This window comes from Chlorocebus sabaeus, chromosome 7 (assembly GCF_047675955.1).
Source record: "Chlorocebus sabaeus isolate Y175 chromosome 7, mChlSab1.0.hap1, whole genome shotgun sequence".
Lineage (NCBI taxonomy): Eukaryota > Metazoa > Chordata > Mammalia > Primates > Cercopithecidae > Chlorocebus > Chlorocebus sabaeus.
Genome location: NC_132910.1, coordinates 77,780,426 through 77,852,514, shown reverse-complemented (window position 1 = coordinate 77,852,514; position 72,089 = coordinate 77,780,426).

The window sequence follows — 72,089 nt, the reverse complement described above, 5'->3', positions numbered from 1 at the left end:
CATCTTGACAATTAGTCATCTCTCAACAACTTTTAGATGCAAGCCTGGGGAATCGGGAGAGGGTTTCCTGAGTGATTTGTATTTTTTTTCTTTTGCCCATTACCAAAAGACCATTATGAAATGATATGTAATTTTTCACAATCTGGTAGAATGTGAGTTCAAGAAATTGGGTAGAATTACGGAAATTTTAAAAATATTTTCTATTTTATACTTGAGTTTGTGGCCTAAAATTGTGGCATGGTAATTGAACAATTATGGCATTAAAATAAAGGATATAAGAAATTAATCCGTAAGATATAATATATTATGAAAATTGACTGTTTAGGTAAAAGGAAAAGACTGGTATATTTATAGGTAAAGTGGAAACTGGACATAAAACGGCATATCCACTTCAGAGAATAAATCAATTCTCTGCATGAACCATCACTTTATGTCAAAAGTCACAGAAAATGGATTTTTAAAAACAGGATTCTATTTTTTAATAAGAAAATATGCCAATATCCATATAAATACTGTAAGATACACTGAAACATTCTTAGCCTCATTTGCTGAACCTATATCTTTTCATACTTTTCCATTTTGATTGTAATGTATTCAACCATTGTGAACACCAAACTCTAATGTGCCTTTTCTTCTTCCCAGCAGACATAGTGTATTTCCCTGGGACATTTTTTTTGGATACCTTTTTCATAATTTCTCCCCTTTAATCAAACTTTTGGTACCTTCTGATTTATTCTCAATTTCACAGAAATAAAAGAGGAAACCAGAGCTCCTATAATCTCCCACCACGTTACTTAGTGTCTCATTATCTATGACTATACACTCTGCTACTTTACCTATTACTGCGGATGTATTCTTCATATTCAAGCTACTATTTATATTTTTACACTCAATCCTTTCCCTCTTACTACTCAAAGACCACATTCCAGCAATTCTCTCCTTTCTTGCTTCATCAATTTTCTTTTTATTACTGGATACTTTTTTTTTAAGCTATAATAATACCCTCAAATTAAAAACAAAGAATAAAACTCAAAATCTTCTTTAACTTCTCTTCCCATTTCCATCTAGCTATTCTCTAATTTCCTTGCTCTCTTTTAAAGCATATTTGACAGCATGGAAATCTGCATTCACAGTTAGTAATTACTCTCACTCTCTTATGGATTATTCCAATAAGGCTTTCTACTCACCCACTCCGTAGTAATTGTTGTCTTGTCAAAACCATTAATGTCTACTAGCATTAGACATTAATGGGATTAATGGGATTCGGCAAAGGACCCCATGGTTGGTTCTGGGTCCCCTTCTCCTTTGACTTCTCTTAACATTGGACCCAGGTGAAGTCTTTCTCCTGTTTGGAAGTTCATTTTCACATGCACTCTACTTTGCCTTCTACCTCACTGAGCCCTCCTCAATCAAATTTTCAGAAAAACAAAAGGGGAAGAAAAGCTCAGAAATTTTCCATACAGTTCATTTCAATTCTTTTGACTACATGAAAGAATGTCATTATTAACAAACCTAAATTGCAAACATTTGCAGTAAAGTCACCATGTGCTCACTTAACTTTAATCAAAATTTCAAATATTTAATTTCAGTTTGATGAACTTTAGAAAAAAGGGTGGTATTATTTTATATCTTGTTTTGTTTTTTTTCCTGATGGCTTCTGTTTTTATAACATTGGGTTTTAAAAGTTTATAAAATATTCCTTGTGACAAAGACTCACAAAATTAATTCAGGTATTTTAAATGAAAGTTGAAGTGGGGAGTATAAAAAATGTGACACATGCTACTAGTAATATCATTAACAATTTGGGATGTGGAAAATGATAAATTTATATGATACTAATTTAGAATTTTGATCATTTGCAGGAAAAAAGAGTTTGCCAAAATAATGATAATAATAATGATAATATCATCAAACTTTGAGGGGAGCTGTTTTTCTTCAAGAATAAAATATAGCATTTTAAGAACAATTAAAATGACTGCCTTGCTGGCAAAACTCTAAATTTTCAAAATATATTTTGAAATATATATTTATTACATTATTCCTTTTATTTATTGATTGATTTTAAATTTTTTGTTTGTTTGTTTTGTAGAGACATAGTTTCACTATGGTGCCCAGACTGGTCGCAAAATCCTAGCTTCAAGTGATCCTTCCATCTTGGCTTCCCAAAATGATAGGATTATAAGTGCAAGCCACCACACTTTTTTTAAACTGAGCATTCATCTCAACCTTTGTTTGTCTTGGTTTTTGTAACATCTACCCAAATGAGTCTCAATAAATGATCTGATCTCCCCTTATAGCATTATACTAGTAAAAAAAAAAAAAAGAGGCCTGGAGAAATGAAACACAAAGATAATGTCCATTTAACTTTATTAGCAATGCCTCCTTCAAATGATACTAAACACTAGCTCGACTTAGCCTGAACATCAAATAATTTATTACCTGATGTAATAAAAAGCTTCAAGGTAAGGCAAACTCAAGGTTAGTTAATCCTCACAGTTGGTATTTCCATGACCTCATTAACAACCCAGACTGTTTTCACTCAGCACTATAAGTATTAGTTACCTTCATGGTTGCAACATTATCAGAGGAAATTTAAGTATCCCATCTTTAAAAAATAACACGCCGATGCAGAAAAACATTTTTTTTCCTTTTATCGACATTTAACGGGAAAAAGAAACTTTCATGTGATCTCTCCAGTATAATTCTTTTTAAGTCACTTTACTCAAACAGAATGAGACAATCCTGTTTAGCACAAGTCAATCGTTATTCACACAAATCAAATGAAGAAGGGGTGAAGACCAGACAAAAATGAGGACTCTACAGATATGAAGGAAGAAGAAAAAGAACTACTGAATAGGCAACCCACAGGGAATATTGCTGGTAGGAATGAAACCATGTGCCAAAGAAATTAGCCTACTTAATAAAAATAACCTCCTTACATGTTAAGTTAAACACAATACACTTAAAATAAACCCATCAGAATGTACTTTATTTCATTTTAATTGGCCATTAAGTGTACCTTTGAAATACTAATAAATTATAATTGTAAACATTTCTTATATTTTCTCAAAGATTCCTATATTTGTGCAAGTCATTACAGAGTGGCAAATATTTGCATAGGCACTGGAAGAAAAAGCCAAACCATCAGGACTCTTTACTTTGCTACAACTAAACATTTGAGAATATGAAAAATGTTTTGAATCAGAAATCTAAAAACTAAGTCCAGAACTGAACCCAAAATTGGAGGAAAGGAAGATGATTAGATTAGAAAAAATATCCTATGTATGAAACTAAGTTAGAAAGTATGCAATGAAGAATAGACTCAAATAAAAATTTAACAAGAAGTATTGACAATGTGAATGTGAATGTGGCAGAAAGAAGTCAAAACCAGAAAAAGTGGTAGAAATAAAACATAAACAATGGAAGAATAATATTTATAAAATTGATGTCCTTGAAAAAAAGAACAAGATAATATTATATGCTCACATTTATATTTCCAGAAATAAAAATAAGACAAATTTCCAGAAATAAAAATAAGACTGAAATCTGCATACTGGAACATCCCATGAGACACCTGGAACAAGTTAACTTGTAAAAATCAGCTATAAGACATAGCCTTATAAAGCTGTTAGATTTCAAAGATAAAGTAGAAATCAAATACTAAAGAGAGTCAAATAATTAGACTGGCGTCATAATTTTCAAAAACATCATGCAAAGCAAGGCAGCAATAGAGCAGTGGTTTTGGAAAACAAAGAAAATGTAAACCAAGGATATTATATCTAACCAAGCTATCCTTCAGGCATCAATGCTTTAGAGAATAAAAGTTAATATACAAAATGTAGAAAAGTCCATATCCATGAGTTTTTTTTTAATACACTACAAGAATAATTTAACATTCCAAAAGATAAAGAATGCTTCTGTTAAGAGGCTAATGGTAAGAAAAACACACTTTGTTTTTAAGTCAAAATTTAAAACAACATTAGGAATGAGGGTGAACTAATAATGACCTAATCTTATTCATGACAAAGTAGAAAAGTATAGCTTCAAAATGGAGGAGAAGGGAGAGGCGAAATGAAAGTAGAATAAGCTCATTCATTGCTATATAAACAATGGGTGGGAATTAAGGACCCCATTAAAAGCTGACAAACCAGAGAGTAGAAGATAAAATTATAAAACAGTGGACTAAGGACATTAAAAGTTAAAAGTACAACTATGTTAACTAGAATAAAAGTCAAACCTTCCTAAATAGAAGTATACATTTATATATGCTTATAACTTAAAAAGTAAACAATATACATCTTGCAGATAAACATAGCACACATAATACACACAATTATAAAACATTATGATAGAGTTAACACAAATATATCCACCACATCAATAAATAAGAATGGCTTGGCCGGATGCGGTGGCTCCAGCCTGTAATCCCAGCACTTTGGGAGGCCGAGACGGGCGGATCATGAGGTCAGGAGATGGAGACCATCCTGGCTAACCCGGTGAAACCCCGTCTCTACTAAAAGATACAAAAAACTAGCAGGGCGAGGTGGCGGGCGCCTGTAGTCCCAGCTACTCAAACCCGGGAGGCGGAGCTTGCAATGAGCTGAGATCCGGCCACTGCACTCCAGCCTGGGCGACAGAGCGAGACTCTGTCTCAAAAACAAAAACAAAAACAAAAAACAAAAAACAAACAAACAAAAAATTGGCTTAACTCACTAAAAGAAACATTTTTTTTTTTGAGACGGAGTCTGGTTCTGTTGCCCAGGCTGCCAGGCTGGAGTTCAGTTGCCCGATCTTGGCTCACTGCAAGCTCCGTTTTCCGGGTTCACGCCATTCTGCCGCCTCAGCCTCCTGAGTAGCTGGAACTACAGGTGCCCGCCGCCACACCCGGCTAATTTTGTTTTTGTATTTTTGGTAGAGACGGGGTTCCACCGTGTTAGCCAGGATGGTCTCGATCTGCTGACCTCATGATCCGCCCACCTCGGCCTCCCAAAGTGCTGGGATTACAGGCGTGAGGCACAGCGCCCGCCCGGCCTAAAAAACATATTTTTAACTTGGCTCATGGAACACAACTAAAGCAAAGTGATTCAGAAAGGCTGAAAATAAAGGCATGGACAAAGATACTAAAGTAGAAATCCTATCAGTCAACATAGAATACAAGCTACAAAGCATTAAGACTACAAAGAAGGGTACCTGTGCTAAAATCCACAAGTCAAAATAACACTAAAACAATTATGAATATCTGTTCACTAAGTAACAAAGTAACTCTTTCTGTGAAAAACAGTACCTGGATAGTAACATATAGATAATGGAAGACTTTAATATACCACTCTCAGTATAAGATATGTCAAGCACTCCAGCTCAAGACCAAGAGTATCACACCAGTAGGTAAACAGGTTAGGCTTAATGCTCATTGCAATGAGGAAAACTGCACGCTGTGGGAAATCATAAGGTGTGTCAATAGGAAAGGTGTTAGAGAAGATATACAATTTGTACTTAGGAGATTTGGGGAGAGTTTACAGAAGAGTGCTGTTAGCATGTGGGGACAATTCTATTTGCATCTTAATAAATCTTATTCAGAAGGGAGGCAACTAGAGGGAGGATAAAGCTGTAATTTGTGACAAAGTAGAAGCCAGTCACACTAGCTGGATAGCAAAATATTGTATTTTATGGTTTACTTAGTGGCTTTGTTACTAAGCGTGTGCTTAGACAAAATTAGGAAGTGGCCTTGTTTTTTGTCTCCCTTCATCAAAGTCACAGAGCAATCCATCAGACATCAGGCTGTTATTTCAAAAAGAGAAAAACGTGGCCTGAATGTGAACACTTAGGCCAGCTATAACAACACTGAAGCCTTGATCCTGAATGTGAGGGACTGCATTCCTTTTCCTCAGACAGACAAAACGTGGGCACAAAATAAGTAATAAGGTAGAAGAACTAAAAACATAGCAAATAAAGCAAATTATGTGGATATATACCAAACTTCACACCTTTATAAAAGGGCATATATCTTCCTCTCATATGCCCATATTACATTACCAAAATTTATACATATTAAGTGACACTCTCATTTACACACAGAAACTATAGTAATTCCATAAAATAGAAATATTGTAAATAATAATCTTTAATCACAATGCAACAAAACTAGAAATTTTCAACAAAATCATAAACCAAAATGTCTTTTACTTGAAAACTTAAAAGTTCTCGGCCTGTGCAGTGGCTCATGCCTGTAATCCCAGCACCTTAGGAGGTCGAGGTGGGTGGATCACGAGGTCAGGAGATAGAGACCATCCCGGCTAACATGGTGAAAACCCCGTCTCTACTAAAAAGTACAAAAAATTAGCTGGGTGTGGTGGTGGGCACCTGTAGTCCCAGCTACTCGGGAGGCTGAGGCAGGAGAATGGTGTGAACCCGGGAGGCAGAGGTTGCAGTGACCTGAGATAGTGCCACTGCATTCCAGCCTGGGCAAAGAGTGAGACTCCGTCTCAAAAAAATTAAAATAAAATTTTCAATTAAAATTTTTGATAAAAAGAGAGATGTAAATTGTAACTATAGAATCTTTTTTTTAAAGTATCAGAATATACAGAGTGCATTTTAAAAGTTCTATCACCAAACATTTTGTATAGTAAACATTGAATAACAAAGATGAGTTAAGTACTTGTCTTAGTATGTTTGGGCCACTATAACAAAACTATCATAGACTAAGTGGCCTATAAATAACACAAATTTATTTCTTGTAGTTCTGGAAAGTGAGAAATTAACGATCAAGGCACTGGCAGACTCAGTGTCTGGTGACGGCCCCTTTTCTGGTTCATAGAGTGAATCTTCTTGCTGGGTCCTCACCTGAGGGCAAAGGAGCTCTCTGGGGCCTCTTTTGTAAGGGCATCAATCTTATTCATGAGCATTCTATACTCATGACCTAATCACTTCCTAAAGCCCCTCCCTTTATTGGTGAGGTAGTATTATATCATCTCACTGAGGGTTAGTGACACAGGATTCTTTTGGTGCCACTTTGCCAGCTGGAAACCTCTGTGGCTGGTGGAGCCTCTGCCTGGGTTTCACCTGTGACCACTGGGCTAGCTCTGCCCACTCAGCCTGGTAGACTGTGTTCAGCTCATACTACTGGCTTAGATTCCATGCCCATTACAGGCAAGCCAGGTGTGGAGAGGTGAGGGGTGCATGAGCAAGTGAGTGAGGGGTCCAGCCACAGGGCACATCCAGGCGGACTGTGCTGTGGCAGGGCAGGAAGCTTCAGGAGGCAGCACAGGCATGAGCTCAATGTGAGGCTGCAGCTGGACCTGGCATGCCTCGTTCGGCTTCTGCCTTGCATGCCAGTGTCTGGACAAGGGGAACAGGGTGGTGCCCCAAAACTTGGAGATACCAATAACTGCAGAGCCCCAAGCAGGTATTACAGCATGCCACATCTCTGGCTTAGGAAGTCTCGAAGTCTGGGCCTCCAGAAGTGTCGCAGCTCTTCTCTCATAGTCTGTTGAAAGGAAATGTGTCACCACCCTAGCTCAAGGGCTGGCCAGGAATGTGTTTCAGCTCATTTGTGTTACAGTTCCTTCTATTCCACTGCTTCACTCCAGCCTACAGCTTCTGGGCTGCCCCCGCTCCCTCCACTACCACTTCCCATCAAATGGAGAGCCTGCCCAGCACTGACAGAGGGAGGGAGGGCTACAGTGTTACAGCTCCTTTTGCACCCACTATTTGGTGGGTTCCGGGTTCTTGTCCCACATCCAAGAAGACTGAGGTTATATGGACAACTGAAGAGTGAGCAAGGTGGAGAAGAGTTTTACTGAATGATAGAGCAGCTCTCAACATGAGAGGGTACCCGAAGTGGGTAGCTCCTACCTGAAGACTGGTAGTTCCCATGTGTGGCTGATTCTGGGGTTTTTGTGGGGTCAGAATGGTGGAGTGTGTGCTGATTAGTTTATGGGAAAGCCGGGAAAAAGCACCATTCAGTTTACTAAAAGGTGTAGAGGTAGTTCTCACTGCAGACGGTGGACTGTATCCAGGACTGGCACCCTGGTTTTCAGACTTCCGGCTTTCTTTGGCTTGAAGGTGGGGTCTCACCAGGAGCCTGCCCCATCTGCCTATAATTTGTCTGCCTCCTGCTGCTATCATTAGGATTTCATCATGTGAATTTTTAGAGAATACAAACATTCAGTCTATAGCAGTACACAAAAACCAAACCAAACCAAACAAAACAAACAAAAAACCAAACTAATGTAAATAAAAAGAAAGCACAAAAAGCAAACACTAGAGATAAAAGCTGAAATAAATGAGATAGAGAATAGGAAAATAGTAGGTCTAATTTTTAATTAAAAATTCTGTTTTTTTTTAAATTAAGAAGTATCTACTAATTTGAGCAAATATAAAGCTATAAAGGGTAAACCAGAAACTTAAGAAATTGCTTATCTACAGAGGATGGATAAAAATAGGTTGAAGATGAAAATAAAAGAATGGTATAGAAGAAATGAGGAAGGAGTGACACTCTGAGTATGCCTGTTTACTTAGTTTGACTTTCAGTACCTTAGTGATATTTAACATATACAAAATATAAGTAAGTAACTAAAAGCAACTAGGACATGGGGAGAACCTAGACAAAATAAAAACAGTAAGAAAGAAATAAAGACAATTAGTGTAACTGTCTTAACAAAATAGGGAAGACAAAATTGAACTAATTAATGTTGGAAAACAGCATTTTGACTTGATACTGAAAAGCCAAAACCCAGAAAAAAATCATACACCAATATCCTGTTGCAGTTAGTAAGTTTTTCTTCACAAGGTTATGGGTTAGCAATTCTAAAGCTAATTTTTGTGTGAACATATTGCTCATGATGAGATACAGGTTTCTCATTGTTATAGAAAATAGTTACAAATATGGATATGGGGAATACTAGGATGAACTCTGTCATGTTAGAATGGAATAAAATATATACAGATATCATATATTATATATACACATATACTTATTATTTCCTAGTGTTGCTCACTGAGAAGCAGTGTTGCCTTAATAGTAATTAGCTAAGCTAGCTTCCATATCTTGGTTTCTAAATACCATTCTCCAATTAAAGAAATGAGACTAAGTTGGAGAAGTGGTTGATTCTAGGTCTGGGCAGAAGAAATTCAAGATACGTCTGCATGTTGAAAGAACACAGAAAACAATTTGGTAGAGCTCCCAATAGCTACATCCGGGATAATTAGAGCAACAAAATGGATAATTACTATAATGAATGTAACTCATAGAATCAACTGAAAATCTGAAAATCTGTGAGTTCAATTGGTGATATACATGATCCGTAAGTAGATAAAGAAGGGGCACTCTCTCTTAGAGTAGAATCCTGAATAATAAACTGAAAATAATGATGGAAATAAAAATCAATATATGGCAGACAGCACAGTACTAATTGTTGTGTCAGTGAATGCTAGAATTAGTGGGCAAAAGTATGAGATGTAGGAGATTTTCATAGTCTCAAAATAACTATCTAAAAGATACTTATTAATTATGCAGAAAAAATGCTAACTTTACAGTGGAGAAACTTGGTAGACACCATCTGAATCAAGTCATCAAAGTGAACATTACTAGTAACATACATTGCTATTATCTGTCTCCTGATTTGCTGTACTAAGAAGAGCAAAACCTCACTTATGTGAAGTTCTTACCAAAAATGCAAAACCTGAATTAAATAATGAGGAAACAGACATATAAAAGAAGAACTAATCCATAAAATAATTGGCTTCTATCTAGAAAATAAGCTCTTCAAAAGGGTCAATGTCTTGAAACATAAAGAATAAAAGAAACACCATAGTAGGTTAGAAAAATACTGAGGAGATTTGGCATATAAATGCCATATGAGATCCTTAATTTTATCCTGGATTATAAAGATATTAGACAAATGGTTTCTGTAGATTATTTAACAGCATACTATCACTGTTACTATCTGATTCTGATACTTTACTACAATTATGTATCATGCTACCTTTTAGGGAAGCTTAGTGAAGATAAGTAAAAACTCTTTGTACTATTTTTATATCCTTCTATAATCATTTAAAAGTAAAAAGCTAAAATTTTTAAATACATTGTTTGTGTAATAATTATAAAATGTATATGTTAAAAATTAATATATATGCACATGAGAATAATTTTGTCAAGAGGCTTGCAGAGAAAGATACATGAAGGAAGGTAAAAGTTAATTGGTTTTGGAAAAAATAAAAAAAACCTCTCCAGATGAGCAGAGGTCTTTAATATGCTAATTCAAACATTCCAGTAGGGAAATACTGAATGTAGTTCTTTCCAATCGTATCAAACTTTTTTTCATGGAACCCCTTATTGACATAGGTTCCAAGAAATTCACTTTCTTAAATACTAATGCAAATATAGGTAGCCAGGGGAGAGTTTTTAGTATTGATAGGCATGAAAAGATTAGCCTTTGTAGAAGTTGAGTCCAGTCATCTGCTCCAAAGCACAAATGTGCATAACAGGGATCTCAAACCATGTTTGAGCCTTCACTATCTGGGCACATTTGATGAACTAGTGGCAAAGGCTGCAAAGAAGTTTATTTACACTGGATTGAAGAACCTCCTTGAAAAGACCTCATGCTTTTGGTCACATCTAGCCAACCATAAAAGTGGCAGGAAAGTAGTTTTGGGGAATCAGTCAACAAAACAATAACAATGACAATGTTGACAATGCTGATAATGACAACCTAATTGTAATAAAATAATTTGCTAGGCATCATGGGCTTGAACTGCACAGAGAGCCGTAGGTTTTAGATGGGTAAAGGATCAATGAATAGAGTCTCTCCTTGGCTAGGGTCTATGCTACGTCTGTGTCCCAGTGAGAGAGTGAGTTGGCATAAAATCTAAAAGATGCATTTTACTAAGCTGAGTAAAACATGGGGTACACTAACCCCATTCTGCCAGCAGACATTTCCACAGAAGCCACAGCTTTGGCCATGAGTCCTTCAGCACTCATAGGTGATGCCAGCAGAGACCAGAACTTTTTCATTGCTATTTCTGGTGAAACATTGGCAAAGATGATCAGTGGTAGCAGCTAGAAAGAACTTGATCATAAGCACATTCATTATATACCAGAGCAACCTCCAAGTATATACAGATTTTTAACATTGAGACAACTTAGGTCCTGGCGATTTTATAAACTGTTTTGGAGATTTTGCTAGGTGTTAGGGAGACCAGGAAAGGATGGCCTAAAGTTTATACTCTTCTGACCTTTCCTTCTTACAGAGCCATATAGAGATTGGATATGCTGCTCTTTGGATTCAAGGTTGACTTGGCCTGTCTAGCAGGATTTCAAAAAACAATAACTGATATTATATTCTTAAGTAAAATCTGTGCAAATCAGAAAAGTCATCCAAATGTATTATGATCACAAAGGAGTATACCACACAACCTCTATGGTGTAACAAAACAAAGCAAAACAAAATTTGTTTCTTAATGTGCTATCTTATATGTTATCAGCACATTGTTATTTTACTCTCTCAAAGTGAAGTTAGTGACCCTTGTATCTCTATCTGCATGTGTGAGCATGGGTGTAACGTGTAGGGATAGTGTTGGGAACATAGGGTAGAATGGAGTGAGGTGACTGCATTTAAGTTTTTGACTTTTCTTTTTAATGTGTCTAGTTATATTTTGCTAGTGCCTCGTCATTTGACCTTCTATGCCATTTATTGTTAGATTTCTTATGTATTTTCCTCAGCGGAAACTGTATGCCTGTAACTCCAAAATCACAATTAGAGAGATTCATGAGTCATAAAATTCCTTTTTTAGTTCTTTTGGATAGTTGCCTTTTATAACATTTATTCTTCTAAATATATTCCAGGCTAACCTTGTTTTTTTGTGTGTGTATCTGCTAGTGGTTCTGTATACAACTATTTAGGACACATGTGTCTTTTAACTCAATTTCCTTTTTCCTGAATAAATATGTTTTTTGGTTCCTCAGTTATAGTGCTATACGCACTGTCAAACTTAAGAGTTGTAATGAATTTTCCTGATTTTCATGTTTCATGAAACTCCAATTCAACCAAAACACCCTGTTCATTTTGCCACTGAATAAGAAATTATCCAAGATAAAGGATATTCAAACCCCTCTCAGGTTTGCTAATAGGGTTTTATTAACAACATTTTGGACAATTAAGATCCTTGTTAAGAATTCTCCTTCATGGCTGGTCGCGGTGGCTGACGCCTGTAATCTCGGCATTTTGGGAGGCCAGAGCAAGCGGATCAGCTGAGATCAGGAGTTAGAGACCAGCTAGTCCAACATGGTGAAACCCAAACTCTACTAAAATTACAAAAATTAGCCAAGTGTGGTGCTGGTTGCCTGTAATCCCAGCTACTCCAGAGACAGAGGCAGGAGAATTGTTTGAACCTGGGAGGTGAAGGTTACAGTGAGCTGAGAACGTGCCATTGCACTTCAGCTTGGGCTACAGAGTGAGACTCCATCTCAAAAAAAAAAAAAAAAAAGAAAAAAAAGAATTATTCCTTCTAATATCTAAGTTTTCCCTGACCCTAAGTAGAATAAGCTGCCTTTGGAGTACACCTCTGGACCTCATCAATCATCTGTGCACATTTTCTCACTACTAGAGGATTTTTCTATCCAACTTAAGAGTTCCTTGTCCTTGCACAAAAATCTACCCAGGCTTTTGAGAAAGATGGATATGAACAAAACCACTGAGATATTTGACATCGTCTGTTATTCCTAGGACTAATGGAGATTTGGGAACTATTCTCCCCAAGTCTCTATTAGTCCTAAGAGTAGTCCACAAATCTCCATTAGTCCTAGTCCTAGTGAACTGAACCCTTTGATGTAAATTCAGTGAAACCTGAAGGATATGAAATAATCATTATGCATATGGATAACCTCAGATATAAAAAAGAAGCTTTTGCCTTCTTATACACAGCTGCCAAAACTATGTCTTCTATCCTGACAGTTATTTTAATCTCTTGGAATAAATGTTTGCTTCTATAATATATATTTATATTTAACCATTATTGAAATGCCACATATGATAGTATTTGTAAAAGGACAAATAATAATGTTCACATAAAACTTTCCAAATAATTTTTTCAGATGAATTATCTTATTTGATTTTTAAAATGAATATTGTAATGAATAGGGATTTTATTATTATTATTAATTTTCAGGTCAGAATATGAGTGAATGTAAATGATTTAGTCATGATCATACAAACACATATTAACAGGCTATAGGAAAAATGAAATATCTTACAACTACACATATCACACATATCAAGACTATTTCAACCATGCCATGCTGCATAATCTTACCATATTGATATATTTCTCTTAATTTCTCTTTTTTTGTTATTGTCCACATATTTTTATATGACTCAGTCACCTATTTCCATGCTATTTGTATAGTAACTTTTTCGATTTTTAATTTTTTTTGATTTTCAATTTTTGTGGGTACATAGTAGGTGTTTATATTTATGGGCTATGTGAAATATTTTAATACAGGCATACAATGCATGTTAGTCACACCATAGTTCATGGGGTTTCCATCACCTCAAGCATTTATCCTATACTTTATCCTTATCATTTATCCTTTCTTTGTGTTATAAACAATTCAATTATACTCTTTATTTTAAAATGTACAATTTATTATTGACTCTGTTCACCCTGTCATGCTACCAAATACTATATATTATTTATTCTACATAATTATATTTTTGTACCTATTAATTATTCCCACTTACCCCTGCCGACTACGTTTCTCAGCCTCAAATAACCATCATTCTACTCTCTCTCTCTCTTATTTTCCTCAGTATTCAAAACCATCCTTCTACTCTATCTTCATGAATTCAGTAGTTTTAATTTTTAGCTCTCATAAATAAGTCAGAATATGCAAAGTGTGTCTTTCTGTTCCTGGCTAATTTCATTTAACATAATGACCTCTGGTTTCATCCATGTTGTTTGAAATGACAGGATCTCATTCCTTTTATAGTTTAATAGTACTGCATTGTATATATGTACCACATTCCACACATCTGCTGATGAACATTCAGGTTGCTTCCAAATCTTGGCTATTGTTGAATAGTGTTGCAATAAACATGCGGGTGCAGATACCTTCGATATGCTGATTTTCTTTCTTTTGGGTATATACCTAGCAGTGGGATTACTGGATCATATGGTAGCTCTCTTTTCAGTTTTTTGAGGAATCTCTAAATTGTTCGCCGTAGTGGTTGTGCTAACTTACATTTGCATCAACAGTGCACCAGGGTTTCCTTTTCTCCACAACGTTGTAAATATTTGTTATTGTCTGTCTTTTGATTAAAAGCCATTTTAATTGGGTGAAATGATATCCCATTATAGTTTTAATTTGTATTTCTTGGATGATGAATTATGTTGAGTATCTTTTCATATACGTGTTTGCCATTTGTATGTCTTCTTCTAAGAAATGTCTATGAAAATATTCTGCCCATTTTTTAATTGGATTTTTAGACACTTTCCTATGGAATTGTTTGAACTCCTTGTATATTTTGATTGTTAATCCCCTGGCAGATGGGTGGTTTGTAAATATTTTCTCCCATTCTGTGTGTTGTCTGTCAACTTTGATAATTTTTTCCTTTGCTTTGCAGCAGCTTTTTAACTTGATGTGATCTCATTTGTCCATTTTGCTTTGTTTGTCTGTGCTTGTGGGGTATTACTTAAATCTTTGCCCAGTCCAAAGTTCTGGACAGTTTTTCCAATGTTTTCTTGTAACAGTTTCATAGGTTGTGGTCTTAGATTTAATTCTTCAATCTATTTTGATTTGATTTTTGTATACAGTGAGAGATAGAGGTTTGGTTTCATTCTTCTGCATATGGATATCCAGTTTTCCCAGCATCATTTATTGAAGAGACAGTTTTCCCAAATATATATTCTTAGCACCTTTGTTGAAAATAAGTTCACTGTAGATGTATAGATTGTCTTGTGAATTCTCTATTCTGTTCCATTGGTCTAAGTATCTGATTTTATCAGCCTCATACTGTTTTGTTTCCTATAGCTCTGAGTATAATTTGAAATCAGGTAATGTGATTCCTTCAGTTTTGTTTTTTTTGCTCAGTATAGCTTTGGTATTCTAGGTCTTTTGTGGCTCTATATAACTTGTAGGATTGTTCTTTCTATGTCTGTGAAAAATGCCATTGGCATTTTCATAGATATCAAGTTGAATCTGTAGATTGCTCAGGGTAGTACAAACATTTTAAACAAAACTGATTCTTCCAATCCATGAACATGGAATGACTTTCCATTTTTCTGTGTTCTCTTCAATTTCTTTCAGCAATGTTTTATAGTTTTCATTGTAGAGATCTTTCACTTCTTTAGCTAAATTAATTTCTAGGTATTTGATTTTATTTGTAGCTATTGTAAATTGGATTACATTTTTCTTTTTCAAATTGTTTCATGTGGGACTATAAAAATGCTACTGATTTTTGTATGTTAATATTGTATACTGCAACTTTACTGAATTTGTTTATGAGTTATGGTAGTTTTCTTGTTGGAGTCATTATGTTTTTCCAAATATAAGATCATATCATCTACAAACAATGACAATTTGATTTTTTCCTTTCTGATTTGAATGTCCTTTATTTCTTTGTCTTATATGATTTCTCTAGCTAGAACTTTCAGCACTATGTTGAGTAACAGTGGTAAAGTGAATATCCTTGTCATGTTCCAGATTTTAAAGGAAAGGCTTTCAGTTTGTCCCCACTCCATATGATACTAGCTGTGGGTCTATTGTATATGGCTTTTGTTTTGTTGAGGTAGGTTTCTTCTATATCCAGTTTTTTGAGGGTTTTTACCATGAAGGGATATTGAATTTTACCAAATGCTTTTATATGATCAATTGAAAAGATCATATGATTTTGTCCTTCATTCTGTTGACATGATTGATTTGTATATGTTGTTGAACCATCCTTGCATTCCTAGGATAAATCCCACTTGGTCATGATGAATAATCTTTTTAATGTGTTATTGAATTCAGTTTAATAGTATTTTATGAAGCTATTTACATCAATGTTCATCAGAAATATAGGCCTGCAGTTTTCTTTTTTTTTTATGAGTCTTTATCTGTTTTTGGTATTGGGATAATACTGACCTCAAAAAAATGGGTTTGGAAATATTTCCTCCTTGAGCAGGACTGGTGTTAGCTCTTTAAATGTTTGGTAAAATACAGCAGTTAATCTGAGGCCTTCCTTTACTGGGAGATTTATTATAGCTTTGGTCTTGTTACTTGTTATTGGTCTGTTCAGGTTTTGGATTTCTTCATGTTTCAATCTTGTTCTGTTGTTTGTGTCTAGGAATTTATTCATTTCTTGTAGGTTTTTCATTGTATTGGTATATAGTTGTTCATGCTAGCCTCTAATGATTCTTTGAATTTCTGTGGTGTAAGTTGCAATGTCTCCTTTGCCATCTCTCATTTATTTATTTGGGTCATCTCTCTTTTTTTCTTAGTCTGGCTAAAGGTTTGTCAATTTTATCTTTTCAAAAATTCAACTTTTTGTTTCATTGAATTTTGAATATTTTTGTTTTTAGTTTTATTTATTTCTGCTCTGATCTTTATTATTTCTTTTCTTCTATTTTTGGGTAGAGATTACACTTGCTTTTCTAGTTGTTTAAAATGCATCATTAGGTTATTTACTTAAAATATTTTTACTTTTTTGATGTAGGCACTTATAACTATAAACTTTCCTCTTAGTACTGCTTATGCTGTATCTCATAGCTTGTGTATGTTTTATTTCTTTTATCGTTTGTTTTTAAAAAGTTAATTTCCGGGGGGCGGAGCAAGATGGCCAAATAGGAACAGCTCCAGTCTCCAACTCCCAGCGCGAGCGACACAGAAGACCCGTGATTTCTGCATTTTCAACTGAGGTACTGGGTTCATCTCACTAGGGAGTGCCGGACAATCGGTGCTGGTCAGCTGCTGCAGCCTGACCAGCCTGAGAGCTGAAGCAGGGCGAGGCATCGCCTCACCTGGGAAGCGCAAGGGGGAAGGGAATCCCTTTTCCTAGCCAGGGGAACTGAGACACACAACACCTGGAAAATCGGGTAACTCCCACCCCAATACTGTGCTTTAAGGAATCGGGCACACCAGGAGATTATATCCCACACCTGGCCGGGAGGGTCCCACGCCCACGGAGCATCCCTCATTGCTAGCACAGCAGTCTGTGATCTAACAGCAAGGCAGCAGTGAGGCTGGGGGAGGGGCACCCACCATTGCTGAGGCTTAAGTAGGTAAACAAAGCCGCTGGGAAGCTCGAACTGGGTGGAGCTCACAGCAGCTCAAGGAAACCTACCTGTCTCTGTAGACTCCACCTTTGGGGACAGGGCACAGTAAACAATAACAAACACAGCAGAAAGCTCTGCAGACGCAAACGACTCTGTCTGACAGCTTTGAAGAGAGCAGTGGATCTCCCAACACGGAGGTTGAGATCTGAGAAGGGACAGACTGCCTGCTCAAGTGCGTCCCTGACCCCTGAGTAGCCTAACTGGGAGACATCTCCCACTAGGGGCAGTCTGACACCCCACACCTCACAGGGTGGAGTACACCCCTGAGAGGAAGCTTCCAAAGCAAGAATCAGACAGGTGCACTCGCTGTTCAGCAATATTCTATCTTCTGCAGCCTCTGCTGCTGATACCCAGGCAAACAGGGTCTGGAGTGGACCTCAAGCAATCTCCAACAGACCTACAGCTGAGGGTCCTGACTGTTAGAAGGAAAACTATCAAACAGGAAGGACACCTAAACCAAAACCCCATCAGTACGTCACCATCATCAAAGACCAGAGACAGATAAAACCACAAAGATGGGGAAAAAGCAGGGCAGAAAAGCTGGAAATTCAAAAAATAAGAGCACATCTCCCCCGGCAAAGGAGCGCAGCTCATCGCCAGCAACGGATCAAAGCTGGACGGAGAATGACTTTGACGAGATGAGAGAAGAAGGCTTCAGTCCATCAAACTTCTCAGAGCTAAAGGAGGAATTACGTACCCAGCGCAAAGAAACTAAAAATCTTGAAAAAAAAGTGGAAGAATTGATGGCTAGAGTAATTAATGCAGAGAAGGTCATAAACGAAATGAAAGAGATGAAAACCATGACACGAGAAATACGTGACAAATGCACAAGCTTCAGTAACCGACTCGATCAACTGGAAGAAAGAGTATCAGCGATTGAGGATCAAATGAATGAAATGAAGCGAGAAGAGAAACCAAAAGAAAAAAGAAGAAAAAGAAATGAACAAAGCCTGCAAGAAGTATGGGATTATGTAAAAAGACCAAATCTACGTCTGATTGGGGTGCCTGAAAGTGAGGGGGAAAATGGAACCAAGCTGGAAAACACTCTTCAGGATATCATCCAGGAGAACTTCCCCAACCTAGTAGGGCAGGCCAACATTCAAATCCAGGAAATACAGAGAACGCCACAAAGATACTCCTTGAGAAGAGCAACTCCAAGACACATAATTGCCAGATTCACCAAAGTTGAAATGAAGGCAAAAATCTTAAGGGCAGCCAGAGAGAAAGGTCGGGTTACCCACAAAGGGAAGCCCATCAGACTAACAGCAGATCTCCCGGCAGAAACTCTAAGCCAGAAGAGAGTGGGGACCAATATTCACCATTCTTAAAGAAAAGAATTTTCAACCCAGAATTTCATATCCAGCCAAACTAAGTTTCATAAGTGAAGGAGAAATAAAATCCTTTACAGATAAGCAAAGGCTTAGAGATTTTGTCACCACAAGGCCTGCCTTACAAGAGATCCTGAAGGATGCACTAAACATGGAAAGGACAACTGGTACCAGCCATGGCAAAAACATGCCAAAATGTAAAGACCGTCAAGGCTAGGAAGAAACTGCATCAACTAACGAGCAAAATAACCAGTTAATATCATAATGACAGGATCAAGTTCACACATAACAATCTTAAGCTTAAATGTAAATGGACTAAATGCTCCAATTAAAAGACACAGACTGGCAAACTGGATAAAGAGTCAAGACCCATCAGTCTGCTGTATTCAGGAGACCCATCTCACATGCAGAGACATACATAGGCTCAAAATAAAGGGATGGAGGAAGATTTACCAAGCAAATGGAGAACAAAAAAAAGCAGGGGTTGCAATACTAGTCTCTGATAAAACAGACTTTAAACCATCAAAGATCAAAAGAGACAAAGAAGGCCATTACATAATGGTAAAGGGATCAAGTCAACAGGAAGAGCTAACTATCCTAAATATATATGCACCCAATACAGGAGCACCCAGATTCATAAAGCAAGTCCTTAGAGACTTACAAAGAGACTTAGACTCCCATACAATAATAACGGGAGATTTCAACACTCCACTGTCAACATTAGACAGATCAATGAGACAGAAAGTTAACAAGGATATCCAGGAATTGAACTCATCTCTGAAGCAAGCAGACCTAATAGACATCTATAGAACTGTCCACCCCAAATCAACAGAATATACATTCTTCTCAGCACCACATCGCACTTACTCCAAAATTGACCACATAATTGGAAGTAAAGCACTCCTCAGCAAATGTACAAGAACAGAAATTATAACAAACTGTCTTTCAGACCACAGTGCAATCAAACTAGAACTCAGGACTAAGAAACTCAATCAAAACCACTCAACTACATGGAAACTGAACAACCTGCTCCTGAATGACTACTGGGTACGTAACGAAATGAAGGCAGAAATAAAGATGTTCTTTGAAACCAATGAGAACAAAGATACGACATACCAGAATCTCTGGGACACATTTAAAGCAGTGTGTAGAGGGAAATTTATAGCACTAAATGCCCACAAGAGAAAGCAGGAAAGATCTAAAATTGACACTCTAACATCGCAATTAAAAGAACTAGAGAAGCAAGAGCAAACACATTCGAAAGCTAGCAGAAGGCAAGAAATAACTAGGATCAGAGCAGAACTGAAGGAGATAGAGACACAAAAAACCCTCCAAAAAATCAATGAATCCAGGAGTTGGTTTTTTGAAAAGATCAACAAAATTGACAGACCACTAGCAAGACTAATAAAGAAGAAAAGAGAGAAGAATCAAATCGACACAATTAAAAATGATGAAGGGGATATCACCACTGACCCCACAGAAATACAAACTACCATCAGAGAATACTATAAACACCTCTATGCAAATAAACTGGAAAATCTAGAAGAAATGGATAATTTCCTGGACACTTACACTCTTCCAAGACTAAACCAGGAAGAAGTTGAATCCCTGAATAGACCAATAGCAGGCTCTGAAATTGAGGCAATAATTAATAGCCTACCAACCAAAAAAAGTCCAGGACCAGATGGATTCACAGCTGAATTCTACCAGAGGTACAAGGAGGAGTTGGTACCATTCCTTCTGAAACTATTCCAATCAATAGAAAAAGAGGGAATCCTCCCTAACTCATTTTATGAGGCCAACATCATCCTGATACCAAAGCCTGGCAGAGACACAACAAAAAAAGAGAATTTTAGACCAATATCCTGATGAACATCGATGCAAAAATCCTCAATAAAATACTGGCAAACCGGATTCAGCAACACATCAAAAAGTTCATCCACCATGATCAAGTGGGCTTCATCCCTGGGATGCAAGGCTGGTTCAACATTCGCAAATCAATAAACATAATCCAGCATATAAACAGAACCAAAGACAAGAACCACATCATTATCTCAATAGATGTAGAAAAGGCTTTTGACAAAATTCAACAGCCCTTCATGCTAAAAACGCTCAATAAATTCGGCATTGATGGAACGTACCTCAAAATAATAAGAGCTATTTATGACAAACCCACAGCCAATATCATACTGAATGGGCAAAAACTGGAAAAATTCCCTTTGAAAACTGGCACAAGACAGGGATGCCCTCTCTCACCACTCCTATTCAACATAGTATTGGAAGTTCTGGCTAGGGCAATCAGGCAAGAGAAAGAAATCAAGGGTATTCAGTTAGGAAAAGAAGAAGTCAAATTGTCCCTGTTTGCAGATGACATGATTGTATATTTAGAAAACCCCATCATCTCAGCCCAAAATCTCCTTAAGCTGATAAGCAACTTCAGCAAAGTCTCAGGATACAAAATTAATGTGCAAAAATCACAAGCATTCTTATACACCAGTAACAGACAAACAGAGAGCCAAATCATGAATGAACTTCCATTCACAATTGCTTCAAAGAGAATAAAATACCTAGGAATCCAACTTACAAGGGATGTAAAGGACCTCTTCAAGGAGAACTACAAACCACTGCTCAGTGAAATCAAAGAGGACACAAACAAATGGAAGAACATACCATGCTCATGGATAGGAAGAATCAATATCGTGAAAATGGCCATACTGCCCAAGGTAATTTATAGATTCAATGCCATCCCCATCAAGCTACCAATGAGCTTCTTCACAAAATTGGAAAAAACTGCTTTAAAGTTCATATGGAACCAAAAAAGAGCCCGCATCTCCAACACAATCCTAAGTCAAAAGAACAAAGCTGGAGGCATCACGCTACCTGACTTCAAACTATACTACAAGGCTACAGTATCCAAAACAGCATGGTACTGCTACCAAAGCAGAGATATAGACCAATGGAACAGAACAGAGTCCTCAGAAATAATACCACACATCTACAGCCATCTGATCTTTGACAAACCTGAGAGAAACAAGAAATGGGGAAAGGATTCCCTATTTAATAAATGGTGCTGGGAAAATTGGCTAGCCATAAGTAGAAAGCTGAAACTGGATCCTTTCCTTACTCCTTATACGAAAATTAATTCAAGATGGATTAGAGACTTAAATGTTAGACCTAATACCATAAAAATCCTAGATGAAAACCTAGGTAGTACCATTCAGGACATAGGCATGGGCAAAGACTTCATGTCTAAAACACCAAAAGCAACAGCAGCAAAAGTCAAAATTGACAAATGGGATCTCATTAAACTAAAGAGCTTCTGCACAGCAAAAGAAACTACCATCAGAGTGAACAGGCAACCTACAGAATGGGAGAAAATTTTTGCAATCTACTCATCTGACAAAGGGCTAATAGCCAGAACCTACAAAGAACTCAAACAAATTTACAAGAAAAAAACAAACAACCCCATCCAAAAGTGGGCAAAGGATATGAACAGACATTTCTCAAAAGAAGACATTCATACAGCCAACAGACACATGAAAAAATGCTCATCATCACTGGCCATCAGAGAAATGCAAATCAAAACCACTATGAGATACCATCTCACACCAGTTAGAATGGCGATCATTCAAAAGTCAGGAAACAACAGGTGCTGGAGAGGATGTGGAGAAATAGGAACACTTTTACACTGTTGGTGGGATTGTAAACTAGTTCAACCATTATGGAAAACAGTATGGCGATTCCTCAAGGATCTAGAACTAGATGTACCATATGACCCAGCCATCCCATTACTGGGTATATACCCAAAGGATTATAAATTATGCTGCTATAAAGACACATGCACACATATGTTTATTGCAGCACTATTCACAATAGCAAAGACTTGGAATCAACCCAAATGTCCATCAGTGACAGATTGGATTAAGAAAATGTGGCACATATACACCATGGAATACTATGCAGCCATAAAAAAGGATGAGTTTGTGTCCTTTGTAGGGACATGGATGCAGCTGGAAACCATCATTCTTAGCAAACTATCACAAGAACAGAAAACCAAACACCGCATGTTCTCACTGATATGTGGGAACTGAACAATGAGATCACTTGGACTCGGGAAGGGGAACATCACACACCGGGGCCTATCATGGGGAGGTGGAAGGGGGGAGGGATTGCATTGGGAGTTATACCTGATGTAAATGACGAGTTGATGGGTACAGCACACCAACATGGCACAAGTATACATATGTAACAAACCTGCACGTTATGCACATGTACCCTACAACTTAAAGTATAATAATAATAAATAAATAAATAAAAACATATTTTTTCTTTTAGACCAAAGAACTCCCTGTAGCACTTCTTGTATGACAGTTCTTGTGTTGATGAAATTCCTCAGCTTTTGTTTGTCTGGAAAAATATTTCACCTTCATATTTGAATGATATTTTTATTGGATATACTATTCTAGTATACGAGTTTGTTTGTTTGTTTGTTTTTCCTTTAGCATTTTAAATATGTCATGCCACTCTCCCCTGGACTAGAAGGTTTGCACTAAAAACACTGCTGCCAGGCATACTATAACTCCATTGTATGTTGTTTGTTTCTTTTCTCTTGCTGCTTTAGAATTCCTTTTTGTCCTTGACGTTTGTTAATTTGATTATTAAATGCCTTGAAGCAGTCTTATTTGAGTTAAATTTGCTTGGTGTTCTGCCGGGCATCGTGGCTTACACCTGTAATCCCAGCACTTTGGGTGGCTGAGACGGGCCTGAGGTCAGGAGTTCAAGACCAACCTGACCAACATGGAAAACCCTATCTCTACTAAAAATACAAAACCAGCCAGGCATGGTGGTGCATGCCTGTAATCCTAGCTACTTGGGAGGCTGAGGGAGGAGAATTGCTTGAACCCAGGAGGCAGAGGTTGCGGTGAGCCGAGATTGTGTCATTGCAGTCCAGCCTGGGCAACAAGAGTGAAACCCTGTCTCAAAGAAATAAAAATAAAAATAAATTTGCTTGGTCTTCTACAACTTTCTTGTATTTGAATATTGATATCTTTCTCTAGGTTTCGGAAGTTCTTCATTATTATCCCTTTGAATTAACTTTCTACCCATACCTCTCTCTCTAGCTCCTCTTTAAGGTCAAAAACTCTTGGCTTTGTCCTTTTGAGGCTATTTTCTAAATCTTGTAGACATGCCTCATTGTTTTTTATTTTTTTTTTCATTTGTCTCCTTGACTGTATTTTCAAATTGCCTGTCTTCAAGCTAATTCTTTCTTCTGCTTGATCAATTTGACTGTTAGGAGACTCTGATGCATTTTTCAGTATGTCAATTGCATTTTTGAACTCCGGGATTTCTGCTTGATTCTTTTAAATTATTTCAATCTCTTTGTTAAATTCATCTAATAGGATTCTGAATTTCTTCTCTGTATTATCTTGAAGTTCTTTGAGTTTCCTCAGAACAGCTATTTTAAATTTTCTTTTTGAAAAGACACATATCTTTATTTCTCTAGGATTGGTCACTGGTACCTTATTTATTTTGTTTGTTGAGGGTCATGATGCTTGTTGATGTGCTTTGGTGTCCTGGCCTTATTGGGAATGTTTCTCTGATATTTGATGGGACTTGGGTGTTATGATCAAAGTTTTTGGTCACTGTGGCCATGTCTGTATTAGGGGACACTTTAAGCTCGTAATGCTGTGGCTTTTGCATACTTGTAGAGGTACTACTTTGCTGGTTTTAGATAAGATCTGGGAGAATTATCTGGATTAACAGGCAGAGACTCTTGTCCTCTTTATTTACTTTTTCCTGAACAGGTTGAGTCTTAATTTCTCTCTCTCTGTTGCACTGCCTGGAGCTGAGAGAGGCATGTCCCAAGCACCCCGGTGGCTACCACCACTGGGACTGTGCTGGGTCAGACCTGAAGCTACCACAGCACTGGTCTCACCCAAGGGTCGCAGTATCCATTGCCTGGCTATCACACCTATGTTGGCCCAAGGCACCAGGGGTCTACAATCAGCAGGGTGCAAAGCAAGCTAGGCTGTGTCCTTCCCTTCAGGGCAGCAAGTTCTCCCTGAGCCTTGGTGGGTCCAGAGATACTGTTCTGGAGTCAGGGCTTGGAGTCAGAAACCTTAGGAATCTACCTGGTGCTCTATCCTACTGTGGCTGAGTTGTCATTCAAACCACAAGAATAAGCCCTTCCCACTATTTCCTTCCCTTTCCATGCAAAGAGGAGTCTTTCCCTATGGCCATCACCATCCCAGGCCTGCAGTGAGTACTGCCTGGTTACTGCTAATATCTGCTCATGGATCAAGGGCTCTGCAATCAGCTTGTGGTGAATGCTTCCTGGCCTGGGACTCTCCCTTCAGGGCAATGGGTTTACTTCTAGTCTAGGGGAGGTCCAAAAGTGCCATTGAAGAGCCCAGGCTTGGAATCAGGGATACCAAGAGCCCCCTTGGGGCTCTACCCCACTGTTGTTAAGCTGGTACCTAAACTGCAAGACAAAGTCCCTTTTACCCTCCTCTCCACTTTTCTCAAGCAAGAGTCTCTCTCCATAGCCATCACAGCTGGAAATACTCTGGGTCACACCTGAAGCCAGCATGTCTGTGAGTCTTACCCAAGACTCACGATGAATACTGCCTGGCTACCACTGATGACTATTCAGAGCCCAACACTATTTAGTAAGCAGGTGGTAAATTCTGCCAGAACTGGTCCTTCTCTTCAAGGCAGCAGGTTCTATTTTGGTCCAGGTTGTGTCTGGAAATGTTGTCTTGGGGCTAGGGCCTGGAATGGGGACCTCACGACTCTTCCTGGTGCCCTATCCTACTGTGGCTGAGCTATCCAAGTTGCAAGATAGAGTCCTCTTTACTCTTCCCTCTCTTCTCAAGAAGAAGGAAGGAGTGTCTTCCAGAGCTATGGGCTGCACTGCCTGGGGTTGTGGGAGAAGAACAAGCACTGTCTTGACTGGTGCCTCACTAGGCACATGCACCTCAAGTCCACTGGCTCTGAGCCAGCACAGCACCAAGACTTGCTCAGAAATTGCAGTCCTTGTGGCCTGGACTTCCTTTCAGGTTTATTTAGGACTCCTGAGCCCTTGAGCCCACAGTGACGAGGCTAGCCAGAACTCAGGTTCCAACCACTGACATAGGTAATTCTCCTCTCTCAAGGGCTGGTCTAAATGCTTCTTCTGTGGCCACTGGCTGATTTATGCCTGGTGTTGCTTTCCATTGTGAAAGGGCAGCACTCAGTTCCAATGCAAAGTCCCACAGTCACTGCTTTCCCTGCCCCAAGCACACAGATTCTGTCTCTGTGCTATGTGGCTGCTGCTGGGGAATGAGGGAGGGATAACATCCATAATTCAAGACTATCTTTCCTACCTTCTTTGGTGCCTTTTTCAGTGATATGAAGTTAAAACCAGATACTGTGATTGCTCACCTGATTTCTGATTCCCATGAAGGTGCTTTTAAGTTTGGATAGTTTTTCAGTTTGGTGTTCCTGCAGGAAGGACAAACACTGGAGGATTCTATTTGACCATCTTGCTCTGCCTCCTTCTGTATGGTAACATCTTAATCACTGACTCTTTTACATTCATCATGTGTAACTTTTAACCATCTTTTCACAGAATTATAAATTCAAAAGTTATTAATCTTGGAAGACATACTTAGTCCAAATCCCAATGAATGTTTGCATTATTTTCCATAAATTCTGGACATTCAAACTTTTGACCCTAGTTCTGCCACCTGGAGCTGTCTAATGCTTCTTCTTCTACTACTCAAGTATAAATGTTACATTCATAATATAATTTCCCCTTTCTAAGCCAAAAAATCTTAGTTTTATTAATCTTTCTTTTAGGATTTTGAATCAATTAGGGATCTTTTAGATTAAAGTGACAAAGCCATAACCAAAACTTAAACTTTAACGACGATTAATTTTTCTACATATACGGATATTAGACCAGCTGTAAGACTGGGATTGTATAGGAGTTCATAAAACACTCCCAGGTTGATTATAAAAGTATGGAATGAAGGAATTTTGGAATAATGGAGATGTTCTGTATCATCACTGTGGTGGTGGATACCCAACTCTATACATTTGCTGAAGGCTGTAGAACTATATACTAAAATGTGTGCATTTTACTGGTGTAAATATCAAAAATCACTCAAGATGTGGGGATAACCCAAACTGAAATGCATTGTTTATGCCTTCTGTATCGCTGAAGAAAAATGATCTCTATATTGTACTCTTGAACAGTGGAATAATATAATACAGAGAAAGGACCACTTTTTTTTTTTAATGAAACGGATGAATTTTATGGTATTGGGTATGAAAGAAGCAAGAAGAAATATAAATGTCCTTGTTGAATATTAGTAAAACAGAATATTCAATGAATGATGGATTCAAAGGAGAAAAATTAATTAAAATGTATTGCTCTGGGTTTACTGGATTTAATACATAAAGTTGTTTTTAATATCTGAGGGGGTAATTATTTTTGTATTAATATTTTTAGCAAAAGAAGAAATAATCATTATTTAAATACCTAATGTTATTCTTGATGAGAATGCAATTACTTGTGTCAAAATCTGAAGCCATGTCAATTTTAATATTATATTTTATGTTTAGAATAACCTTTCAAAAGTTGTTGACTAACTCATTTTTTTTTTGTTATTTAGAGGAGAATAAACTGGTTTCTCTAGGTTCCTACATTTTGATGATTTGATTATACTTATTGATTCATTTTATCCAGTTTCTATTTTAACCTTTATATTTGCTGTATCTTCTGTCAAGGAAAATGTTCTCACTCATAGGTGGGAACTGAACAATGAGATCACTTGGACTCGGGAAGGGGAACATCATACACCGGGGCCTATCATGGGGAGGGGGGAGGGGGGAGGTATGGCATTGGGAGTTATACCTGATGTAAATGACGAGTTGATGGGTGCTGACGAGTTGATGGGTGCAGCACAGCAACATGGCACAAGTATACATATGTAACAAACCTGCACGTTATGCACATGTACCCTAGAACTTAAAGTATAATAATAAAAAAAAATACCAGACACCGCATAGTATGTATTGGCAAAAAGAGGATTATAGTCTTTTCATGAAAACCATGAGCAATCTATGTGAAAAGCACTACTACATTATACTCAGGTCAAAATGAAAGCTTTTAGTGTGCATTATATTAATCCTTTTTAAAAAATGCTTTATACCTAGGTGTTTGCAGTAGAATGTTTTCATCAAGAGGATAGCTGACTTTAAATGCTCTAAATAGCATTTGGTTTCTAAAATACTTTACAAACTCTTAAGAAGATTTAGGGATCAAAGCTGTGTTTATTTTTAATTCATGTAGTAAGCCATGCAAATCTTTAAGACTATATTTGCAACCACACTTCAAACGATGTCAGTGTACTGGATTCCATGATGGTGAGGACACTTTTAAATCATTGAAGATATAATTTCTTTTAATTTTAATTAAGGAAAAGAAATACTTTTTAAAAACATAAATATAGAACTTAGACGAACATCCAAAAAGCATATTTGACTTGATTTTGTTTTTCTCATTTTCATTTTTTGCTTCTTTTACCTTCCTATTTTTCATGTCTTTGTCTGCAAAAGCAAGTTGCTTGTCAAACATTCTGGTATAGTTTAGCATTTATGTTTTAAGTAACTTTTTCCATATGCTTGTTTTTGCCTCCATGAGGTTTCTTTGTCTCAACTTTCTTCATTCCCCTCTCCTAAATTAAAAAAAAAAAAAAATTCTTTAGCTTTCCTTGTTGTGTTTGGCTATGATGTGTAAAATTGGCCACACCCAACTCTCTCCTGTTAAGTTTATAATTTTAATTAGCTTTCTATAAAATTTCCCTCCTGACTCCATCACCCAGTTAAAATAAGTTTCAGCTTCCTCAACTCCCATGAAATGGGATGTGCAGGAAGACAGTTATTAAAGGATTAAGAAGAAACCTCTAGGAATCTCATTTCTTCTTTGAAGAAAATTAGGTCAGTTTTTGCCATGTTTTCTGCTTGGCTTCATAGTTCATGGCCACCAATATTTGATGACTTAAAATGGTTTTTTGGCTCTGTCTTTCAAAAAACAAGATTAGTTACGTATGTTATACAAACTCTTGCATTTGTGGTAGCACACACTAGAATTAACGTTATTGATCTTTTTTTTTTTTTTTTTTTTTCCATTACTATATGCTGTCTTTACTCAGAACTTTCTCAAGATCTATCTTCTTGGGTTGGAGATTTGAATGTTTGGTCTCAGATGATGTCCAATTGCTGTTTATCTGAGTATTTTCAAATTTCAAAGACAGAATCAAAATAAATATTGGAACATGGTAGAAACAAGAAAGCTAATCTCCTTTAAATAAAATAAATTAGGCAACCTTTGTGTATTCGGGTTCTCTAGAGGGACAGAACTAATAGGATACACACACACACACACACACACACACACACACACAGACATATAAAAGGAAATTTATTAAGTATTAACTCACATGATCACAAGGTCCCACAATAGGCCGTCTGCAAGTTGAAGAGCAAGGAAAGCCAGTCCGAGTCCCAAAACTGGAGAACTTGGAGCCAGGGTTCAAGGGCAGGAAGGGTCCAGCACGGGAGAAAGATGTAGGCTTGGAGGCTAGGCCAGTCTAGTCTTTTCGCTCACGTATTTCTGCCTGTTTTATATTCTAGTCATGTTGGCAGCTGGTTAGATGGTGCCCACCCAGATTAAGGGTGGGTCTGCTTTTCCTAGCCCACTGACTCAAATGTTATGTCTCCTTTGGCAACATCCTTACAGACACACCCAGGATCAATACTTGGCATCCTTCAATCCAATCAAGTTGACACTGAGTATTAACCATCACAATTTGTATAAGCAGTGATCAGTTCCCCACTGCTCAATTCCCACAGGTTTTGAGGTCCAGAGGCCTCTTGCCATAAAGTGGTTGCATTATAGAGAGGCAGTTTTTTCTTATGGGATTCAATTCTTATATAATGGGCAGTAAGCATGCTTGTCCTTTGCTGTGGAGGAAAATATTATCTTCATATTCCTATACTGTTTACTATATTACTATTTTGAAGATACTCCAAAACAAAAACAAGTTTTGCCTTTTCCTGCAAGACATGCAGATAAGAGAGACCTGTGAAGAACGGTGTCCTAACAGCCCCCCATCAAGCCATTCACACATACATGAAATAAACTCTAGATGAATTAAATATCACAATGTGAAAATAAATAAATAAGGTAATGAGTAAGTAATATTGTAAATGTTTGGAAGAAAATAAAGCAAAATTATTTTTGACCTATGGTAAATATAGTCTTAACCAAGTGACAAGTTTTGTTTTTTTTTAATTTCCAACTTTTAAGTTCAGGGGTATGTGTGCAGGATGTGCAGATTTGTTACATAGGTAAACATGTGTCATGGTGGTTTGCTGCACAGATCATCCCATCACCCAGGTGTTAAGCCCAGCATCCATTAACTATTCTTCCTGATCCTCTGCCTCCTCCCAATCTCCACCCTCTGACAGGCCCTGGTATGTGTTGTTCCCCTACCAGGTGTCCATGTGTTCTCATCATTTAGCTTCCACTTATAAGTGAGAATATGCAGCATTTGGTTTTCTGTTCCTGCCTTAGTTTACTGAGCATAATGACCTCCAGATCCATCCATGTCCCTGCAAAGGACATGATTTCATTCTTTTTATGGCTGTGTAGTATTCCATGGTGTATATGTACCACATTTTCTTTATCCAGTTTATCACTGATGGGCATTTAGGTTGATTCCAAGTGTTTGCTATTATGAATAGTGCTGCAATGAACATATGTGTGTATGTTTCTTTATTAAAAAACACTTTATATTCCTTTGGGTATATACCCAGTAATGGTATTGGTGGGTCAAATGGTATTTCTGCCTCTAAGTTTTTAAGGAACCTTCCACAATGGGTGAATTAATTTACACTCCCACCAACAATGTAAAGAAATAAAATATTGATAAATGTAAGTACACAACCATTTTAGAATTATAGAACAGAATATCAACAAAATGACAGATTTGGATAAATTACATCCATCTTTAATAACTGGCAAAGACTGCTGTTAAGAATAAAAATTTGACTCTCAACCAACAATAACAACAACAACAGAACCAAGCTAATATGAATAAAACATATGAACAAGTTAACTTATGTAAGAAATACAAAACACAAATAAAGTCATACTCAATCTCACTGGAAGTTAACTTCCTAAAGTGCAGTAAATAAATACATTCATAATAAATAAATAAATATTGAGTGTCTGATAGCAAAGGGAAGCAGGCAATTCCATACACATACTGTTTGGAGGGTGTAATTTGATATAGCCACTTGGGAGGGCAATTTGTCAGCATCTATTAAAATTTAGTATTTATGTACTTAAAGATCCAGTAATGTTCTTCATGTTTACTCTAGAGAAATACTTCCTATTTTACCAAAAAACCATGTACTACAAAATTTATTAAAATGTTACTTGCCATGTAACATCCTATAACCAAGATAGTCATCTAGGAGTGACTATTAAATAAAATTTGAAATGTGATTTGGTCTGGTATCCACAGCATGATACTTATTTAATGAGAGAGAGAGAGACAGACATACACACACACACACACACACACACACACACACACAGAGAGAGAGAGAGAGAGAGAGAGAGAGAGATACACATGGATATGTATAAAGTGATCTCAAAGTACACGTGGTAAATTGGTAACCACTGGTTACTTCTGAGAAGGAAATTTGGGTTGGCAGTTGATGGGAATGACTTTTTCTTTACTTGTGTTACTTATAGTTTCTTATTTATTTTGCATTTTAATGCATCACTTGAGTAGTGAATATTAGTAAAAGATTTAAATGAAAAACACTTTCTAAAATATAATTTTTAAATAATTATTTTATAAGGAGATAAAATGAAGAGCATATTTTCACGTTTTCTTTCATGATTTCAAATTTAAATTTGACTATTATGTAGTTCAGATGCTTAAACACCTCTTTTTTTTTTTTTTTTTTTTTTTTAAGAATCCTTTATCCTGTCTTAGGGCATATAGTTTGTTTCTTACAGAATTTGTCACACTTTTCATAATTTATTATTTTCATCTTTTTCTTCCCCACTAGACCATGAGCTTTTTGAGGAAAAGAAATGTCTTTTTTCCCCTATGTGTCGCCCACAGTATTTGGCCTATAGAAAACAGTAAAAGATTATTTGTTAATGAAAAAATGAGTAAGTGAATTGCTTTTGTCCAAATGACATAATAATTCAAAAATGCTCTGAGGTACAACACCCATATGGTAAAGTACATGAAATTTTAGCACCCCACTCAGTGATTTTTTTCTACCTATGTATTCACCCATAAAACCACCACCCACTTCAAGATACAGAACTTTAAATAGCTAGTTTATCATATAGGCATATGCGATCCTACACTCTCTTTGTTTAATTAAAACATGTAGTGAGAATGATGGTGGAGTTGAGCAAAAGCATAAATACCACTCCCGTCAGTGATTGCTCACAGATTGGAACATTTGCGTTTACCTCTAGAAGATGAAATGGGAAAATAACAATAAAATATATATTGTATTTAAAAACTTGAGTAATTTAATGATGTTTTGGTAAAAGTTTTTCTTGATTTGCCAGCACATTTGATGATGGCAGTTCTGGAATTTCCTTTCTCCCAATGGAATTATTTCATCTCCATGAGGATAACCATTAGTAGCATGAACTGATCAACACACTATTTTTGCTTTAAAACATGGATGGCATTGTTGAGTAAGTCATGCTTGTATTTTCCTCTAGGTGAAATTACTTCAAAGTTAATAATAACTGCATTTGATGTAATAATGATTTTGCTGCTTAGAGAAAGTGGAACCAGAAACACATGCCTTATCCCTTGGTGTTCCTCATGAAGATAAACATTATCATAAATGTGGTTTTAAGTCATTTTATACCTTTGTATGTGTACCTATGAATAATACGTTGTTTATTTGTGTTTGCATATTTTATGTGAATTTTGCCTTTTTGTTATTATGAAATATACCTTTTATCTCTGGTAATATTTTTTGTCTTTGTTTTTCTGAATTTATTCAGCCTCTACTGTCTTAGTTTTACTGTTTATATTTCCCATCCTTTTGCTTTCAACGTATCTGTGCCTTTATATTGAAAGGCTTGCTGTTGTGCTTTTTAATTTATTTTTATTTTAAAATATTTGACATATATATGCATTTATTTATATAGAATCACATATAGATTTGACAAATAGCGTTTAAAATTAAATATGTATAGAAATATTTTTGTCATAGAAGAATTAAAACCTTTCTATACTTTGTATCCATAAAAAAGTTTTAAGAAAATTACTACTAGTTTAAAAAACAGAACTTGAGTTTTGGTTAGGTATTGTTTTTTAAATTCAGTCTGATAATCTGCCTTTTGAAAAATTTACTTAGCACATTTATATTTAATGTAAACAGTTTATCATCATTTTCCAATATTTTTGTTTGTCCTCTTTAAGTGTGTTTCTCCTTTCCTATCTTGATTTAAGTTAATTAAATATTTTTAATAGTCCACTTCATATTGTATATTTTAGCTATAATGACATTATTTCAATCTAGCCATTACAAAATGCATCTAAGTTATAGTCCAATTAGTGTTATTTTATGTATAGTGTGAGCAGACTAACAGTATTATTGCATCTAACATCCCTTCCCAACCTTTGTTGTCATCCATATATATTAGGTCTATATCTGTAATAACTTCCAGCATTATGATTTTGCTTTACACAGTTATTTTTATTTGCAAAATATTAAGTAAATGAAAAACTATATATCCATATTCATCCATGTATTTGTCATTTTTCTTGATTTGTTCCTTCCTGTAAATTCAAGTTTCCATCTGATATACCATCACCTTAATGAACTTTCAACATATCTTACAGTGCACGTTTCCATCTGATATACCATCAGTCTAACGAACCTTCAACATATCTTACAGTGCATGTTTACTGATGATGCATTCTTTTTATTATTAATTAATTTTAACATTTATAGTGGACACATAATTATGCATATTTAGAGAGTGCAATGTGATGTTTCCATTCATGTATACATTGTATAATGATCAAATCAGGATAATTACCATATTCACTTTAAACATTTAGCATTTCTTTATGGTGATAACATTGAAAATCTCTTCTAGCTATCTTGAAATATACAGTACGTTTTTATTTGCTATAGTCATTCTACTGTGGAATAGACCATTGGAAGTTATTCTTCTTGTCTAATTGTAACCCTGTACCTCTTTACCAGCCCGTCCTTGTCCTCCCTTTCCTGTTCTTCTCAGCAACCTCTGGAGAGGACCATTAATCTACTCTCTATTTCTATAAAATCAACTTTTTTTTAGATTTCACATAGTGAGATAATGCAATGTTTGTATTTCTGTGCCTGGCTTATTTCATTTAATATAATGTCCTACCAGTTCATCCATGTTACCAGAAATGACAGGATTTTATTCTGTTTTATGACTGAGTAGGATTCCATTATGTGTGTGTGTGTGTGTGTGTGTGTGCGCGCGCGCGCATATGTACATATGTATGTATGTATGTAAAATATTTTGTTAGCTATTATTCAGTGTGTGTTTTTGGAAACTTTGTCAAAAATTAGTTGGCTGTAATACAAAGATTTATTTCTGGGTTTTGTATTCTGTGTTCCATTGATCTATGTACCTGCATTTATGCTAGTACTATGCTGTTTTGGTTACTAGAGTTTGTAGTATATTTTGAAGTTAGGTAGTGCAGTGTGTCCAGCTATGTGTTTTTTTTTTTTTTCTTTTTTTTTTTTTTTGCTCATGATTACTTTGACTCTCAAGGTATTTTGTATTTCCACATGAATTTTAAGATTTCTTTTTATTTCTGTGAAGAATGTCATTGGTATTTTCATAAAAGTTGCACTGAATCTATAGGTTGCTTAGGGTAATATGGACTTTTAACAACATCAATTTTTTCCATCCGTGAAGATGTACAATCCTCACATTTATTTTTGTATTCTCCATTTCTTTCATTTTATCGTTTTTGTTGTAGAGATCTCTCACTCTTGGTTAAGTTTATTTCTAGATATTCTATTTTTTGTAGCTATTGTAAATGGAATTGCTTTCTTGGTTTGTTTTTCAGATAGTTTGCCATTGGCATATAGTAATACTACTGGTTTTTAATGTTGATTTTGTATCCTGCTACTTTACTAAATTCATTTATTAGTTATAAGAGTATTTTGGTGGAGACTTTAGGGTTTTCTACATATATGATCACACTGCAAACAGACAATTTGACTTACTTCTCAATTTGGATGCCATTTTCTTCTTTCTCTTGCCTGATCACTGTAGAACTTCTAATACTATGTTGAATAAAACTAGTGAAAGTGTGCATCCTTGTCTAATTCCAGATCATAAACACTTTGCATTTTTTTTTCTGTTCAGTATACTTAGCTGTGGGTTTGTCATATGTGACCTTTATTGTGTTGAGGTATGTTTTCTTCTATACTCAATTTGTTGTGAGTTTTCGTCATGAAGAAAACTCATTCAACATCACGTTGAATTTTATTCAGTGCTTTTGTGGTACCTATTGAAATGATCATTTTGTTTTATGGCTGAATAGTAATCCATTATGTGTAATATTAGAAAAATATCTATTATGTGGAATATATTATTTTAATGTGATTTAGCATGTTCAGTTCATTAATTTGCAAATGTTAAATCATCCTTCCATCTCTGATTATGGTGAATGATCTTTTTAATGTGTTGTTGAATTTGATTTGCTTAGTAGTTTGTTGAGAATTTCTACATTTGTGTTCATCAGGGATATTGGCCTGTAGTTTTCTTATGTTTTTATTGTGTCCTTTGTGGTAACACGTCCTTAAAGTCTTTGTGTATCTAAAAGTGTCTTATTTTTCCATTTCTGATTGTATTTTTGGTATTTCCCTGTACATAATTTTTTTTCATTTTGTTTTACTTTAAAGATACTTTCTCTACCTTTGCTTTTCAGAAGTTGAATTTAGGTGGTTGAATTTGGTGTAGATATTTAGGTGTGGTTTTACTTGTTTTTTCTACTTGGAATTCAATGGGCTGATTGAATCTTCTTCATTAAATTTGCAAAATGTTATGCTATTGTCGTTTCAATTTTTTTTCTGCTGTATTTTATCTTTTCTATCCATATGAGACTCTAAATGCACAGAGGTTGAGCTTCTTGGCATTATCATAAAAGTAACTAAACTTCTGTTCATTAGAAAAATACATATTTCCACCTGTTCTTTATAAAAGGCAATTTCTATCGTTTTAGCATCAAGAACACTGACTAGTTTAGATTCATTTAATCTACTAGAAAGCTTACCCAGTAAATTTTTCTCTTAAAATATTTTACTTTTGTCTAACTCTAACTTCCATTTAGTTTTTGAAATTGTTCCATTAATCTCTTGGTATTCCCCATCTGTTCATTTGTTATGATCATATTTTCTTCAAGTACTTGAATATAATCAAAATTTTTGTCTACTAATTCCAGCATCAATTTTGGTTTCTACTCACTATTTTTTCTCTTGAATATAGATTACAGTTTTCTGCTTATTTGTATCTAATACTTTTATTTATATTCAGCATTGTATATAAAATATTATAGGGCATCTCTAACCAACAATCTTCCTTTAAAGGGTGTTTTATTTATTAAAATTATTGATACATCTGGAAATACTTATACCATCTATTTTTGCCTGTATATTCTTACACTTGGCATGACTGTCTTATACTTCTCTTTGCTCGTTCCTTCTTTTAGATTATTTTTCTAAGTTTTTTGTTTTCTGATATTTGAAAATTATACAAATATATAAAAATTAGAAAATATATGTTTTCTAATTTTTCGTGGCCACTCTAAAATGTTAACGTCAATATTAGCTTTTCAATGTTTAATGTGACTCCATATCTAATTTCTCTCACAAAAGAGTAAGGAGTATATATATATATGTATAGTTATCCATCCTCCATTTCTAATGTTATTTTAGCTGGTATTTAGTTACCCTTAAATTGTACGCCCATAAAATTTATTCTGTCATTTCATACTACCAACATTTAGATGTTTGAAACCTTCTAATACCTTTTTTGTACTTCACTATTTTTTATCTTTTAACCCTTTAATCAAAGGCCACATTTTCTTCTATGTTAATCTGCTAAAATGATGTTAATTTGTTATGCAGCAAAAGATAACTCTACTTTTTTATTATAACATGCTAGTCACCAATTTTTAAACAAGTGATATTTATTATAATGTATTTGGATTTTACTACTATTATAATTTGTTGTTTTATTTGTTCCACTTCTACCTTCCTTTTATTCTCATTTCCTGTATTCTATTGGATTTATAATTTTCTCTCAATATTTTTTCCCTTGACTATTCCACAATTCATTCGTGTCATTTCTGTTCTATTAAGGGTTATTTTTAAAATTGTAATGTAGACTTTATAGATATATCTTTTGTATAATTTTCCTCATTTATTATTATATCTCACTCTTTGTATATGGTTTCACTTTCTTTTTTCTAAGTTTTATGTTATTTTGTAACATTAGAAATGGAGTTCATTTTGTGACAAACTTTCAGTCATACTTTTCACAGAATATCTACATTTTACCCTGGCTAGTGATTTGTCTTTTGCCAGAATATGGTATAATTTATACAGATGTTTCTGTCTTTTATTAATAGTAAACTTCTATGTGTACAAATCAAAGTTTTTTCAGGTTTATTTCTAGGTAGCTCATACCCTTTGCTGCCATTGCGAATGGTTTCTGTAACTGATGCCGTCAGTGCCTTATCTGTATTCCTTCAGCACTAACCTTTTCTGCATATTGTCCTGACTTCAAGCTGCCAACAAATGAGTCTGTGTCCTAGGGTCTTCATTGGCCACTGGAGCCTGCTCTCTCCAAAAGTGTGGGATAGGCTAAAAGTTCTAGGAGGTTAACATCCCATCCTATACCAGCCCTCAGACAACAACTAACAGTAATTGATGGCTAAAAACCCATGCCATCTAACCCATTAATAAAAGGAATAACTGTGATATATGCTCTTCACCATGTATTTCCTTTGGTTTCCACAATGAGATTAAGCTTCATCAGTTAACACTGTCCCCTGCTTTGACTTGCTCGCTGGAGTGCAGTGGTGCTATCTCGGCTCACTACAACCTTTGCCTCCAGGTTCAAGCTATTTTCCTGTCTCAGCATCCTGAGTAGCTGGTACTACAGGGACCTGCCACCAAGCACGGCTAATTTTTTTGTATTTTTTGGAGAGATGGGGTTTCACCCTATTGGTCAGGCTAGTCTCTTACTCCTGACCTTGTGATTCACCTGCCTTGGCCTCCCAAAGTGCTGGGAGTACAGGCGTGAGCCACCACACACGGCCAGTGTTTTCATTTTCTATTGCTGCTGTAACAAATTACCACAAACGTAATTACTTAAAACAACAAAATAGATTTTAATGTTCTGAAGGTCAGAATTTCTTCTTTTTTTTTTTTTAAATTATGCTTTAAGTTCTGGGATACATGTGCAGAATGTGCGTGTTTGTTACATAGGTATACACGTGCCATGGTGGTTTGCTGCACCCATCAACCCGTCATCTACATTAGGTATTTCTCCTAATGATATCCCTCCCCTAGTCCCCCACTCTCCAACAGACCCCAGTGTGTGATGTTCCCCTCTCTGCATCCATGTGTCTTCATTGTTTAACTCCCACTTATGAGTGAGAACATGTGGTGTTTGGTTTTCTGTTCCTCTATTACTTTGCTGAGAATGATTGTTTCCAGCTTCATCCATGTCCCTGCAAAGGACATGAACTCATCCTTTTTTATAGTATTCCATGGTGTATATGTGCCACATTTTCCTTATCCAGTCTAACATTGAATGGCATTTGGGTGGATTCCAAGTCTTTGCTATTGTGAATAGTGCCACAATAAACATATATGTGCATGTGTCTTTATAATAGAATGATTTATAATCCTTTGGGTGTATACCCAGTAATGGGATTGCTGGGCCAAATGGTATTTCTAGTTCTAGGTCCTTGAGGAATCGCCACACTGTCTTCCACAATGGTTGAACTAATTTACACTCCCACCAACAGTGTAGAAGTGTTCCTACTTCTCCACATCCTCTCCAGCATCTGTTGTTTCCTGACTTTTTAATGATTGCCATTCTAACTGGTGTGAGATGGTATCTCATTGTGGTTTTGATTTGCATTTCTCTAACAACCAGTGATGATTAGCTTTTTTTTTTTTTCATATGTTTGTTGGCTTCATAAAAGCTGTTTGAGAAGTTTCTGTTCGTATCCTTCACCCACTCTTTGATGGGGTTGTTTTTTTTCTTGTAAATTTGTTTAAGTTCTTTGTAGATTCTGGATATTAGCCCTTTGTCAGATGGATAGATTGCGAATTTTTTTTCCCATTCTGTAGGTTTCCTGTTCACTCTGATGATAGTTCTTTTGCTGTGCAGAAGCTCTTTACTTTAGTTAGGTCCCATTTGTCAATTTTGGCTTTTGTTGCCGTTGCTTTTGGTGTTTTAGTCATGAAGTCTTTGCCCATGCCTATGTCCTAAATGGTATTGCCTAGGATTTCTTCTAGGGATTTTACGGTTTTATGTCTTATGTTTAAGTCTTTAATCCATCTTGAGTTACTTTTGGTATAAGGTGTAAGGAAGGGGTCCAGTTTCAGTTTTCTGTATATGGCAAGCCAGTTTTCCCAACACCATTTATTAAATAAGGAATCTTTTCCCCATTGCTTGTCAGGTTGGTCAAAGATCAGATGGTTGTAGATGTGTGGTGTTATTTCCAAGGACTCTGTTCTGTTCCATTGGTCTATATATCTGTTTTGGTACTAGTACCATACTGTTTTGATTACTGTAGACTTGTAGTGTAGTTTGAAGTCAGGTACTGTGATGCCTCCAGCTTTGTTCTTTTTGCTGAGGATTATCTTGGCTATATGGGCTCTTTTTGGTTCCATATGAAATTTAAAGTAGTTTTTTCTAATTCTGTGAAGAAAGTCAATGGTAGGTTGATGGGGATAGCATTGAATCTGTAAATTACTTTGGGCAGTATGGCCACTTTCATGATATTGATTATTTCTATCCTTAAGCATGGAGTGTTTTTCCATTTGTGTGTGTCCTCTCTTATTTCATTGAGCAGTAATTTGCAGTTCTCCTTGAAGAGGTCCTTCACGTCCCTTGGAAGTTGTATTCCTAGGTATTTTATTCTCTTTGTAGCAATTGTGAATTGGAGTTCAGTCATGATTTGGCTCTCTGTTTGTCTATTATTGTTGTATATAGAATGCTTGTGATTTTTGCACTGATTTTTGTATGCTGGGACTTTGCTGAAGCTGCTTATCAGCTTAAGGAGAATTTGGGCTGAGACAATGAGGTTTTCTAAATATACAATCATGTCATCTGCAAACAGAGACAGTTGGACTTCCTCTCTTTCTATTTGAATACAATTTATTTCTCTTGCCTGATTGCCCTGGCCAGAGCTTCCAATACTATGTTGAATAGGAGTGGTGAGAGAGGGCATCCTTGTCTTATGCTGATTTTCAAAGGGAATGCTTCTAGGTTTTGCTTGTTCGGGATGATATTGGCTGTGGGTTTGTCATAAATAGCTCTTATTATTTTGAGATACATTCCAACGTTTCCTAGTTTATTGAGAGTTTTTAGCATGAAGGGGTGTTGAATTTTATCGAAGACCTTTCTGCATCTATTGAGATAATCATGTGTTTTTCGTCATTGGTTATGCTTATGTGATAGATTACATTTATTTATTTGCATATGTTGAACCAGCCTTGCCTCCCAGGGATGAAGCTGACTTGATAGTCATGGATAAGCTTTTTGATGTGCTGCTGGATTAGGTTTGCCTATATTTTATGAGGATTTTCGCATTGATGTTCATCAGCAATATTGGCCTGAAATTTTCCTTTTTTGTTGTGTCTCTGCCAGGCTTTGGTATCAGGATGATGCTGGCCTCATAAAATGAGTTAGGGAGGAGTTCCTCTTTTTTCTACTGTTTGGAGTAATTTCAGAAGGAATAGTACCAACTCCTCTGTGTACATCTGGTAAAATTTGGCTGTGAATCTGTCTGCTTCTGGGCTTTTTTATTTTGTTTGGTAGGCTATTAATAACTGCCTCAATTTCAGAATTTGTTATTGATCTATCCAGGGATTCAACTTCTTCCAGGTTTAGTCTTGGGAAGGTGTATGTGTCCAGGAATTGATCCATTTCTTCTAGATTTTCTAGTTTATTTGCATAGTGGTGTTTATAGTATTCTCTGATGGTAGTTTGTATTTCTGTGGGATTGGTGATGATATCCCCTTTATCATTCTTTATTGTTTGTATTTGATTCTTCTCTCTTCTTCTTTATTAGTCTGGCTAGTGGTCTATCTATTTTGTTAATCTTTTCAAAAAACCTGCTTCTGGATTCACTGATTTTTTATGTGGGTTTTTGGTGTCTCTTTCTCCTTCAGTTCTGCTCTGATCTTAGTTATTTCTTGTCTTCTGCAAACTTTGAAATTTTTTTGCTCTTGCATCTCTGGTTCTTTTAATTGTGATGTTAGTGTGTCGGTTTCAGATCTTTCTCACTTTCTCCCGTGGGCATTTAGTGCTATAAATTTCCCTCTAAACACTGCTTTAGCTGTGTCCCAGAGATTCTGGTATGTTGTGTCTTTGTTCTCATTGGTTTCCAATAACTTATTTATTTATGCCTTAGTTTCATTATTTCCCCAGTATCATTCAGGAGCAGGTTGTTCAGTTTCCATGTAGTTGTGTGATTTTGAGTGAGTTTCTTAATCCTGAGTTCTAATTTGATTGCACTGTGGTCTGAGAGACTGTTTGTTACGATTTCCATTCTTTTGTATTTACTGAAGAATGTTTTACTTCTAATTATGTGGTCAATTTTAGAATAAGTGCCGAGAAGAATGTATATTCTGTTGATTAGGGGTCAAGAGTTCTGTGATGTCTAGTAGGTCTGCTTGGTCTAGAGCCAAGTTCAAGTCCTGAATGTCTTTGTAAATTTTCTGTCTCGTTGATCTGTCTAATAATGACAGTGGAGTGTTAAAGTCTCCCAGTATTATTGTCTGGGAGTGTAAGTCTCTTTGTAGATCTCTAAGAACTTGCTTTACGAATCTCGATGCTCCTGTGTTGGGTACATATATATTTAGGATAGTTAGCTCTTCCTGTGGCATTGATCCCTTTACCATTATATAATGTCCTAATTTCTGAAGGTCAGAATTTCAAATTGGCTTCTGCTGTTCTGAAATCAAGTTATCAGCAGGATTGTGTTCCTCTTTGAAAGATCTAGGGGAGAATTTGTTTTCTTACCTTTCCCAGCTTCTAGAAAAGAAGATTACATTCCTCAGCTCATGGCCCACTCATCCATTTTCATCTGTTCAGCAATGGCAGGTTGATTCCTTCTCACACTACATGACTCTAAACCTGATTTTGTCATCAAATCTCTTTTTTGTGATTCTTATTCCCTCTTCTACTTTTAAGGACCCTTGTGATTACATTTGACCCACCCCTATAGTCCAGGATAATCCTTCTTGTCAGATGATGAGCAAAATGATGATTTCATTTGCAACTTAATTTCCTTTTGCCATATAATCTAATATTTTCATAGGTTCTCGATTTTGAGACATGGATATTTTTGGGAGGCCATTATTCTGCCTACCACACTGAATAATTCACCTTTACTGACTTTCTTTCTCTGTTTGTTTCTGTCTTCCTAGTGGTATTATTTTCCTGGGTTCAACTTTGCTCAGTTTTTATTTTTTAAAGATTATTTTTTCTCTTTGTTGCTTGGTGACTCACTATAAACTTCATATATTAATCATATTTCAGTTATCTCATTAGATTATCAGCTAATCTCTAATGTTTCTGCTAAAAATTATTTGAGTTTCTAGATCTGTAGTTATATCACCTGTTAATAATGACAGTACCATTTCATTCTTTTCTTTTTACATTTTTCTTATTTAATTGCTTTTGCTAAAATCCTAAATACAATGTTGAATAGAAATGGTGAGTTTGGCCACCCTTCTTATTCTAATTTAAATGAATATTATCTAATGTTTTCTTACTTTGAATAATGTTATTATGATAAATTAATCGAGCTGAAGTTTTAAAAATACTAGTTTACTAAATAAAAGCATTTCAAGTTTGAATTTTTTTATACTTACTAGTTTACTAAAAGTTATTGTGAATGAGTGTTTAATTTTATCAAAGCCATTAAACTGTATTTTAATGGGTAATCATGTTTCCCTTCTTTAATCTGACAATCTGGTAAAGGTCATTTATAGACTTATTAATTAAAGCCACTCTCTGCATTCCTAGGATAGAGTTTTTTTGGTTATTTTAAATGATAGTTTTTAAGATAGTATGAAATTAAATTGCTATATTTAGATTTTTATGTTTACATCACTGAGCGATATGGATTTATAATTTTCATTTTTTAATATTGCTCTTTTCTGGTTCCTTATTCCTAAGTAGATCTTTTAGTAGTTCTTTGAGTGTGTAAATGGGAAATTGTTTCCATTTTTGTTTGCCTGAAAGTACCTTAATTTCATTGTCATCTTGGTTGATCATTTTTCTGAGTATATATTAGTTTTTGAGAATTATGTTTTCAACATTATACATATATTATTGCATTAATTTCAGCTTGTACTGTTACTTTGCAAAGGCTATTGTCAGAATCTTTTTAGTTTTTATAATTTTGTTTAGTAATTTTTCTTTTCTCTCCAGTTGCTTTTCAGGTTTTCCTTCCTCTTGGTGTTATAGTAATTTTTATTACTATAAAATTAGGTGTAGATTCATTTTCACTTATTTCATTCTGTTCTTATTGCATCACAAAATAAGGATTCAAGCTAGTTCTTATATGGGTAAATGTCTCAACCATTGTCTTTTCAAATTTTGCCTCTCTGCATTCTATCTGATCTTCCTATTTGGAAATCCTATTAGTCAAAACAAATTTCTTCATTGTATCCTTGATACCACTGAACTATTCTTTCATATTTTTGTTCATTTGTCTTCATACTTTTATTTTATCCTCATATTTCTCCAATATTCTGAGAGTTTAAAAAATTTTAACTGCTTATTATATTTTATTATTTCAAATAGTTATTTTATATTTTTATCTGATAGGATTGCTTGTTGAAGTTTTTCATTGCCTAATTCTATTGGTATTATGACTGCTCAATTTTGTTTACAGTGTTTAATAGTTTTGGAATTTTGAACTTCTTTTCAGCATACCTTTAGCTTGGGAAATCCTGTGAAGCTTGAGGAAAGATTTGATTTACTTCTACCAGGGACATATTTTATCATTAATTTCTTAACTTGAAGTGGTCCTATTTAAAAATAATGTGAAATTTAAAATCTATCATACATCAGAGTAGATCCATGATGAAACATTTTCTCTATCCTGTATTCAGTGTTTTACAATAAAGTGGCCTATTGGGGTAGGGGGTGGGTTGGAAGCACTGTACTGATAAACTATAAAAATTGTGTATTGTTCTTTCTTTTTTAAAAAAATAAAACTAGATTGGTTTTTTAAGAATTCTGAATAACATCAGAAAATATTTATTAAAGTTTAAATTACCATACATACTCATGTAACATGCTGAAGTATTCATTAAAATATTTATTTGCAAATGCTATGTTATAAAATTTTGGGGGGAAGTCTTACTACAATAATTATAGTATTAGAATGACATTTTAAATGATCTGTGGCTCCAGGCACTGAAAGTTTGCAAAAATAAATTGTCATTTGATATGTGTGAGTGCCAGAGTTAATGTTAACATAAGGCTTTTATTACATTATTAGTGAATGTGATAATAAAATAATAACATATTTATGATATGGCAATTCACACAGCACTTCCACAGAAGCAATTTATGTAATTTTCAGTGAAGTTCTCAAGGAAGTATAGCAGATATTATTATTCTCATTTTACATAGTGGTAAACTAAGCCCCAGCCTTGTTAACTTTTTCTCTAATAATTGGATGTGGGATTTGGTCCAAGATTTTCTAACAGTAAATTTATTACTCTTGTACCTTCATGCTCCTGCTTGGATTTTAGCTTCATAAGCAATACAGCCAGGATGTTAAGCTGGTGTCTCTAATTATGTCTTATGATTTTATACATGCTTGTTTTCAACAACAACAACAACAAAATTAAAGGAAAGTTTCCATGAGTTGTGAAGCAGACACCATACCCCCTATTCTAGGTCTCTCTCTCTCTCTCTCTCTCTCTCTCTCTCTCTCTTTTTTAAAAATTATACTTTAAGTTCTAGGATACATGTGCACAACGTGCAGGTTTGTTACATATGTATACTTGTGCCATGTTGGTGTGCTGCACCCATCAACTCGTCAGCACCCATCAACTCGTCATTTACATCAGGTATAACTCCCAATGGCATCCCTCCCCACTCCCGCCTCCCCATAGTAGGCCCTAGGGTGTGATGTTCCCCTTCTAGGTCTCTTTTTCGTAATTCTTCAAGGTTTTCTAACAGCAAATTCACCACTCTTATACCTTCATCATTATTTCTGATTACCAGAAATAATCATTAAAGAAAACACAAAAATCTCAAATTGTTTTTCACACTATGAGTTTTAACCTTTTGATATAACTGTTTTGATAAGTTTTAAAAGTTTGTGGAAGTATTTTTTTTAAATCTCAAACAACAGAAATGTTGTAACCTAGAGTTTTGCCGAGTTATTTTTCCTCTATCTGAAAGTTAGGCAATTGTAATGGCAACTTTTGACGAATCCTAGCATGTTAAATGTTGAGTCTTTGAACACTACATTTGTTATATAATAAATAATAAAATGACATGTTCTTTTAATTTATTTAATTCGACAAAGACAAATTATTTAAGATGATCTCAAATGAACTTTGTCAGAGTGCTACAAGAACCAAGTATTAGATTGAACTGAAGGATCTCTAATTTTGGTATATTTCTGTATAATTTGGTACAGCACAATTTTAGCATCTGTGATTTCATTAAGAAAGCGTGTGTGAGTTAAACCTGAGTTAAGTTCAATAACAAATTGTCCTTTTTCTCTTTCCACCCTTTCCTTCCATCTATGTAGGATATACATATATGTTTTGTTTTATTTCTTAACTTGTAAAATACCAACAAGGTCTAAGGAAGAGATTGTAGATGATGGTATAATTTTCTGTCAAGACTTATTTTGATTTGAACTTCGATTTTGTATATTTTACTGTTACTCTATGGGTTCCTATCACACTGACGATCTGAGCTCACATTATTTTACTTTAGATATAATTTACGAATTATAGTTGAAGCATAAATGTTTATCAGTGAGTGTAAATTATTGTGTAATATTTATTTAGCATATTGTTTAAAAATGCATATTTTCTTTAATGATATCCATATGTTTCTAACTACAGTTATCTTTGAGAAAAATTTATGTGTCCATCAGGCTAAAAGTAATATGTGCTTGTCTATTCTTTTATGTGAAATATTATGCATTATTGAACTCTATAAATTCTAGCATTTATATTTCTGTTTTTTGATGAATATTAAAAATATTCAGTTGATGTTATAATCCTGATAACATTCCTCTGTCCCTGCCTCATTAAGTGAATCTTCAACTTTTTTACTTTGGAGCACTGATCTCCTTCATTTGGAGTCTGTGTTTTTCAAGTGGCTATCCTCAAGTTTGCACTCAAACAAACTCTATACTTAATCATAAAAAAAACATTCAATTGGTTTCATGGGGCAAATATCTTGTATAGTGTTTTAAAATCAACAGTTGATTATAAATACAAGAGTTTAATTTGTTTTCAATGTAATGCATATGTGCTATCAACAGTCTCTTTTTTGAGATATCTAGAGGCTACGTGGGAATGATATGCCATCTTGGATCTCGAGTTTTTGTTTGCTTGCTTAATATTATTTTGAACTCCAGATTTGCCCTCCTGTGTTTGGACATGCACTTTTTTAATTTAACAGACCTCATCTTCTTTCACTGTTATTTATTTGGTCTTTCAAACTACTTTGATTTCAAATAGTTTATTAAAATATGTAAGATATATGGAGGAAAAGTGATGAACTAGAAAGTGTATAAAGTGCCCTGTCTAACTGAGAATATTTTATTTGTTTCTGATTCAGTGTCACCTAATTGGCAATGAAAACCCAAATTAATTGTGAATTAAACACAGTCTTTCATTAGTAGAAACTTTTATGTATAAGGATCAAGTATTATACTATTTTAAATTTAAGGCAATCATATTACAGCAAAATCATATTATGTAGTAAGTCTAGCTCAATCTCAAGAGATTCCACTTATTAACATAAACATATAAGCACTCATAAAAGAATCACTCATATTTAAACTTATAATAATGATAAGGAATTATAAACCTCAATAAAATATACGACAAATAAAGAAACAATTCTCATTTGCTCCAAAAATAATATAGTTCAAACTTTTCTCCACAGCTCCTTGTGAGTCTAACCCATGCTGAAGACAATGCCACCAAGAAAAATCTGTCACTATAACAATAGATCTAAGGCTAATCAAAAATCACATCTTTTCTTGACAGTTATTTTTTCTCCATAGCATAATTTACAAAAGGTTTTCTTAGATCAGTTTTCCCTAATGACAAGATTATTTGCATTTTCTCACAATAAAAGTATGAGGGAGTTTTCTGAAAACTTCTTGGCTTGTTGGCAAAATCTAGCATTTATAGAGATCAAATTTATCAAGCCCAAGCAGAAAATGATGTGAGAAGCCTAACACAACAGCAATAAATAGTCATCTCCCGATGCCGTGTGTCACAGCTGGTGGAAACTTGCTGATCCATTTCTTTCACCAATCACTTGGCACACTCTTTTATATAGCAGTGCCTCGGGGCACAGCAAAGGGCTTGGAACCCATGAATGGTGAACAGTTTTTCCCACTGAGCATCCGCCCCTGAGACTGTCATGACTGCGTTGTTGACTTTGTTCTGTAGCATATCCTTAGGCATGCAAAAAGGCAGGGACCATGGAATCAGTCAATACGTTGCTATAATGTCATGAGTTTGTATCAAATCACACTGTGCAGCATATGTGAAACCGAGTAGTTAAAGTTTCCAAAGGAAACACAATGTTCATCAAAAGATATTGAACAACAGTACACTAATGATTCACAAAATCAAAGAGGAAGAAGTCAAAATTAGATTCCAGAAATTCAACAGGTTTTTTTTTTTAATATTAAAAGCCCATGTTTACATATAGTAATCTATCTCTGTTCCCTTCATCTTGTCAGTATCTTTCTGATTGTTAATTCCTTTCATATTATTTTTCTCTTTCCTTATCTGCTCTGCTTCTCCCTTGTCAGTTTAGATGAGTACTATATTCAATACGCTTTTATCAAAAAGATTGAAAGTACCTGAAGGTATTCAGAGAGGTAGGTAGTGCATTAGGTGATTGCTGATGTGCTGTAACTAAGCAAAGATAAGCATGCCTGTATAATACTATCATTTGAAAAACTGAGTATCAACTGTATTTTTATTTGTATTTGGAAATGGTACTATTATTTTAGATTTAATAATTTATTTTTCCAGCCTCTTTTCGAGATATTACATTTAATGATTCCAAAGTGCAACAGACATTTCTTGTTTTTTTACAATGTTTAAATTTTTTTCAAATGTTGATATTCTATATTATGCAATGACAAATCCTATTCTGGAAATAAACAACAGATAGAATTAGCACAAATGACTTTCAGGCCTAAAGTAGTCCAAACGAGTCAAGATTTAGTTATTATATGTTATGTGACACAAAACACATGATTTAAAGACTCAGACATCTAAAAAGCACAAAATATGCAAATATTTGGAAATGCTGAGAAGATTAACAGATTTTTTATTTTTTTTATTTTTTATTTATTTATTTTTTATTATTATACTTTAAGTTCTAGGGTACATGTGCATAACGTGCAGGTTTGTTACATATGTATACTTGTGCCATGTTGCTGTGCTGCACCCATCAACTCGTCAGCACCCATCAACTCGTCATTTACATCAGGTATAACTCCCAATGCAATCCCTCCCCCCTCCCCCCTTCCCCCTCCCCATGATAGGCCCCGGTGTGAACACCGCATGTTCTCACTCATAGGTGGGAACTGAACAATGAGAGCATTTGGACTCAGGAAGGGGAACATCACACAACAGATTTTTTATTTTATGTTTTAATCCTGATTTGTTCCATGTGGCAAAAGCCACAAAATACAAAATTTTGTTTTCTTCATTAAGTAGTTCAGTAGTTAAGTAGTTTTTAAGCTTTGTTGAGTTTATATCATGAGAATTTGGTAAGAAATGTGACTCTTCCTGAAATACACAGAAGTCAACTCCATAACCTTTTAATATAAATATTTTGGTTTTTAAAAAAATATATAAATATAGTAGAAATGCCCCATGGATTTGAACTTTTTTATAGTCAAATCAGATTTCAGTGCAATTGGAGGTAGTGAAAATAATATCTTATTAGCAGAGTTCCAACAAAAGAGTGGAAATTGCCACTAAACTCTGCCAAGTTTTACTAGAATTACATATTTATAAAACAAGAAAAGTAGGATATCAAGGAGGTTATGTGAAAAAGAAAATTCCTATTGGGGTTGGGTGATCAAGCATAGAACTTGCTGATTATAGGTCCAATATGATGATAAACAGAGAGTGAGCATTGGATTTAGCAAAGGTAAAAGTCTTTGATGACCTTGACAAAAAGAGTTTCTCTTCTCTGAACCAAATTTAAGTGCCCACTGGATGGGCTTTAAAACAAAGTACACGTAGATAAAGAAAGAATGCAAAATTGCAAAACACCAGAGAAGAAAATATTCAGGGAAAAGCATAGAGAGACATAAATTCAGGAAAGACAGAAAACAGACAAGAGAAATAAAGACAGAACAATAAGCTCTAACACTTGTATTTGAGGTCTCAGAAGTAAACAAACTATGGAATGGGACGTAAGCAACATTTGAAATGAAATGTGTGAGAATTTTCAAAAATTGATAAAAGCCGTAAAACTCTAAGTTCAAAAGCAATACACATTTCAACATAATAATTATAGATAAAATGAGACCTCAACATTGTAGTGAAACTGTTGAAAACCAAAGACAACAATAACATTTAAAAGATTTAAAAGAGAGATTGCTTTCAAAGAAGCATAAATAAGACAGAAATAACAGAATTATATTATTAAAGAAATGAAAGAAAATAACTGTTAACTGGTCATTTTAAAAATCCTTCGAGAAAATAAACATGAACCTGTGCCATGGGAGTGAGAGGGATTGCTGCCCTCCCCCAGCAGTTTGGGACTTTTGTTCCCTATAAGCAGTGAGCTTGAGTAAGAGCAAGTGATGTGCTTCTTCCCACAGTAGTGATCATCCCTCTCTTGCATACTTGTACCACTGAGAGTTTCTTGGATTGCCTCCTTTCCTTACCCATTTGTACGGCAGCCTCAGCTCTTCTTCCTATGCTTTACCACAGTTGAGCCAGTCTTTTCTTTCTGCCTCTTCTTGGAGGGACCTACCCTTCTTGACTATTGATTTCTGTGACTCATCTTTCTGATAAAGTCAAGAGAAATGATCTTGTAGTGGATTTTTGGAGTGAGATTGATGCTCTTTCAGCTTTTTCTTTCTTTCTTTCTTTCTTTTTTTCCTTTTTTCCTTTTTTCTTTTTCTTTCTTTTTTTTTTTTTTTTTTGAGACAGGATCTTGCTCTGTCACTCAGACTGGAGTTCAGTGGCACGATCTTGGCTCACTGCAACCTCTGCCTCCTGGGTTCATGTAATCCTCCTGCCTCAGCCTCCAGAGTAGCTGGGATTACAGGCATGTACCACCATGCCCGGCTAATTTTTGTATTTTTGATACAGATGGGGTTTCACCATGTTGCTTAGGCTGACATTGAACTCCTGGGCTCAAGTGATGTACCCGTTTCCACCTTCCAAAAGCTTTTTCTTTTTAAACAAACAGAAGGCAAGGGAATTTGATATTATTAAATCTGCAGGAAAGAAAATAATAGAATGTGGTCTTTCAACAAGAATCCTAGACAGAACCTCAAAAATTAGGGCATAATGGTAAACGACAGAAAGATAAATGTATGGATAAATCTCAATGAATTTTGACTACACTAAAAACAATAATAATGGCTCACAGATTTAAAATAGTTTTGCAATTAAAGTACATGGCAACAATGACACATAAGTCAAGAGGAGGGGGCAATAATAGAGCTAAGGCATTCTAAGATCCTCACATTTTCTTGGAGAAAATAAGGGGCTATTTTTAGTAGTCATAGATGTTCACTTATGAATGCATACATAGATGGATGCACATTATGTTCTCTAGAGTAACTGTAAAAGAAACAAAGGAGAATAATAAAAGAGTAACAGAGAATGCTCATTCAATCCAAAATAAACTATTATATGAAAAGAGGGAAAAGCAAACACAGGACGGGAAGAGCAAGTAGAAAGCAATGATAAGATGGAGGACCTAACCCAAATTTTAGCAGTAACATAAATGTTTAGCAATGGGATTAAAGGATAGGTTTCCAGGAAGATGTGTAAATTCAAACCATATATGAAAATAATAATACACCCTTTAATTTTGCAAAAATAGGAGGATTTGAAATCCCCCATTTCAAAGACAATATCATATGTTTAATGAGAAATTGAATGAGAAAAAGACAATACCATATATTTAATGAGAGATTTTAATACACTTCTGGAAATTTATAAAACAAGAAAAAAATTATTAAGCAAAATAACCTTACAGAAGATTGAACCACCAGAGAGACAAATAATAGAAGACATCTCTTTAAAATACACATAAAACCTTTACAAAAATTGACCTTGGGGTATGGAGTAGAGGGTGTGTCTACAAATTTCAAAAGAATGAAATCATATACGGTGTGTTCTCTACTATAAAATAATTAAGCTATAAATAGATAACTAAACAGTTTTCTAAAACTGACAAGATGTTTGATAGTTAACTAATGCACATCTAAATAATCATAGTGTTAAAGATCAGGAGAGTCATTATCTTTGAACAGAAGGCATGGTGTATTGATTAGGTTGGATGCTAATAATATTTTATTTCTTAATCATAATCAATTTATTTATTGAGCTGTAGTTTCATGTTTTATATATCTTTTGTATATTTGCTAAACTTCAATAAAAATAAATAGTGTGGAGATAAAAATAGATATAGATTAATAGACTAATAAAAATATTACAGAGCTGGCACACTGAGTTGTAAGTATAGGATAAATTGATATATGGTAAAGACAGCACCATAAATCAACAAGCAACAATAGACAATGATGAGCTGTGTAATTGTCTTTGGGAAAAAATAGCCTGTTGAGTAAAATTAAAGTTGAATCCATACCTCAGAGCATACGGAAAAGTGAAATCCAAATAATTAAGTTTTACATGTTAAAATAATACAATGAGATACATGTTTATGTGTGTATGAATACACACAAATATACATAGATATATAGATAGGAGAATGTCCATAACTGTGAGGGAGGAAAATATTTTTAAGATACATTGGTCTAGCAATAATTTATTTATTATTTTTTGTTTAGAGACAGAGTCTCTTTGGTTGCTTAGTCTGAAGTGCAGTGACATGAACATACCTTACTGTAGCCTCAAACTCCTCAACAGTAATTTACAAGAAAACTGACAGATTTGACCACGTCACATGTATGTTCAAGGACATAGATGACAGACTTAGAGAATATTCAAAATCAGTATTAATTTAATATCTAGAAATGTTGGGTCATATTCTGATTTCTGATAACACATAAGAAATCCCAAAAGGAAATAGGCAAAGTATATGAATGAATGTTTAATTCACAGAAGACAATGCAGATTGACTAATCATAAAAATTGGCAGATTATCAATTCCAATAGTAATCAGAAGAGAAGCAAATTTTTTTTTTTTTTTTTTTTTTTTTTGCCAGGTTAAATTCATCAGATTTGCAAACATGGACATATGTGTATGTGTGGAAACAGGAAGCTTCATGAACTACTGGAAGCAGAGTGAATCAGAATAGTCATTTTGGGAAGCAATTGAGAGTACTTAACAAAAATATGTATTTATATGGAAACACTAAATACATATTATTAAACATTTCTTGTACAGGTCCAGAAAGTCAAAAACATGAGCATGTTCATAGAGCATTTTTGTGATAGTGAGAAGCTAGTGGTAACCAAGTGTTTGCTATTATGTGAACACATAGGTTATATATAGTGGGTATATATACAAAAATGTTATGAACAATTAAAAACAACTGAAATGTAACCATATGTAGGAATTTGGGTTGATGTTCAAAACTGACTTTTAAGTACAAATTTGAAAAAGAGTATAATGTAGCAAAGTACCATATAAGTATACTAAAATATATACTACACACGTAAGAAACCTATGTTTTATAAGGGTACATGAATAGGCAAGAAAATAGATAAGGCATATTTGAAATTTATGTACGCATAAAGGGAGATCAAAGTTATGATGCGAAATGAAGGAGAAATGAAAGAAAAAGTAACAAAAGGGTGCTTTTGGTAGAACTGATCATGATGCTGTACCTGTAGAGAAGTTGTGAGAACTACTGCCACCTAGGATATGAAAAATCATATATCTGCAAAAGAAAATACTGTAGTGAATAAATCATATTCTACCATTTTTATATGGTGGGAGGTCAGGCTTTTATTTTTGGATTGTTTTCTTTATACCACTTTATTATCTTCTTATTTTGGTAATGGGCAGATAACATTTTATACTATAATGTTTTGAAATATATATTACACACACACATATATAGACACACACTGTGAAGTGGTTAAATCTAGCTAATTAATAAATGCATTACCTCACATAGTTATCATTTTTATGGTGAGAACACTTAACATTCATTCTCTTTATATTTTTTAAGAATACAATGTATTGTCATTAACTTTAATCAACTTGTTATACAATAAGGGAAGCTGGGCTGAGTGAAAGAGGGAAGATGCAGGGTTGGAGTTCCTTGCCAGAATGTATTATTAAAGTTATGTAAAAATTCTATTAAAATATAATCTTTAAAATAAGGAATATGCTGGTTTTGAATACTGGATTAAGAAAGTACCATACATTCTGATCCAATTATAGAGTTCTTAGGGTCAGTTTCTATTACCAAATACATCATAGAAGGTTAGCAGGGTATATTAAGGAGGATTGACTTCTTTTAGCATCGATATGATAAGGATTCTGGGTGTTTTTCTCTTTATAAAATTCTTATATGAAGATTGGTACTCCAACGGTATCTTATTATGCCAGCTGTGTAAGTGGAGGGTGTACCACTGTATAAGGAAAATGAAAGATAAGAATGTTTTCAAGTATGTAAGTGGCACAAAAGTAACTTCATATGCACAACCACCATCTGTTTCTGGGCTCTGCTAATGAGAAAACTTGTTCAGTTGCACATTGACTCAATCTGAAAATAATAAAAGCATGACTTCTATGAGTTAAAAGACATGCCACTATAGCCTCCCTTTCTCAACCTCTAGTTTCACTTGTTGAAAAACAAGGCAAACAAATAGACATGTGGCCACCCACATAGTTGTGTAAATTGAAAAAAAAAAAAAAAAAAAACATGAAAATAATGTGAGACAGAATGCCCGAAGCTTTCACTTAGTCCTTCACACATGGACTTAATCACATTGGCAAATTCTCCCTCCCTCCCATATGAAGTTTATAGACCACTTTTCAAATTAAAAGTACCTTTTCTTCTTTCATGTTTTAAGAACTAGTGACTGAAGGAAAGGCTGGGAAGTGATTTGTAAGAAACTGTATCATCAACCAGAAATGTTTCTGCTTTTGTTAATTCACAGGAAATATGCCGGTAATGTAAGTTGCCAACAATTTCTGAGGAGCTTCTTGGTAAGTGTGATAGTGTGTGTGAGTGTGTGTCTGGGAAATCCACGCACATGCAGACTCATCATCTAAGCTGAAGTTCTCTCTTGGGCTGGAAACGTTTAAACTCTATTATACAAATACGCTGCATTAGAGCAAGTCAATGTTCCAATGGGCTTTCACCTTGAGAGTTACTTCGAGGGCCTAACTGCTGTGCAAACGAATGGCTAGATGATCAAAAAGCACCTGATTGTGTTAACAATGAAGAATGACATAATTCTAAATCTACTTGAAAAATTCTTAGACAAGTCTGCTTTCTCATTTAAAATTGGAAAATTTTAAATTTTCTAGTGAGCTTTCTAGTGAGATTGGACTTTTCCTTTCCTGATGCCCTGTACAGTTGAAGTCTATATGGAAATTGTAAATCACTTTGCAGAAGAATAACTGTATGGCTTTTTGCAGAAGGATCTCATAGGTTTGCATGAACCAAACTGGTCAAAAAAATCACTTGAAAATCCCCATTACATTCAGTAGATTACAGGCCAACAGACAACCATGTGGCCTGTTTAAGGTGTTCTTGTGAGTGCTCTGTGGGTGAGCTGTTCCTCACTTTCCATCCTTCCTAATTCCCTTGCTCATGCAGATCTGTTATATGAATCACATTCTTCCTGTCATGCTTTCTATTTGTAAGTGTTACATGGCAAAAGATGCCCTCCCATCTTCTTCCAAAGCACTTTTATTGGACCACTTCTCTGTATTTGTCAATCAACCAATTTAGAGGTGGTTTAATATTTTCTGCAAAGAGCAGGGTAGTATTTTACAATTTGTGGGCCAGACAGTGTGTGTTGCAACTACTTAACTCTGTTTTTGTAGTGTAAAAGCAGCCATAGGCCTTATGTGAAAGAGTAAGGATGGCTGTGTTCTAAAAAATATTTACTAAAACAGCTGCTGGGTGGATTTGGCCCTTGACCTATAGCTTGCTGACCCATGAACCACAAGACTGCTCAGATGGGGATAGAGAATTCCTCTGATTTGCTTTTAGTCTTAGTGGGAGGACTACATAACCCAAACTTTGTATTGACTTAAACACAGACACGTGCTCTTGTGCTTCCTGGCATAGTGGTGAACAGCACATACTTGGTGATGGTCAAACTGCAAGCTCTGTGGTCTTGGGAAAGTGACAAACTTTCAAACCTTCATTTTTCTCATCTGTAAAATGGATTAATAGTAATTTACATGCCAAAACGTTATCAAATAAAGTGGGAAAATGTGTATGTTTAAAAAGTACAGTATAATTGTGTTACATTTCAAGATTTATCCAGGAAGTGAGTTCTGGAGAGAGTAAATGAATATGATTCATACACATTTCTTCAAAGTTTTTGTAACAAAAGACTACTTGCATATTAAGACACATCTGCTTGAACTTGTAATAACATTTTGTAACCTACTGTCTATTTACCATAAATGCCCTTTCATTCCTCCTTATATATTTAAATCATGGAAAGTACGTCATGTTTCTTTGGTATACTTGATACATCTTTCAAAACTTGCTTCAAGAATTGGTTTCCCAAGTTTGTGACCAGCCTGGCCAACATGGTGAAATGCCATCTCTATTAAAAAAAAATACAAAAATTAGTTAGGTTTGGTGCGGTGTGCCTATAATCTCAGCTACTAGGGAGGCTGAGGCAGGAGAATCGCTTTAACCCAGGAGGCAGAGGCTGTAGTGAGCCGAGATCGCACCACTGCCTGGGTAACAGAGTAAGACTCTGTCTCAAATTTAAAAAAAAAAATCGCTTCTTTGTGAAGTCTTTCATAACTTTGCAACTTCCTAGCACTCACGAGACAATCTGTGTAAATCTATCTAGCAGCACTTAATTTTATTATTTAATAACATTTTTATTAACAAATAATGTTATTTATTAACATTTTATTATTTTTCTTTGCTAATTCTTCTTTGTAAGGGCATTGTCAAGATATACATCATCTTATTTTTCCTAAAGTGGCAATGAATAAGGTAACAAAGAATACTTTAGTGTAAGACTTTAATTTTTAATTTGACTTCATCACTTGTAAATTATCTCCAGCAAATGGTATATCTTTTTGATGGCTCATGTTCTTCACTTAAAGCGAAGCTTAAGAGATTAACTGCAAGAGCTCTAACAAAAACTGTATGATATAATCTATATAAATGGCTTTAAGCAGTACATGGCAGAAATAGTCTTTGGATAATTGTTTTGTATCATTGATGTTGTTCTTTTTATTAACATTGTCTTAGTGTTTAAGGCAGTATATAGTACATAAATATTGCTTACTATACATTTTTCTATGAATAAAATATCACAAATTTAATAAATATGTTGTATTTGCTACAATTGCAAAATACAAAGCAAAGACATAAAAGCTATTTTACTGATATTTAATTCTTTAGGTTTTCTTTTATGTTAGACAGCCAACTTTAGAGATTGTATTTTCTGTGGTTGCTAGATTCATAATATACTAGACTTTGGAGGGAAAAAGTCAATAATTTCCTGCATGAACTCTAATTTACAATTGAAATTTTGTAATATTGCTCTGAAATTCATCTTTTCCAAAAATGTACCTTTATATACATCTCCAAGTGTTCTTTGGTAGGCACAAAATTGAATTCTTAGAACGAGTAGAATTGTAAATTCCTTGTACTCTTTATTTCATCATATTAATATTTTCTGCTGTCCGCCAATTGGAAGATTTTGTTTAAACATTTACTAGTAACGTAAAGAAGAAACTAAATATATAGGAAAATTCTGGCCTAAATCATACTCACAAATTCCAAAGTTATAATCTTTAATTCATGATTTTGATATTTCTGATCATGATTACTTTCACTGTATATGCAGCTGACTCTTGAACAACACAAGTTTGAACTTCACAGGTCTGCATATCTACATATTTTTTCAATAAATATTAGCATGTTTTTGAAATTTTGCAACACTAAGAAGAAAAAAACAAATCACATAGGCCAGAAGTATTTTAAAAATTCAAAGAAAATTAGGTGTGTCATGAATGCTTAAAATATAGGTAGATACTAGTCTATGTTATCATGTACTACCATAAATATACACAAATCTATTTTAACAAGTTAAAATGTATCAAAACATATGCACTGTATATGACTCCATTCACAGTGGAGAGAAATAGAAACAAACGTAAAAACAAAGTATTAAATCATAATAACATAAAATTCATGGTAGTACATACTGTACTACTGTTGTACCTATTACTATCGTGCTGAGCTCAGGTGTTGCAAATATCCATTTAACATACTGTCAGATGGTAACCATCTCTGCATGAGCAGTTCAACTCTCTAGCAAATTGTGTATCACAGGAAAAAGTGATCTCGAGGTTCTCATATAGTCTTCATCATGTGTAATGCAATAAACTTGAATAACACCATGAGATTCATGTGAAGTGCCCCTAGTGATGTTGGAAGTTCTCCCAAGAAGCAGAGAGAACTCATGACATTACAAAAAGGTTGAATTGCTTGATACCTACGGCAGATTGAAGTCTGTGACTATGGTTACCAGCTATTTCAGGCAGACAATTTGTCTTGTAAATAGAAGACATAAACTTACAGTGTCAATAAATACAGTATAGTACTGTAGTATAGTCTTCCATATGATTTTCCTAGTAACTTTTTCTCCAGCTTACTTTCTTGTAAATCTATAGTATATAATGTGTATAACATACAAAGTATGTGTTAATTGACTATGTTGTCAGTAAGGCTTCTAGTCAACAGAAGGCTACTAATGGGTAAGTTTTGGGGGAGTCAAAAGTTATATGTAGATGTTTGGTTGTATATGGGGCAGCGTCCCTAAGTCCTGCCTTGTTCAAAGATTAACTGTGTTCATCAGAATCTTCTGCACAGCAAAGGAAGCAATTAATGAAATAAAAAGGCAATCTATGTATGGAGAGAAAATATTTGCAAGCCATTAAGCCATTTGCAAGTGTTAATACTTGTAATATATAAGCAATTCAACTCAATAGCAAAAAGTACAAAGCATACCAAAAAACACACACAAAAACAAATAATCCAACTAAAAAATTGGCAAAATACTTGAACAGACATTTTTCCACAGAAGACATACAAATGGCCAAGAAGTGTATGAAACAGTGCTCAACATCACTAATCATCAGAGAAATGCATATTAAAACCACAATGAGTTATCACCTCACACTTGGCTATTATCAAAAAGACAGGAGGTAAGTGTTGAATAGGGTGTGGAGAAAAGGGAACTATTATACATTGTTGGTAGGAATGTAATTGATAGACCCATTATGGAAAACGATATGGAGGTTCCTCAAAAAATTAAAAATAGAACTACCACATGATCAGCAATAACTCTTCTAGGTGTATGCACCTAGAATAGATGCCTGCACACCTGTTTATTTCAACATTATTCACAATAACCAGCTATGGAAACACCCAGGTGTTCATAAATGGATGAACGAATAAAGAAATGATGGTATGTGTATATACAATGGAATATCATTCAGATCGAACGAATAAAGAAATGATGGTATGTGTATATACAATGGAATATCATTCAGATCTAAAAAAGAGAAAGATTCTGTCATTTACAACAATATAAATAAACCTGGAGGACATTATGCTTAGTGAAATAAACCAGGCACAGAAATATATGTAGTACATGAACTTAATTATATGTAAAATCTAAAAAAGTCGAATACCTACAAACAGAGAGTAGAATGGTGGTTATCCGTAACTGGGAAATGGAGGAAATGAAGAGATGTTGGTCAAGGGATATAAAATGCAGTTAAATAGTATGTCTAGAGGTCTAATATACAATATGATGACTACAGTTAATAATGTATACTGAAAATTTGCTAAAAGAATAGATTTCAGGTACTCTTACAATTTTAAAAAAGTGATTATGTGAGATGATAGAGTTATTACTTTGCTGGGTTGTAGTAATTATTTTATTATACATATATGTATATCAAAACACTATGTTTTACATCTTACATACAATAAGTAAAGTAAGAGAAGTAGAACACAGCAATGTTAGAATATGTAGATGTAAATTTTTCTCAAGCTTTTCCCTCTTTTACTTTATTCAACTGAATTGGCTCAGCTCAAGATATGTGAGTTCCTATCATAAAAATTTATACATTTATAAAATAAATACACTTTAATATTTCCAAATTTATTTTCTTATTCTGATAGAATAGTGCTTCTAGGATCACTTTGCAAATTGTGAAGTATACAAATCAATATTATTATTACTAATAATGATATTTCATCATTAAAATAAGAACAACAGTAAGGATGCAAAATCAAAGCTCTAAGTGAAAAACCAGGATCTCTAAGCCTGAATGATTCCATGGACTTCATCTGTTCTATTTAAATAGTTTACTATATTATTACTTTGAAAAGTGTTTTAAATTACTATTAAAAGCTATGAATACTTTATTTTTTTTTCAATGAGCTTTATTTTTTAAATAGTAGTTTTAGGCTCACAACAAAATTGAGAGGAAAGTACAGAGATTTTCCAAATACCGCCTCCCCGCAACATGGATAGCCTCCCCCATTATCAATTATCAATAGATGAACCTGCATTGACACATTCTTATCACCCAGGGCCCACAGTTTAAATTATGATGTTGTACATTCTATGGATTTAAACAAATGTATAATAACATATATCTACCATTATGATATCATACAGGTAGTTTCACTGACTTCAAAATAATCTGTTCCACCTATTCATCCCTCCCTCCTCCCTGGCAACCATTGATCTTTTTATTGTCCCAATAATTTTACCTTTTCAAGAATGTCATATAGTTGGAATCGCACAGTATGTAGCCTTTGAGATTGACTTCTTTCACATAATAATACACATTTGAGTTTCCTCATGTATTTTTATGGCTTGAGAGCTCATTTCTTTTTAGCACTAAACAATATTCCATTTTCTGGGTGTACCACAGTTTATTTATTCATTCACCTATTGAGTAACATCATAGTTGAATCCAGCGTTTGGCAGTTATGAATGAAACTGCTATAAACATCCATATGTAGGTTTTAGTATAGACATAAATTTCCTGCTCCTTTCGGTAAATAACAGGGAGTGCACTTTATGCATCATATGGTTATGAGCATGTTGAGTTTTGTTAAAAACTGATGATGACTTTTCATATGTGCTCTTGCTGTGAATAAGATTGAGCTATCTATTCAAAAGGGGGCATTTGAAGTTTAGCCATACTTTAGAGGTGAGTCAGTTAGTTTGAATAATACTTCTCTATAATCATAGTACTCTGCAGTTGATCTTCTGAGAAATTGCTCATTTTTACTTCCTTGCCTCAGTCTCAGTACAACTGGAGCATGCATTTTCTAGCCTTTAACTGCAAAGCTAATCAGTTAAGTTGGATTTTCACATTTGATGAAGGAAATAAATTAAGAAAGAAATATTATTGCAGTATAGTCCCAAATCAAAATGGTACAAATACAAATCTTATATTTAGCTAGGTGTGGTTGCTCACTCCTCTAATCCCAGCATTTCAGGAGGCTGAGGCATGAGGATCATTTGAGTACAGGAGTTCAAGGCCAGCTTGGACAATATAGTGAGACCCCCACCTCTACAAAAAAATTAAAAAAATAGCCATAGCTGGTGGTGCGCACCTGTAGTACCGGCTACTCCATTGGGGTGAGGTGGGAAAATTGTTTGAGTCTGAGAGGTTGGGGCTGTGGTAAGCTATGATCATAGGCATAGCTCGATCCAGCCTGGGTGACAGAGTGATATCCTGCCTCAAAATAGTGTGTGTGTGTGTGTGTGTGTGTGTGTGTGTGTGTGTACACACACATTTATATGTTCAAGGCTGGTTGACTTAATAATATGCATTAAGTTGAAAATTTTTTTGACTGCTGCTTTAGGAAAAGTGTAATGTGCTAAATTCAGTATATGTATTTTAAAACTCTCTCCTTGTGATGTAATTGTTTCACTGATAAGCCTTGATATAAGGATTTTCTTATAGTGCCAAACCAAATGGCTTGGATAATTTTACTGAACCACCAGACCCGGCTAGTGCCAGAAAAGCTCCCCAGAAGGAGATGACTTACACTGTGCTTCACACATATGGGAGACTCCATCAATATTTGACAATTTGAATTCATTTCTACAGTAGATGGATCACTATGAATGTGTAATACTGTATTTTTAAAATTTCAAATGGCATGCTGGGTGTTCATAAATATTCCAATTTTTTTTCTGAGTAATAGGAAAAATAAGGTTCACACTGATATGTAAATACAATTGGGTGGTGATGCTATCTAAGTACATTTTGGAGAGTGTACAGCAAATGCCCATGACAATAAAAACTCTTGTCTGCACCTTTCTGAGGTTTTCAAGAAGTCCATGATTCCTCTTACAAAAATAATTTCTAGACTAGAGATTTATCCTGTTCTATTATGTAATTCAAATGCTCTATTTTATATGTATATCTCTGTGTTTTATTATAAGTGTATTTTCACTTGATAAATTTACTATAATAACCTAAGCCCCAGAAGGGAAATTATCCAGTTTATTTTATTAGGAATATTGTAGCAATAGGAAAAACTACAAGAATGTTATTTTAAAAATACAGATTACAACATAGAAAAGATGTGTTCTTGATTCATAAATAACATGTGATATACATTTGAATGCTAATAGCATTTAAAACTGCTCTTTATATTAGGGTTCAGAATTTATTCTGTCAGCTTAAAATAATTTGAAATGGTTAATTTGTACATAGTGACACATACTCTGGTACAGTGTGGAAAATAAAGGTGGTATTTCAGCTGTTGCCAAATTAACGAAAAGAGAAAAAAGTTGGATTCAAGTAGAGTTTTTATGCTGCAATAGTTCTATTGTTCAGGGGGAAAAATGAAACTGTAAAGGCAATATAAGTTTCAGATTTTCTTCCTAGACTTACCTATATTTTAAACTATATTTAACTTTGAAAAATTTCTTTCAGTACAATTGAATAACATCAAAAGTTTTCACTGTAAATGGTAATTATTTTAATATTGGAGAAACAACTTGGTTAATCTTTCATTCTTCCTTTGCTACTCATTCTAAGATTTTTTTTTTTCTGTCTTCTTCCAATATTCTTTACATGTTTCTGCAACTGAGTAGTGAAGCTGCTACCCTTGGCTGTTCGTGAGAGCCCCATTCCTATCCCTGAGTCTCTCCGCCCCAGAAGGACAATGCTTAGTCGTCATCGGTGTTCCTACATGTGTTTGCCCAACTGCCTATTGAGGAGAAAAAGGCAATTGTTGAAAAGTATTGACTCTCCTGGGCATTTTGAGGAGGGAGATGTGGAGCTGGGGTTTTCTCGGCACAAATTTCATCAAATGCGTGAATCTCCCTGAGCTGATCAAATGCATGAATTCCCTGAGCTGATTGGCTGGCAAGTTGCAGAGAGCTGCAGATTATTGAGTTTCCAATGGCATACAAGGAGCAGATAAACATGATGAGGGATTTTCAAATTCTCAGCCAGCCAATCAGAGGATAAGACCATAAAACAACTGCTACAGCAGTTTTGCACATTATTTTAAAGCCCCATACCACTGGACTTGAGTTCTTGATATATAGTGATTTTTGTATTAAAAAAAATCAGACAACTTTTGGCTCTCTTGCACCTTGCATTGCTGGGATCAATTATTCTTTGGAAATCAGCTTTTTATTCTGATATGAAACATCACGATGGAAGAAATTATTATACTGACACATTGTTTTAAAAGCTGAGTTCCAGACACCCTTTGCTCATCCCCGACTGATTCAGCCTGATCAGGATGGATGGGATATCAACTTCTGGTTCTTGCCATAAAATCCACTTCATTATCTGGGAAGGTGAAACTGCAAACCATTATTTCATGTTTTTGAGAGTTTATGATAAATTTAGCTGGCACACTGAATTCAACAATAAATTAAAAGCTTTTGTAATTTATGAATTTTAAATGAAGAGCTTTCAACACTTCAGCAGCACAGTTACACAGTTATTTGTAGAGAAGTTTTGGTACAAGAATATTAAAGCCTCCATACCCAATATTTAAGCATTAGTTCCATGACTAAAAGTCTTTGGTTTATAAAATTTGCTCCATTCGCCAACATGATCGACTGTATTGAAGAGCTTGCCTCTTCATTAGGTCTTTCATAAGCAAAATGATGTTTAGAGATGTATTAGTTTTCTGATAACAAAAACATGTTGACAATTCTTTGTGCTTTTATTTTATATAGGGGGTAAATATCCTAAGTTATTTGCTTCACTCTAGTAAACAAGATTTGATCTGAAGGTGGGGAACTTTTTGAAATTTATCTTTCTTAATATATTTGCCTTAGAGTGAATGTAAATCTTACCTGTTAAGTGAGTAAATTTGGAAGAGAAGGAATGTCATTTCCCAATTCTCCCTGTCAAAACAAGTGGTTCTAATTTAAACACATCCACAAAATATTTGAACATGATATAAATAGAATGCTTGTTTATAAGATTCAATAAGATCGTATAGCTTATATATGTTGTTCATACATTAGTAAGGTTTCCCAAGCACTATTAGATATGTTAGATCAATCATTTCCATTAGAATACTCCTTGAGGTTGGAACCTCAGCTTTACAGAATCTAAGACTGAGGCAGGGTAATATTAAGGGCTTACGCAAGGCTGCACAGCCACTCAGAACTCATATTCCTCACAGACAGGCTGCATTACTCCCACAAAGATATTGGAAACACATTCATTCTATGTCTTGCCTTTTAAATGCCCAGATAATAGAAGCATGAATGTCACATCATCCCATTGTCTTGGAGTTCATAAAATGCTGCTGGTGAGGCACGTGTTACAAGAACCGTACATAGCAATGTCCAGGGAAGGTCAGAGGAAGGAGCAGTGCATTTGCCTGGTGAGGCAAGAAAAGGCATTTCAGAGTGAGTGATAGCTGTGCTGGGTCTTAAAGGAACAGGAGAACATTTCCAGATGAAGTTGCAGGGAGAAGCCCTCAGTGAGAAAACAGAATATGAGAAGGCTTGCAGGTATAAATTTTAGAAAAGCATTTTACTTGACCTGGAAGCTGAGTTGCTTCATATTTTCCTGTCTACTTGGCAATTTAAGGTTTAATATTGGCCTACTCATAGTATTGTCTTTTTCTATCTAAAACACAGTGACACTGCCCACTAATTAGTGAACACAATACTTAGCTTCAAGAATACATACAGTTTTCTGCTATGCAGAGACCATTGATTTAGAATTTCTTATGTATCAGATTAAGGTTACTGATCAAATGGAGTTAATTATTTGATTTTCTTATCAATATTTTAAAAAGTCTTATAAATTTTGCATGAGTAAAACATATTGCAGTTGAAGAGAAGGAGAATCAGCAGAAATAGAAATTATGACACTGCTATGAAATGGCTGGATCTATGCTTTATAAGAGCAGGGATTTTGTCTGTTTTATTCACTGCTGTATCCTCAGTACTAGAACATCCCTGGCAAACTCTGGGCACAAAACAATTATTTGTTGAATGTTATTGAATGAAATAACAACTAGCCACAAGGAAAGCATATAAACAGCACTAATATAAAAACATAGCTACTGGGGGTCATTTAGAATAATTGGTGGCAAAAAAAACCTTGTATGTAGAAAACTTTTAATATATGAAAAAATATATAATGTGATACTATGAAGGCCCTGAATATAAAAGAAAAGGTTAAATCATGCTAAAAATGAAAGAAAATATAAGAAAAATAAAAAACGAAACAAAAAATCATGCTAAATACTTTCATTAATAAAATATGGAAGACTTTTACCCTTTTAGAAACAAATTCAAAAGTGATTAGAATATAATAATCAGTGATTGAAGCAGCACCTTTCTCTTTCTAGAAAATTTACTTTTGTTAAGTACATTTCAACAACACTGATAAATCAAATGTTAGTGTTTTTTGTGTGTTAATTTTAAATATACAATAATTATGACAATGTTTCTGTATCTCAAATATTCAGTAAAATTTGAAATACACTATTCTATTGAAAATTACTTATCTGATAAGAAAATGTAATTAAAATGACAATAAAATTGAGGACTTGCTTTTCCAGGGTTTGCTTTACTAGTTTTTCGTACTATAGGATGTAGTCATTTAAGGGGAGTGAAAATATTGACATCTCTGATTAATTTTGAAATATTGTGAAATATATATACACATACACACACACTATATATGTATATAACATACATAATATATATATATATATATATATATATATATATATATATATATATATATAGCTAAATGTGAAAAGTTTCATTTTCCCCTGCAATTGAAACACAGGTAATTCAAGTGATTATTTGCTGGTTTATGCTACTGTAAATCAAAATGACTCTTTTAACCACTATTTATGATATAATCCTTAACTGGCTTTTCCAGTATTGAACATGGCTCCTGATAACAATAGTATTTCTTTTTTTGAGAATAAGGATTTTTACTCTTTCTTTGTGAATCATATGTAATCTATTTTTAAAAATCTTGTTGCCATATATTGACTAGGATCTCCAGGACAATCTTGAAGCAGGTTTGAACCAGGGGGCATTTTTGTCTCATTATTAGTTTTAAATGCAATGAATCTGACACTTTATTAATATATACTATGGAGACTTTTGCTTGATAGGGTTCATAAACTTAATGAAGTTCTGTTCTATTCCTAGTTCACTAGCACTTTTTAAAAATTAATGAGCTTTTAATTTTAAAAGTTTTAGATTTATAGAAAAATGCAAAAATATTATATATGTGTGTGTGTGTGTATATATATATTTTGCACATTCATTTTCCCTTATTAACAATTTATGTTATTATGGTATACTTCTTACAATTAGTGAACCAATATTAATATATTATCATTAATTAAAATCAATACCTCATTCAGATATCTATACTTTCTATCTCATGTACTTTTTCTGTGCCAGGATCCCATCTAGGGTACCGTGTTACATTTAGTCATAACGTCACCTTGGGCTTCTCCTGACCGTGCAGTTTCCTAAACTTCCCTCGTTTACCCTGACCTTGACAGTTTGAGGGAGAGGGTACTAGAGAGGTATTTTATGGATTCCTTCTATTGGAATCTGTTCTTATTTTCCTCTTGATTAGATTATAGTTATACATTTTGGGAAAGAGGCCATAGAGATAAAGTATCATTTTTGTTACATCATATTAAGGGTACATACAATCAACATGACTTATCACCTTTGTTATTAATCTTGATAACCTGGTGGGGGTAGTGTTGTTAAAGTTTCTCCGTGGTCACGGTACCCTTTTCTTTCCTTACTACATTCTTTGGAAGGAAGTAATTATGTGCAGGCCCCACTTCAGGTCTGTAGAACTATTCTCCACCTCACTGAAAGCAGAGTATCTACATAAATTCTTAGAAATTCTTCTCCTTTGTCTATTCTGTCTTATGTATTTTTCACACAATTATTTATTTATATCAGTTTGATAATGCTTTAGGTTATAATTTAGTACTGCTTAACTTATGTTGTTGCTCAAATTATTCTAGCTTTGACCACTGGGAGCTCTTGGTTGGCTCTTATGTCCCTTTGACATACCTATAATTTCACTTTTATTTGAGTACATTCTTTTTTTTTTTTTTTTTTTTTTTTTTTTTGAGACGGAGTCTGGCTCGGTCGCCCAGGCTGGAGTGCAGTGGCCGGATCTCCGCTCACTGCAAGCTCCGCCTCCCGGGTTCACGCCATTCTCCTGCCTCAGCCTCCCGAGTAGCTGGGACTACAGGCGCCCGCCACCTCGCCCGGCTAGTTTTTTGTATTTTTTTAGTAGAGACGGGGTTTCACCGGGTTAGCCAGGATGGTCTCGATCTCCTGACCTCGTGATCCGCCCGTCTCGGCCTCCCTATTTGAGTACATTCTTATTGTCTGTGACAGCACAATCCTCCAGGTTCATTTGATGTAGCTCCTCTACATTACAAGAATCGGCCATTTCTCCAGGAATTCCTGGTTCTTTTTCTTAGAAAATCATTTTAAAAACGAAGATCTAGGCACTAGATGCACTTGTTGCTACTGAGGTGTCATTGTTTCTAAACCCCCTCAGTGGCCAAAGCAAGTAAAGATGTGTGTGTATGTTTAACCCTTATGTATACATATATCTATACATATTTCTATATGCAATCTACTTTCATCTGTATTAAACTAAACATCAATTCACTCTGATGTCTCCAACTGGAATCCATTACCATATGGGTCACTCTAGTCATTTCCTCTTGATTATTCATAACATCCCACTGCAACAATGAGAAACCTGGCTCCCACTGTAGTCCATCCATTTTACTTAATTATTTAATTCCAATGTAAATAGGTAGTGGTTCTGAACTGATAACCCATATTCTTTATTAATTAGAATATAGTGCTATATGCAATTCCCTTTAGTCTTATAGACTCCACACATTGGTGCCAAGGTTTTATTTAGATCAGCAACTTTTTTCTCTACCATCTACAGTTAAGTATCTTAATACAGTTGTAATAAAGATAGGTTCTTTTTTCATATTCTGTATTTCATTCTGGAATCCCCGGACTTCGTCAATGATTTTCCAAAAATTGGCATATATAAAGTTTCATTCTTTGTGCATCACCTATTCCACTTTCCCCTTTCTTCTCACTCAACATTCTGTTAGCTACATAAATTTATACGACAGAGATGAAATATTCCAGCCTAGAGGTACTTGTCTGTTTCCTTTATTCTCTTTAAATTATTATTATTTAATCAATTATGAGTTTCTTTATATTCTTTTAAAACATTTTGATTCTGAGATCTAACATTTTTAGATCTATAAAGCTGGTTTCTCTATTTTCATTTGAGATCAGTCAGTGGCCACATATTTTGTATTCCTAGATAGATTTTGTTTTCTATTGTGTAAATTCTGTCCAGAAACACCTTGGAACAGGATCATCAATGACGCTGCTATTTAATTAAGCAAATAATACTTTTCATATTACTTGTTTATAGTAAATCAGTTATGGCATCATAGTAAAAGATTTCCCTTTATGTGTGCCTAATGTTAAAAGCCAGCCATGGATCTGGTACACTCAAAAATAGTTGAAACATACTATGTGATAAATGATTTCTTAGTTATATCATAAAATTACAGTTTTCATCAAAAATACCAACTGTGGCAATTACACATAGTAGATACTCTAGTTGTATTGCCAACTTCTTGTTGCCATTTCTTTTATATGTATCAGACATGTAATTTAATAGCAATTGATCCCATCCCAAACTCTATAGATGAATTTTGATTTTTCTTATCCTAAGGGGTTAGTTTGAGCAACACAGACTTAAACCAACCAGTATATTGCATTCCCTTGGCCATAGGAATTATCACAGTGCTAGTACAATCAATACAACCCTCAAAACTTTTTTAGGTGGCTATGAGATAATACATCTTCTCTGTGTCTCTTGGATGTAAATGAGGAACTGTGACCCCAGTTGTTGATGGCAGCCATATTGTGAGTATGACTGAAACCAACCTGAAGACATAGCATATATATGAAGGCAAGAAGAGAGTAATGTCAGCAATATGGACCTAGAACCTTTATCTCATACCATATGAAACCTATCTCAGAACTTTTCAGTAATGTATTTATTTCAGCAACTTATTTGATTAAGTTGCTTTGAGTTGAGTTTTCTGTCAACAATCCAAAGTAATCAAACTGACAATTATAATTGAGAATAATGAAGCTTCAGGCTGTTTATAATTCAGTATGTTAACATTGCAGCATGTCTACTTTAGTCCTCCTTTGCCTGTTCTTCCCCCTTTCTCAGCTTTCCATGGCCACAAATCATTACAGAACACTTTTACCTGTCACATCTGGACAACCTGTTTAATTCGTGAGAGAATTAAAACTTTCATGGATTAAAGTTTTCCAAGGACTTTATTAGCATAGAGCTGTGGCATAAAATGAAAAAAAAATCAATAAAGCAATGTTTTTAAATTATTTACTTCTATTATTCTTCTATATTATGATTATTTTACATTTTGTAGACATGAAAATGTTTTACAAATACAAGAATAACTACTTTCTACTCTGTACCCACTATAATAAATTAAGAACTTCAAACATTGTATTCAACTTTTAAGCAAATACGGGTAAGTTTAATTTCATTATGTAACATTTTGTTTTGTATTACACTTAAGCTATAGCTGTGCTTTGTTTTATAAGTAGATAAATCTTTATCCTCCTGTTTTACTACCTCTTCCACAAGACTGTTCATAGTAGACTAATATGAAAATCTATGAAAATCTACTATGTGTCGAGGATTTTTTTATAATCTAAACCACGTTTGTCCAACCTGGGACCTGCAGTTCACATGTGGCACAGGATGGTTTTGTTTGTGACCCAGTATAGCTTTGAATGTGGCCCAACACAAATTTGTAAATTTTCTTAAAACATTATGAGATATATGCATGGACCTTTTTCTTTTGTTTTTTTTTTTTTTTCTTTTTTAAACTTATCAGGTATTATTAGTGTTAATATATTTTATGTGTGGCCCATGACAATTCTTCTTCCAGTGTGGTCTAGGGAGGCCAAAAGATTGGTCACTTATGAACCTTTTAGCGACTATAGCAGGTAGGTATACTAACCCACTTTGTAGACTAGACAATTGAGATGCAGCTAGATTCAATCATCTACGCATCACACAGCCACTAAGTGACTCAGAGTATTTGAAACCCAGGCATGTCTGACTCTAGTCACTTCACTTAGTCATCACATTTCCAGGGTCTGTAATTCTCCCTTCCTTTGTGTTTTCTCTTTTATGCTTGCCCGCTTGTGTGGAAAAAAAAAAAAAAAAATTCTTAACTCTAGCCCAGAATACTCTGTTGGGGAAGGAAAGAGGAAAGTGGAAAGAAAGTAAGGAGGAATAGAGCTTTCTCATGGCTTGAGGCAGTGCTGGAGTAGATCAAATAGTCCTGTAAATTCCAAAAGAGAGGCACATGTGGATACCAGAATGGGCATGTTTGAAAATGGCTTTTTCAATGCTCTATGGTGAAAACATGGTTTATAGATGATTCCCCATGTTTCTTAGTGACTCTATTCTTCTGATAGTGTGGATTCTACTTGGAGAGGCATGATTCTTAAAGAAATCCACATGTTCTTTAGAGACTCAAATTGATTTACTTATTCTTGTTTTCCTCTGTAGTTGGAGAAGGGAGGAGGTAAATGGCTCATCTTTTTTAGCCTTTCATGACATGGCCCATATGGAACTCCTTTTTTTTGACAATTCTTTTGATGCTAAACTGGTAATGATTAATCCCTTTTAAATTAGATGTATTATTGCATATTGCTTGCAGGGGCTTTTATTTTAACATTTCTTTCTTAAAAATTTTCAGTGACTTAAATGCATAAGAATGGATTTGTAAGACACTAAAATTTGGTAACTCTTTCTTAGAGTAAAAATTCAATAAGTACAATCATTCTTTCAGCCCAGATAAGACCAGAGAACATTTCAATAGAAATGCCCACAATGAATATAATATATACTTTTATTATTATGCCAACCTTAGTGACTCCTTTGAAGACATCCTGGTAAAATTTTATACAGGACAGAAACACATTAATTTATGTGACAAGTTATGTGGTAAGACATGAAGACAATTTATAGTTATCTGAAAAATTGAATGTATTTTAAGATAGATTCAATTATGTAAGATTATTGAATTCACTGTTGTAATTGCTTATACATTTAGAGAACAATGAATAGTAATGGCTAATAAGTAGATATTTCTATAGCCAGATGAAAGGGAAAAGTCTGTGGATATTTGGAATATTTCTGTTTATTAAGTATGTAAATAAAATATATTCTTCCCTCATTTGGACTCATTATCCTCATTAATTCAATTACCTGAAAAAAATGGGCAAATATTCCTTCCAATCTAATTTGGTAAGTCTTAAACATTTATATGGGAAAGGCTTTAGAGCAGCAATCTGTTTGAAGTGTGTGATGGAATTGGAATCAGTAGGTAGATATTTTTGAAAGACGCCTTTGCTTTTCAAACTTACCTTATTTTTCTCATAGTTCATTTTTTTTTTATGGCAAGTCATTAGAGCTCCACAAATCAATGCCATCTTGCCTGTCTTTGTGCTGAACAGTAAAGAGGAAAGAACCTCTTATCATTCTATCCTTGGAAAATTAATGATAATCACCATTGCCAATAAAAAAATCTGATTACTATTTAAAAAGTATGCCCATAGGCTGGGCGCGGTGGCTCATGCCTGTAATCCCAACACTTTGGGAGGCCGAGGCGGGTGGATCACAAGGTCAGGAGATCGAGACCATCCTGGCTAACACGGTGAAACCCCGTCTTTACTAAAAATACAAAAAATTAGTGGTGGCAGGCGCCTGTAGTCCCAGCTACTCGGGAGGCTGAGGCAGGAGAATGACGTGAACCTGAGAGGTGGAGCTTG